The sequence below is a fragment of the Boleophthalmus pectinirostris genome, unplaced genomic scaffold, assembly GCF_026225935.1.
Source record: "Boleophthalmus pectinirostris isolate CB_2022bp ecotype Guang Dong unplaced genomic scaffold, ASM2622593v1 HiC_scaffold_18, whole genome shotgun sequence".
NCBI classification, from domain to species: Eukaryota; Metazoa; Chordata; class Actinopteri; order Gobiiformes; family Gobiidae; genus Boleophthalmus; species Boleophthalmus pectinirostris.
The window spans coordinates 23,175,680-23,247,768 of NW_026571133.1; the positions used below are offsets into that span (position 1 = coordinate 23,175,680).

A 72,089-nucleotide genomic window follows, 5' to 3' on the forward strand; every position below is an offset into this window, starting at 1 on the left:
TGAGGGTATACAATAATGCCTCCAATACAACAGAAAACATTGCTGTTTGCTACACTTCAAAATAGCAATAGCAATAGCAAAAGATCAATTTTCATTACCTCTCCGCTGATTTAACTGTTGGGTAATATTGGCTAATGTGAGCATAATGAAACGAATGCCTAGAGTACATTTTGTATTCTGCATACTTATTAAGAGTGCTTATTTGTTTTGCATGCTTTCACTTGGTCACGTTTTTTTTCAACCCCCACAGACACACTTAAAGCTAAAAATGTCTGGGTGGCTACTTACTGTGTGGGGCAAAATTATTATTTACATTATTTAGCTCATATTATCGCGGCATTTTTAAAGGCACGGACCTAAAACAAGACAACCTTTTAAAATTTACGCTTTTTCATTTTTCGCATCCTCGAGCATTTCTAATGTTCAGGGTCACACAGAAGGCAAGAGGCACGTGATTTTTAGATACCTGGTGAAAAGAAGAACAGAGGAGCAGCAGAGGAGGAGGGGGCTGGAGCGGAGAGACTGCGACGGGACCGGACTCTCTTCACTGTGGACTCGCGTTTCAGCGGCGTGAGAGCGCACGAGACATTTGGAGACGCTGACGAAGCACGTGCTGGTCCTTAACACAGTTTATGTCGCACGGACTTAACGCATTCTGTAATAGTGGGATATACTGTATAAAGACTAAAGACTGTTACAGGACAATTTTAGCGCGTGGTAACGAATGGAGTACGTAATGTAAGTGATGTGCTCCTTGGCACACTTGACTCAAATTCAGCTGAATAGAAGCCTCGACTGGAATCACAAAAGTTGTTGTTGAAGCTGAAGGACGTTTCAAGGATCAAACCTGAGTGCCAAACGTCTCCTAAATCCAAAAGAATGGAATTTCTTCTCTCGGACTACGTTCTTGGATAAAGTAAAACCTGGGAAAATACACATCTCTTTACTGGTGACGAGCGTCCCTCGGCGTAGCTCTAAGTGGGGCCACTGTTTCGCGGTGAGCTTAAGGCTGTGACTTCCCCAGAGGCACATGGTCGCTCCAGCATGCCGCTGACAATTTTACTCTCCTGTGTCTCAGCACCAAACCCAGGAAAAAAGAACTGAAAAACTAGAAAAGGAAAGAAGCCACTTTACTCATTGCCTATGACTGCTGGGACTACGGATATACGCAAAATGACCGCGCTTAATCATATCACTCTGGTGATTCTTTTTGGTAAGTAACCTACAACCACCTGCGGCACAGTCACGGGACTGGCCTCTCTGATATTCAATCATTTAATCATGATGCTTTTAAAGATCATTTTCTGTGTTAAAAACTTTGATACAGTTCTCTAGAAAGCTCAGTGTTCTTCGTAAAGTCGTTAGTATTGTTTTCCACCCTCATGCTGCTGAGCATCATCAGTATTCACTGGGTTATGCGTTAGAGCGCAGAGTTGTGGATGTGGGCAGTGGCGCTGTCCGTGGTGCTGGAGCAGCCGCATCCTGAGTCTCCTGGTTCTGTTAGCGCTGCTCTGGTCTGACGCTTCATTGTCAAACAGATAAACACTCACACAGTTACCTGCCTTGACAAAATAGGCCCTTGTTGTTTATTACGCTCAGTTGTTTAGTTTTATTAGTTTTATTTCCCTCATGGCTTTTGTCTTGCCAAAGATAATCTGTTGAACCACTAAAGGCCACCTGTTAACACTTTAATTGACAGCTGGTCCTGGTATTGTATTTCACTAGCCTGCTTCTACTCATGAATTGCAATAGAGCTGAAATTATTTTATCCAAAAAAAAAGGGCCTTCAATACTTGAAACCTCCTCTAGCTTCAACAATAGAACAGAAGCTTTGTTGCTATGGTAACAAATGAATCATCTCAATCAATCAATCAATTTAGATTACTCCTGCCATTAAATAAGTGTCCTAATTTTGCATTGAAACATGCACTGAAAAGACATCATAAATTGAAAATGATTTAGACATGAGCTATAAAGATATTATTTTGACAGCGACCACCACAGCTGCTTAGTGCTTCCTTATGTAAATCTCTGATGCAGCTCCATATAATTGGTTTTGGCTGTAAGCTGAAAGGAGCCTGGCAATGATGGCTGCTTTTAGAGCCCAAGAAACCTTTACGATACAAAGTGAAAATTTTTACTTTTGACAAGGAAATCCCAGTTGATACTGTAGTGTGAAAAGGCTCTGTATAAATACTAAATAATGACTATAGCTGGAGCATAAGCAGCAGACCCTTCCTAAGAATGTGTTGTCATGTGTGCCTCTGGTCCCTATGCAGAGGTGCTGGTGTGCGACTCAGAGCTGGTCCCTCCGGGTTGGAGAGAACCTTTGGACTGTGTGAGAGCCTCTGAAATGTGCAACCAGAACAGCCAGTGCAGCTCCCGCTACCGGATCATGCGCCAGTGCCTGTCTGGAGGAGACAAGGAGCGTAGTGCCATGCTCGCATCCAAGGAGTGCCAGGGGGCGCTAGAGGTACTGCAGGACTCTCCACTATATGACTGCCGCTGTAAGAGAGGCATGAAGAAGGAGCTGCAGTGCCTCCAGAACTATTGGAGCATCCACATGGGTCTAACTGAAGGTAAGGCCAAGCACTCAGTTGTGTTAAGAGGGGATGTTTTCAGAGCTGTCATACATAGGCCTACAGATAAAAGATTAAATGTTTAGAGAGGTTCATATTTAGAACTAAATAAAACACCCAATTCCGTACATCAGGGCCAAACTGGTCTCAAGTCCTTTATGTTTTATTCTGCATTCTAGCACTTTTGTTAAATTAGTAGAAAGACTCCACAGTGTGAATCCCTGTTTGTGCAGTAAAATCCTGCACACATGGGTACTCTTCCTGATCACTGTGGAGCAGGACAGGCCACAGCACATTAACTGAAACATTCCCTGACTGCACAGGGATCAGAGGGACCCCAGACACCTGGCTAACGGCTATGCTTGGTCCTGGTCCCACTGCCTCTCTGCTCTGCCTTGTGTCTGTGTCAGCAGCTCTGCACACTGCTCTGGCCTTTCTGCTGCTGCTGGCCTAGTTTAGGTCTCATTAGGAGGCTCACACTTTGTTCTCAACTCCACTCAGATGTGGCTTAGCAGTGTTCACAAAGCCCGGCCTTACACAAACAAGGCAGACTCACTTAGAGCAAAGATAGAACTGATGTTGTTCTCAAACTGCATATGAAGCACACTGTTGCCAATACAAAGTTGTCACATGCACCTTTTTCCATAAACCTGGTGTGAACATATGGTGAAGGTGAAATATGGTTCACGTTGTTATTGTTGTTTTTTACCTCTTAAAAATATTAAAATGTGATGATATTCTTTTAAAATTTTCTTATTCAAACGAATATCAATTTAACTTTTGAACTATTTTCTTTTCATAAAACCATTTATTCATCCCTATAATCTTGTGATTGCCACTAGTGTTTTGAAAGCATCTGGAGAGGAAGAGAAGAAAAGTGCTTCATAAATTAAGATACACTCGGCCTTGTGTGATACTAAATAATTCATAGTGATATTATCTGGAAACCCGAGAAATACAGTATATCAGACAAATCGGCGATTATTGACTGAAACTTGAGAAAATCATATAAAGCTTGCTGCAATGCAATGTATTTGTAAGAAGCTCGTAGCATGTTACTTTTCTTCCAGATATAAAGCCAAAACATTTGATCATTAAACAATATAAATAGTGGTCAGAAAAGGCATCTATAAAAAGAAGAGTCTTGAACCAAAAACCATGAGCAGATGGCAAAATTTAGAGCAACATAGACTATACATACAATGTTTTAAGATGCTGAAGTTGTGGTTCATTCCTAAATTCTACAACAAAGTCAAAACCTCCCATGCATGATGTATAACTGGGTATAGGTTGCTGGTGAACGGATCTGAAATGTGAAGTAAAACTAGTTGAGTCTGGTGCTATAATTACATTAATAAAGAAACCACTGCTCCTCTCTGTTTTGTATACAAATTAAGATGTGTTATCTTATAGATGACTGATAGAAAATCCTGTCCGTTTTGGAAGTCACAATTTCTTAAACTATTAAAGTACACTGAAGAGTTCTCCTGCTTTGTGTCTCTTTTTGTGTGCATATTTAATGGGACACAGAGCATTTGCTAGTTATAAAGCTTAAAAGTTCTATTAGAATTTGAGAATAAGTAGCAGGTGGAAATTATTCATCGCTATCTTTTCTTGATTCATGAAACAGCAGTTTGATTTACAAGAGGGATTACAAATTTTGGTGCAAAGAATAAAACAAATGATCTATAAGTAACATCTTTAAGAATGGAGTCTAACGTCAAGCCTTGTTCTAAAGAGGCCTTTATAAATTCAATCATAATCATAAGAATGTTTTTTGCTTGCTATTGTCTCAGCCATAATACTATTAGAAAACAAGGGTTATCTCCTGACTTGTTAAATAAACATGAAATATTTAATTACTCAGGTTTGACAGAGTTGGGGCACTCAGCACTGGGGGAAGTGTGATTAGTGGGTATTCCTCTGACACTTGTAGAATCCAGGGTAGCAGATGAGTAATGACTTTTGGGTGAGGAGGGCACTATAGTTGGATGCAGTGGCCCCAGGATGTACAATTGCAACTAACAGTTCACTAGCTTGATTAATGTAATCACAAACAGGAACAGGAACATCAGGAACAGGAACATCAGGAAGTGGTGACATCATTCTTATTTTTACTTCTGGTACAGCATGGTAATATATAAATTTCTATAATTCCTCTTTTTTCAAATGTGGGCTTCATTGTCTTTCCTACTACTAGTACAGGTCATAGGGTGTTGCACGTTGGTAGGTCAGTGTCTGTATAAATTGGTGAAGGGGGAAAGTTATTGCATTGTGGCCCATATAAACATGGAAGAGGAAAGTGCTTTTCAGTCACCTGGCAGTGCTGTTCTGTTTGGTATTTTGAAGTTTGTTTAAGCTAGAACATAGCCTGTGGAATTGTTAATTGCTATGAACATAAAAAAAAAAAAAAAAAAAACTCATTTGAAACTCATGGCTAGGGACAGACTATTCAAAACAGATGGGGAGAAGGGGCATAAAAACATATTCATTTTGTTTTCACATTACAGACAGATTTAAAGATTTACTTGTAAACTACAACCTCTTCCCTTCAAACATGATTCACTTAAGTTTTCTAGAGATAAGTGACATTGAAGCATAATGTTGGATGTATGGATTTGTAATGTAGCTTCACTTCTCTGTCAAATACAGTATCTAAAGCTATTTCAATCAATCTATTGATTTTCAAATTCAGCTGCTGAAGACTTTCTCTAAACACTGGAGACCTGGGCAAAAGGGGATTGCATTACCATTAGTTCTGCTTCTTTGCAAAAGCATATAACACAGTTGCCATTAATGATAAGTGTTTTGAAGTAGAGCTATTACTTCTCACTAAGAGTCATCGGCAGAGGTGTGAGGTTCATTAATGGAAGCTATTGCTTTATAGTTTCCTCTATAATAAAGAAACATTTAATCAAGTGCTGGTCTCAAATATAGTATCTGTACCTTTCTCCATCATTGAGCCACTAATTGTTTATTGACTGACTTACATGCCATTCCCATATTTAAGATCTGAAACAGTTGTTTCAGTGCTTTCATGATTTAAATATACTTCTTTGGGTAAGTAGTTAATGATTTTCATGTTGAGTCATAAACTTGTGCCCAACAGATTTTGCACCTCTGTACTATACACACATGGAACCATCCAACTTTGATTTAGAATATAGGCAAACAGGGTGAATCCATGACATCTCAGTTAGGAGGCATGGGATATTGCCCTCTGATCTGCTGTTATAGTTAATGCTTCAGCCAATAAAATGGGCTCCAAATTAAACTCTGTTTAAGACTCACCTTATGATAATGCTGTTTATTCAACAGCTAATGTCTTGATACAAAAATCATTTCGTTTACAATTCTGTAAAATTTTCAATCAATAATTCTTTACATGTACATTTTACACTTAACATTTCATTTAAAATGTTTAAATTAGGTTTCACTTGATCTTATATTGACTGATTTTTATTGATATTTATTTCATTCATCCATGTTATTTTTTCTTATTCAAGCAATTTAAATTATAAATGAGATTTTGAGACACAAACTCAATAATCCAAAAACATCAGTGACAGTTTGTTTTATTATAGTAAATATAGATGTTTACACCAAGACACCAGCAAGTTTTTTTTCCAGCTTTCCAAAATTGATCAAGAAGAAAGATGGGTGTCTTTGCCTACTTAGTAGATGACTGTGATTTTAATTAGGTGAGCTGAATGGCTTACACTGACTGTGACATTCTAGTTAGAGCATGAGTAAGCACTGCTCACCTCAAATCTTGTACATGTTCACAACAAGAGTGCTACTTTTCTCTGTCATCAAAGTTCAAGTTAGTTTGTTATAAAACTGTAACCTCCAGCAGAAGCTCCATCTGAAACACTGCTGCTTTTGGTTAAGACTATACTTTCTGTAGACATGTGTTGAAAAAATACTGTCAGACTCCAGCGAAGTTGGTTGATTAAACATCGTTGTTTATGTGAATTAGAGTTGACAAAGGATGTGCAAACAACATAGAAGGATCAGTGGAGATAAAAGAGTGATATCCAGGGAATTAGATCAAAGTGTGATGACAGCGTATGACGGAGAGAGGGGGAGGCAATTTCAGACTAGGAGCACAAAAATGGAAAATGGAGTTCAGAGGGACAGGATCAGAAAGCACAGATCAGACAAGCATCAAACCTGCATTTATCTGAATGTTCCTCCGTATTTCCATCCATTAAAGACACAATGCTCAGGCGCTGTCGTAGACTAAGGTCGAATGGCTGTCTTCACTTTACAAGCCTCTTTCAGATTATTGTCACATATTTTAGAGTCCTGATGGCTCAACACGAAACATATAACAATACATCGGCTTGATGGTTGATTTTAATTACACTGTGGTTCTGTCAAACAAATCAGAATCACTAGATTAACTCTTCAACACAGTGTTATTGATGTATTCATGCAAGGTCAGTGTAATATTTTCAATCTGTTGGCCCCTAAAACCCAAGAGCAGAATTCATTGGACTATCAACATATATGGTATCTGCCTGTACGTCCTTCAAACCAGTGTAGTGAGTTGGTTGTAAATTTTACATCCTATCAAAGGGTTTGGAGGATTTTGGACATCAATGTCATTAAAACAAGAAAATCTCATTTGAATATTTATAGTACTTGAGTTAGAGGGAACTCAGAGTGTGACAGAAAGCTTAGGGCAGACTTGAGCCCCCAAAAAACAAAAAAAAAGTTTGGTTATTATACATATACCAATATTGATACTGATCTAACCTATTAGATCACAGTGCACAACATACTATTTCCTCAACCAACCAAGAAAGCGCATTTGCAGTGCACTTCTTGTTTGCATTCAGTGGCAGACTTCAGCATTCTTTGGTCTTCTTCCATGTTATGATTTTATATTCAGTCATTTTGCTCTGAGGGGAATGTCTGCTCCTTTATCTGATTGGCGCTGCGTCGTCTTTACCACAGGTGCCAATGTTGGATCAGTTTGGGATGAAATCTGAGCATTAATGCCGCAGGGCCAAACGTGACTTCAATGTTGTTTGTTATTGAGTGAAGGTTGTATTGAATCAATGCCAGAACAGTGCTGAGACCATTGGAGCTGGATAGACGTCGCTGCCTGACCTTGACAAATGACCTCTTATTAACCAAATGTAATCAGTGTGCCCATGGGCCCAATTGGAAAGTCATTTAATTAATTTCAAGGTTCACAATTAAACTTTTTTTCCCTAATGAAAATTACTGTGTCGGTGTCTTCAAGCTTTCTTTTACTTCTCCCCAAAGGTGTGAAACATCAAAAATGAACATAATAAAATAGTGGGAGGTAAAAAGAAAAGCCAGTTTTATCCTTGTTCAGAAATCCAGTCTACTAAACTCAGGTGATTACAATTTCTTTACCGATTTTTTGATTGCAGGAATTTAGAAAGGATTTGTCAAAACAGTTAACAAAATAAGTTTAAATACTGCAAGTTATTTGATATTCAAAATCAAGTAAACAGAATCAAGTACACACACAGTACACACACAAACCATTTGGCATTGTGACTGCAGGTGATCTCATTGATATGAATTATTAAAAATCAATTCATATCCTTTCTAATAAAAATGATCAAAGGAGCACACACATCTGAGATCTTTTTAAGCTTAAGAATCGAAGTTAAGGAGGTAAAAGATGTTGACGATATGATACGGGGATGTAGCTTAGGCATCCCCGTATCCCTGTCTGTGCAGATTCCACAGACTTCTTCGCTGTCCCCGAGGAGGACACTCATACAAGAGGGCAGGCCCACGGCTATGGCATTAGTCTCTTTCCTCTCTGCAAGGCCAGCTGAATTGTTAACCTCTGCAGTGAGCTCCTGGTGGGACTAAAGCACAGTGAAAAACCTCTCCCATAAAATGAGTCTGCTACCTGGTGTTCTCACAAAGTCCAGGAACATTGGCCAGGAGAGAGATTTCAATTAAAGGTGGATGCTATGCTTGTATGTATTTATTGTATTTACTATGTAAGTCAACATATAATAGTAGTTATAGCCTCATTAATGACAAAAGATACAGGACTTCATATAATGGCCAATATTCATGGCATTCAGTCAAGAAAAGGCTAATCTGAATGTTTTGAACAGTGATGTATTGTAAGGCCTGCAGAGAATATGGATTCTTTTGCCATAGCAAATGCAGTGGCCATCTTGTGAATGAAGCAAGAGCAAAATTCTGATTGAAAATCATGTAAAAACAGTGCCAGATAATTATTTGATTAAAGTGTTTAAATTGACATTGACAAAGAATAATTTAATACCTAAAATGTGTTCACATTAGTATGAACATGGGCATTAGCTAACACACAAAAACAATTATCATAGTATTAAAGGGGAAATTAAAATAAAAAATCTCTGCTCCCCAGTATAAGTTCTAATGAATTTTACACCCAAAACATGGCTGCCAGAGCTGGACATTCTTTACTAGAAGCTGTCGTAGCGACAATTTCTCTCATTGGTTTTTAACCTTTCCCCTCTCTGTCTCTGCCTGTTGCTACAATTCGATCACTGCCACTGTTACCAGGAGCTAAGTCAATTTGAATGCTGCTGCACACACAAATGATGGTGACGCCAATACCCATGTTAAAGTATACAAAAAGTTAATTTCATCATGCTATCATTTATCTGGTCTTCTTGCCAGTCAGCTGTGAAAGAGGATGTTTAGTGGTCACTAGATGTTTACCAGAAACACACAAGTTTGTAATCTCAGTTTTAAGATATTATTATCTAAAATAAAACACCTCAAGGTCTGCACACTCAACAATGACGAAAGAGAGCCTTCATACCTCAATGTGTCTTATGAGGTGTGCCTCAGAAGAATGGATTATGTGATGATGTATTAAAGGTAATTAAAGGCACACTGCATAGGATTCTATGGCCCACACTCACACCTGCGCAACCAAACTGGGCCACAGCCCGATGACATCATCACACGGCGCTGTTTGTTTACATGTGCTAACGCTTTTAGCGGAGAGAAAAAGTCCAGCAGCAGAAATATCTATTAAATAATGAGGCTGATGTGCGTCCTTTTATGATATGCGCTCCTCCATGAGTTTATGGATATACACAGTTCTTACTGAAGGTGAGAGCGGATTTACAAAGACAATATCATTACCAAAGAAGATATGAAAAGTTGGCCACACCTTGATTAAATACAACTTAATGAGATTGATGCTGACATTGAACTTCTTATTGGGACAGATATTCCCAAAGCACTGGAGCCATGGCATGTTGTTAACGGTGAAAACAATGGGCCATATGCAGTTAAGACTCTCCTGGGCTGGGTTGTGAGTGGACGGCTAAAACAGGGCCAGACCACAGCAGAACACACTGGACCAATCACAGTAACAAGCAACAGGATTTCTGTGATGGAGTTGAAAGATCTCATAAAGCAATACAACCAGGATTTTTGTGAAAATAGGTATGAGGAGAAAAATGAGATGTCTGTGGAGGACAAACAGTTCATGTCAATAGCATCACACAATGTTACTCTTAGAGAAGGACATTACTACTTACCTTTGCCATTCAAAAATGAAAACAAGGTAATGCCCAACAACACTGAAGTAGCCAGAGAACGCTTACAAGGTCTGAAAAGGCGCTTCATCTATGCTGCTGAATATATTGCATTCATGCAGGACATTCTCAAAAAAAGGGTACGCAGAAAAGGTGCCTAATGAACAGCTGAAAGGGAAAAATGGCCATGTATGGTATATATCGCATTATGGTGTCCGCCACAAGAAGAAGCTCAAGTTAAGAGTTGTTGTTTTATGTTGATGATTGCCTCAAATGAGTGCCAACTGAGAACCAGGCCATCAGACTGTGCAGAGATTTGGGAGATGCATGTATACAAGGTGGTTTCACACTAAATAAATGGGTCAGCAATAGTAATGCAGTGATTGAATCAATTCCTGAGTCCAATCGAGCTGCTAGACCTGGACAAAGACAGTCTGAAAGAGCCACATGCAGTGGAGAGAGCACTCGGGATACACTGGAGGCTCAAAAGTGACACATTTACCTTTAAAGTAGCTTTGAAGAGTCACCCTGCAACAAAGAGAGCTATTCTGTCTACAGTCATCTCAGTCTATGACCCACTTGGTTTCCTTGCACTGTTTGTGCTCAAAGCTAAGCAGATCCTACAAGAAGCCTGTAAATCTAAGTGTGGTTAGGATCAAATCATCCCTGATGAGTTTTCAAAGCAAAGACAAAGATGGCAAAGATGGTGTGATGAGTTAAATCAGCTGAATGGATTTAATGTGGAGAGATGTCTAAAACTTCAAAACTTTGACCCTGTACACAAAGCTAAGCTCCATCATTTCTGTGATGCAAGTGAATTAGGCTATGGCACTGTAAGCTACATCAGATATACAAACCACCAGGGTGATGTCCATCTTGGTTTTGTGTTTGGAAAAGCCAGAGTAGCCCCCATCAAACAAATCACCATACCAAGACTGGAACTGACAGCAGCCACACTGGCAGTAAAAATAGACCGAATGCTGAAACGAGAGCTACACATGCCTCTTAAAGAGTCAACCTTCTGGACCAACAGCACATCTGTATTGAAATATATTAACAACCAAACCAAGAGATTTCATACATTTGTGTCCAACCGCACTTATTCATGACCTGTCCCACACAAGACAATGGAGACATGTCAACTCAAGAGAAAACCCTGCAGATGATGGGTCACGTGGCTTAAATGTGGAGTCATTCCTGAGGTCAAAATGCTTAAAAGGCCCTTCTTTTCTGGAGAAAAACATGAGTGAGTGTCCAAAATTCCCACTAGATCCAGGAGAGATATCACCAGATGATCCTGAGGTGAGAAAAAACTTCACAGTTAACACACTGAAAGTGGAAAAAAAACAATTCCTATCTGCTCATTGATAAACCACTATTCTTCATGGAACAAACTGTTGAGAGCTGCAGCATGGATTTTAATGATGAAGAAAACACTGTTAAATAAGAGTCAAAAGAAAAAAAAACTAGTCTTTATAAGGGAAAGAGAGAGACTTAAGAGTGAAAAAAACAAAATACAGTGATGACACACAGACTCTGACAGTGAAAGACATAAAATAAGCAGAAAGAGCTCTGATTCAATTTGAACAAGAGAGACACTTTGACCAAGAGCTGCATCTTCTCAAAGATGGAAAATCTTTGAGCTCAAAACACTGCCTCTACAAACTTGAAGTGGAGCAGAGAAATCCGATCATCTTGCCCAAGCACACACATCTGTCTCACCTTCTATTGCGCCATATTCACCAGGCAGTGGGACACTCGGGGAGAAACCTCATGCTCTCCAGACTATGTGAGCGCTTCTGGATTCCTCAGGCCAATGTTCTGGCCAGAAAGATCATTAAAAACTGTGTATTCTGTAGACGCATGCAGTCAAAGCCCACAGAGCAAAAGATGGCAGATCTGCCTGAAGACCGCTTGTGCTCAGATGTTCCACCTTTCAGTCATGTTGGAATAGACTATTTTGGTCTTTGGTCATTGAAAAGAGGCAGATCACAAGTGAAAAGATAGGGAGTCATATTTACATGCCTGGTCAGCAGGGCTCACTCACTCACTACAGACTCCTGTATAAATGTTATAAGGAGATTTATCTGTCAACAGGGACCAGAACAAACCATCAGAACTGACTGTAGTACCAACTTTGTAGGAACACATAAGGAGCTAAAAGAAGCACTTAAGGAATTGGATCCTGGAAAAGTCCAAAGTGCATTTCTGGCAGAAGATATAAAATGGACATTCAACCCCGCACTTGCTGCCCATCATGGTGGAGTTTGGGAAAGATTGATAAGATTGGTGAAAAAAATTCTCACCTATTCTAGGACAACAATCTATAGATGATGAGATACTGCAGACTGCACTAAGTGAAGTGGCAGCCATCATGAACAATCGGCAACTAACAACTGTCTCAAGTGACCCAAATGATCTCACTCCTAACCATCTGCTTCACCTCAAGCAAACATTCACACTGCCACCTGGAGTGTTTGTGAAGGAGGACATGTACTGCAGGAGGAGATGGAGACAGGCACAATATCTTGCTGATCTGTTTTGGACATGGTGGACCAAAGAGTACCTTCCCTTAATGCAGCAGTGAAGTAAACGGCATCACACCAAAAATAACCTTCAGCTTCAGTCACCTGGTCCTTATTGTAAATGATACGGCACCAAGGAACTCCTGGCTAATGGGACGTGTCCTAAAGACTTTCCCTGACTCTAAAGGTCTGGTCAGAAGTGTGATGGTTAAAACAAAAAGCAACATTTTGCAACGACCAATAAATAAACTATGTCTGCTCATGGAGGACGCAGATTAAAAAAAACAAAACAAAACACACACACACACAAAGAACTTTGAACTATTAGCTGAACTTAAGAAACTTAAGATTTTCTGGTTGGCTTACATTGGTTTAAAATTATATGATTATGATAATACTGGCTATTTTTTAATTTAATTTGAATTTAAGAGTCTATGGCTCCCTCTACAGTTAAAATATGGTATTTGTTTTGCTAAAGCTACAACAATTAGGGGCCGGAATGTTGGAGCCAGTTTATATTTATTTAATTTGATCAAATTTATAATTTCTTAAATAAATATAAACTGGCTCCAACAGCCTGTTTTGGAGCGGATTTTATTCACTGTTTTCCTTGTATGAGTAACATCAGCACACCTGACATGGCTCGTACAGTAAAGTTGTGTATGTGCGTGTATATGAGCAACCGTACCCGTAGGGTGTACTCACACTAGGACTTCATCTTTGTCCAGTGTGAATGCAATCAAACCGTGCATGTTTGCTCTTGTATGCGCACATGCAACTCTTCTATAGGAGCTGTGTCAGACAGAAGTTTTGCACCTCTTGTCTCCAGCGGTTATCATTGCTCCATGCTGTTTTTATATCCATAAACTCACGGAGGAGCACGTATCATAAAAGGAAGCACATCACCCTCACTATTTAATAGATATTTTTGCCGCTGGACTTTTTTTCTCCGCTAAAAGCATTAGGACATGTAAACAAACAGTGCCGTGTGATGACATCTTTGGCCTATGGCCCGGTTTGGATGTGCAAGTGTGAGTGCAGCCATGACCTAACACAACTGTGTTTGAGCACAGCAGTTTTGTGGTGCGACGCGAATTGGGCGGTGCAATTTGTGCATTTTGAGTGGCGTGAATTTGCAAATCTGCCATTGACGTGCGAATTCCCAAAAGGGCTCCCAAAATTTGCCAAAGTTGAAATTTTTGAACTTTCTGCAAATATTCGATAGTGATGTATAATGCTGAGACAGACATGAACTTTCATTCAGTATGGAGGAAATACTCATTGTTCCAGTGGGAAACGAGCTGATATTATACAGTACAGAGACAGAAATAAGCTTCACAGAGAAGGACCTACACCAGACTCTGTCCCCCTCTCCTTTATTCTGGTCCCGGTCTCAGTCCTGGTCCTGGTCTTCATCCTGGTCTGCGATGCCAGACTTTTGCGCGGCATATGGACTGAACCAGGACTAAACCATGACTGAACCAGGACTGAACCAGGACTAAACCAGGACTAAAACACAACTAAACCAGGAGGTAACAGGACTAAAACAGGACTGAACCAGGACTGAACCAGGTTTAAACCAGGACTAAACCAGCACTGAACCAGGACTAAAACAGGATTAAACCAGGACTGAACCAGGACCGAATCAGGTCTGAGCCAGGACGAAACCAGGTCTAAACCAGGTCTAAACCAGGACTGAACCAGGTGTAAAACAGATCTAAACCAGGACTAAACCAGGACTAAACCGGCCTGGTCCCAGTCTCAGTCCTGGTCTGGTCCCAGTCTCAGTCCTGGTCTGGTCCAGGTCTGGTCAGCCTGCTCAGTGTAGTCCAAGCAAATCCGCTGTTTTTCCAAATGAAAACAGACACAGAGGACACCGCACAGCCGCACTTGATCCTTCTGGAGTGAATACTCCAAACTTGAGCGACCTGGACGCGCAAATGAAGTGAATGACTCAAAAAAAATCAAGCAGCAAACTAGGGGCGTTTGACGCGATTTATTTGTGCCATTCATGTTTGGTGTGAGCACAGCTTAAGTGAATTGATTTAAAGTGAAAGAATTTATGGTCCAGCCCTAAAGTCGACTGAAACTTGTAGCATGTGATTTATCTCTGTGTTATTAGGGAACCAGTTGCAAATGCGGTTTGTAATTAGGCATGCTCACAGTGTAATGGAGCCGAACTGCTAAATGTGCCTGTGGGGAGCAGTGTGACCAACTCTGCTCTGTATGTCTCTGTATGTCTGTAGTATTTGTGTTTGTCTGGATCACATCATATCCTTGTGCAGTGCAATTCATCACTGGGAGAAGTTCTGACCTGGTGCTCACAACAACTAAGTTTACATCAAAATGCAATGCTGTAATTAAGACAGTAATGGGTCCATACTAAAATAAACATTTGAATCAATTCCAAGGACACATGAGTTTTTTCCTCTTACTTATTACATTATACCCATATACTCTCTATTGAACCATAACAACAGCCAGCCTATTACTTAAGGGATAACTCTTAAACAATAACAAAATGTGTATTATAGAATATTTTCAGAAGTTTTCTTTCTGGCAATTGTTTGCTAAATTGAAGTCTTCAACAACCCACCAAAATTATTGAGCTACATTTTGCTCACTATGATTTTTCATTAGTGCACACCTCCAGACACTACGAGTTCAGAGTCTTTTGTTTGAACTTGACCCCATTCGGTCTCATCCCAAAACCTTTTTTACCAGACCCACCTTGGTCAAAATTATGTAGTAATTATATTCTGTTAAACGTGGTGCTATAGTCGCATCCATTATCACATAATCATGAAATTTGGAACAAAGAGTACAGAGATGATGAGGAATACAACAATATAACATCACTGGGGTTTACGCATTTCTGTTTCAAATTATTATACCATTTATTAAAAAAAATAAATAATGCATTCTCAAGGACAAATCCTCTCCATAAATTAATTGATAGTGATTCTCGTGGAATTACAGTTTCATATGTAAATGCAAAACCCAAGATAAGGTCTGTATATAACAGAAATAAAGTTCCATATAGCCAAACAATTGATGCTGATATATGAAATATTATCTTAGTGAAATTCAGGTGAAATGTTAAAAGTGGGGCATTGGTCAAAATCAGAAAATAACATTTTACCTTAGCCATAGACTTTGGACCGTTTGTGGCAGTGGATTACATTTTATTCTGAATTTTTATCCTTGTCTATTGTCTTTTTTAGACAATATGCCTTATATTTGTAAGATATGGTTGTGTAACATGAGTTTAAAACATGATTTAATTATGAGCTAAGATCAGTGGCCTAATTTTATTACAGTTCAATTACTCACAATTCATTGAAGCATAATCTTGTATTCCTTAGTGAAATGTATCCTAATTTCTGTGTATTTTAATTTCATATGGTCTTGTCTCAGGTGTAGCACTGTTGTCTGAAGTACAGTAGGTAATAATGTTGTGTACGACTCTTCCTGTCATACGGATGGGTGGTGAAATCTGCTATAAAACCCTTGACAGAAAATGACCAGATAGCATTCTTATTTTTTATGTTCTAATACACTGAACATGTCTGAGGTACTTGGGCCTATTATGTTTTTTTTACTAACAAAAAACAGGATGGCCTTTCAAACTAATCTATTATGGACATGTGTCAGTCTGCGTCTGGATAACAAGACCATTCCACATGCATAATTTATGACAGGATTATGAAATTTTGTACAAATTATAACTGACAGGATGGGTAGGATTATTAAATAGCATTCTTGAGTGCGGAGTTTTTAAGTTTTCAAACATTCAACATTTTATAGCCAAATAAATATAACTGTGGTGGTCTGGCTCCCGGACTATAATATTAAATAGTAGAATGTCTGGTCGTCTATTAAATCCCGGAGGGTTAACACTTTTATTGTCACAGAACTGAATAAAAATAATGCAACTTTGTATTCATAAGATCTGGTGTAAAATGTACTGAAAAATGGACAGTGTCTGGCCAGCTCCACAGTCCCACTCAGTCCCATTCAGTGCACAGTGGCTGCGGTCCATATTACCTCAGGTGAAAGTCATTGAGTCCCATTGAAGAAGCTTGTGTGGATCTCAGCCTGTGCTTGGAGCTGTGGAGCAGGTCCAGCTGTGTGTGAGTTAACACACCTGCCTCACTGTGAAGTCTAGAGCAGTCCAGCACCAGACTGAACAGACCAACCGTCCCCACAGCTCTGAATGGTTTTGTTACATAAATCATTTTTGAATTGATGAACGGACTATTTTAAGGCTCTTTAACATGCACGCTGATATTTCAACTATATTTTGTCTGTTAACTGGTCCGTGCAAGCACCTAATCACAGAGGTGCTTAGAGTTCATCCTGCTAAATTGCACAGTTAACATCGACATTGACATTTAGCATACAGTGAAATAAATGACTAATTTACCAGTCTGACTAATGACCGATGTGTTTAGCATGCAAGCTAATGAGCAAGGTAAGTATTTAGCATGCAAACTAATGAGTGAGTTGCAGACTGATTAGTATTGCTCCACAGAGAGACAGCAGTGTTCACTGTTTACCCATCTCATTCTCAGCTCTCTTCTCACATAGACAGGCACACAGCCGTGGCTGTGGACAGCATGTGTTTTCACACAAGCGAATACATTGTGCCAAACTCTTTGGTTTCATGACTGATGATCTAAGTGTTCGTTTAGGTGACTGCGAAAAAAAAGGATGATGAACCAATGACGAATACTCTATTCTTTTGGTCTGAATGTTTTTATTTAGTGTTGAAAATGACAACAGCATTGATGCTGTAGCTGAGCCTATCTTCCTGAACCACGCCATCTTTTTAGCAGCTTTTTGTACTTGTACTTGGAGAAGATATTGTAATGAATCAGTCTAATACATACACCAGAAGCAGATGGCTTCAGGAGCAAATTGTGTCAACAACAGAAAAATGGCTTATAAATCAGATGCAAATTTTGAGTAAGGTGTTTGTATGGCAGAGTTTGGGATCAACTGTCCTGCTCCACTGCACTGGCACAAGGGTTAGAAGAGTGCGGAAAGCCTCTGATTTGAATTCATTAGCTGAGTTTCAAACTAATACAAGCTCAGTTTACATGAGCTGAACCAAATAGAAAAAAAAAAGCTAAATCAATGTCCATTGCCATAATGACAACATTGTTGGTAACCAGGCTTTTGGCTAATGGGTTTGTTTGGCATAACAGTCCATATCTATTTCAACTAATAAAGATGCAAAATGGACTATTTATGCCAAAAAGAGGCATTATGAGTCATTTGGTCCTGTTTGTGTGTCAACTTCACTCATGTTAAAGCCCTGAGTTACGATTCTTCCCACCTCGTGACCACAGTCATTTTATTGATTAGCCGTGAGCAAAGGCACTTAAGTGGTCAGATTTCGGTCTTTATCGGCTCATTCTGTATCCTGCTGACGGTACACTACCCAGCCTCACACCATTGTGTGTATGTGGCTACAAATAGTCCTGTATACACCACTGCTTTGTTTCAGATAGAAGGTGTGGGGCTGAAGACATTTGGTAATATGTGTTTTCTCTGCCAATTCTGCATGTGTGATCTTATTGAGGTGGAAATTAAACATTTAATCTAGTAATGCTTCTTGCAAGTATTTTGCATTTAGAATTACTCCAGTGTATAGTAATAGTATAGCAATATAACTCAATAGCAGAAGTAAAAACTGCATTTTATTCAAAATTGACATTAGTTTTTAGTTAGTTTTTTTTACATTAATTTATTTTAACTTAAATGCTTCTATAGTGTATAGGTCTATAAACTCTCAAATACATGCGTGTACAAAACTGGTATGAACAAACAATGGTGATAGATAATCCTGGTCCAGCATAGACTAAAGCATCAAAGACTGTGAGTATGTGGGTGTGCTGCAGGCCTGATCCATTGTCATTGATAATTAAATAAAACAGTGAAAGAAGGATGCAAAGAGGCACTTTCTGGGGCCTCACAAGCATCATTACACACATGTATGCACACAAAAGATGGCCCACACAGCACATGCACTGCACACATTTAAACAAGGCTTGTTATAATATGCAGTGCAGTTCTCATGACTAGACTTACATTTACTTAAAGAGCTGCCATGACACTTCTGTGTAGTTTAGTCTATCAGAGTCCACACAGTCTCTTGCTCTCTTGTAATTACACAGATGTGAGCCCCAAAGAAGATTTGAATCAAAATCATGTAATGCAATCAGTACAAGTTAGATGACACTTAACAATTGTGCCACAGTTGTTTTGATTGAAAACATGTGCTGTCTGTGCAGACAGTCATCAGACATGATTATTATTACTGGCATATGTCAGGGATGTGTCATGCAGTGTGCTGTGAAACCAACTCTGTGAAATATTACACCATAATAAAAGTCTATATTGTGAAATGAAGACTAAACACTTACATCTGTGGTTATAACAAAGGATTGTTGTATCGCTGTAAACATAAGGTGTGGAGAAGACAGTAAACAGCAAACAATTTGGATGTAGATCGCAGGAGATAATTGCAATATCAGCTATGGTAGACCTGGGGGCCATTGTAGGGACAAGTACATAATGTATTCAGAGTCACAGACACTGTAATAATATGTTGTGGATCAGCCTCTCCATTCAGATCCAGACACACAAGTACTATCTGATCACAGCTCATTCTTCACACTTATACACAAAGACTCCTTCTAGAAGCTGGCTATCCCATGTACTTACAAAGTGCAACCACTAGCAAAATGAATGGGTTGACAAGGAAGACACAAAAATGAGATTTTTCATATATTTTCACTGAGCAGTGTGAAGCACATGTATAGCTTCAGGTAAATTCCCATGACTACCCTCCTTGCACAGCTTACCTCCATTTACATACTCTGCTGTCACACTCATATGGTTTTATGGAAGCTCATAATCTAAGAACATGAGAGTAATAATTAACCTTGTGGTGATACGGCAAACTGTGAAATGATTTAGTACAGAGCTGCTGCAGTCCTGGGGGCTGCATTTAAAATGGCTTCCAATCACAAATCTATTACCTTTCATCCAATAGAATGGGACCACATCAAGGGAGCATAGGTAACCTTGATTACCAATAAAAGATTATTGGTCATCTTTAACTCCTCATCTATTTATGAATGAGGGATTGATGATAGGACCATGGGCACAGATTTCCACACTTCTGTCCATCAATCATTAACATAATGTTTTGTATTACAATAAATTATCTACGCAACCAATAAAGCCCCTGTATACTGGTGGCTTCATGTCTTGTCTTTGCTCTCTGGATAGAGAGCACACCATGATAAATACTACAGTGTAAGTGGGTTGGTGCTGGCCAGAACGCAGTGCTCTCCACTCGAGTCAGTGAGCAGTGGGAGGTCCCGTCACTGCTGAGTGCACACAAATGCTCCGAAGTGGCCTATGATTACACTAAATTTTCGGCCATTCTCCATCCTCAGTATTGGCATAATGCGTGGTGCAAAGATGAGAGACAAACAGAAGTCGCCGATAGGCCGTACTTGGCTCGGCACGCTCTGTTCCAGTCGATGCCAATAAAAGTGTCACGTCGGTGAATGGAAGCAGGAATAAACCACTTTTTAGCGTGTTTACCTGAGAGATAAAAGAGTTGGCTGTTGTGAGCTATAATCCTGTGTCCATTTGTGCTAAAAGTACAAAGAAAACAACCTCTTTGATCAAGTGCTTTTAGGTGGAAGTTAAGCCAAGGCGTCAGTGTTACAGAGGTATTTCTAGAGTCACTTTGAGACTTACAAATACGTGCAGAAAGTTTAGAGAACCCATTTTAAAGTACTGTCAAAAGTATGTGTGGTTGAGTGGATATTAAAGATATAACAGTCACGTCTTCCCAAGTTAATAAAACAACACCCCAGTACCTCCCCAGCATTTCTGATTATAATATTCAACAGAGCCAACTTCCCTAAGAAGCTGACTGACAAAGCAATTAATGTGTGTATGAGGAAGTGCTTCATTTAGCCTCTCACAGCTGCCCTCTGGTCTTCTCATAGAAACATGGCTCCCAATATGTGCCATTGGTCCTCCATCCACCACTATTCACTATTCACAACCACTTACAGGCATAGTGTCTTGCCCAAACATACAAGAACAGGTTGCTGCTAGGATAACACTGTTGACACTTCATCATAACAATTCACGTTTTTGAGATATTGCACTCAGCTTGGTCATTATGAATATGGAGATAGGTAGGGATGCACTGCTATGATACTAGGATCAAATATCTGTGCCGATATTGAAAATTTTGGCGGGTTGGACCTTGATTCCAAGATATTGGTTCAGTCGATATCCCATTTTGGTTTATAAATTATCATATGTTAACCCAGAATATTTTTGAAAGTTGTTCTGCTGTTACTTTAAATCATAAACAGTTATGAAATTCATTCATCATTTTTTTAACCACACTCATACTTGGTATCAGCAGATACTTAAAGTATCAATAACGGTATCACAACAGAAAAATCTGTATCTGTGCATCCCAAGAGACAAGTCATACTTTATTAAGCAAATGTTTTATTTTACTGACTGTTTTATAAGCCCCTCCATGTTAAATGATTCATTAAAATTAACACATTTCACAATAAAAGCCAAACAATTTTTTGTGCCATTCTCAGACAATGTAACTGGTCATTATCAGCCATTGTTATGTCCATTTTAATCAGACTGCCCTGGTATGCTAGTTGCTCTGAGCATTTATTGCTCCATTACACTGTGAAGAGCACAGTGTTACTTCTCATAAACAAAGTACATTCTTGTGCATCTGAAATATTCCCTGGCTCACGGCTTCAGAGTCGACTTTGAAGGCTCGTTCCCTGTAATAGCAGATGGCTGAGAGTGAATGTTGGCATTGACTTGCACTGTTCTCTTTTGCCACAGGAGAGGAGTTTTACGAGACATCTCCCTATGAGCCCTTCCACTTCTCAGAGGAGTTCCAGCTCGCCTCCATCATCTCAGGTACACATCAGATACTTAAATGTGCAGTGCATGTAATATGCGCTAAGGCAGTTTTGGGAAATGTACAGATACCCCTCTTATTCAGTTTTTTTCTTCTTTTTTTTCTTCTTTATTTCTCAATGTAGCCACCCTTTGCTTTATTGACTGTACTACAAACCCTTGGCCTTCTCAGAATGAGTTCCTTGATGAAGTCTCCTGAAATGGTTTTCACTTCACAGCTCTGCCATGTCAGGGTCAAGGAATGTCAATAGTGCAAACCTAGATCCAATGTAAAGGGTGGCTATTTTGTATTTTTTCTGACCTAAAACTAATTTATTCATGTTTATTACATTCCATGTGTTTATTCATAGTTTTTCTGTCTTCAGTGAGAATCTACAGTGTAAATAAGCTAACCAATGCCATCAGATTCACACAGTAGTTATAATTAGATCAAATTTATTATGATAAAAAATTATGACAAATCTCTGTACGCAGACACTAGGAGTGAGGTGTTTTGCCCAAGGACACAACAACAGCATTTCTCTGTGGGAGTTGGAATCACATCACTTCCTTTAAATTTGAAACTATCACTAGACCCCTGTACAATTATGATACATATTTACAACAGGTACTTTCCCAACAAACAAAGTAGTAATTATTAAAACATGAAAACCTGCCTTATGCACCTGAGCTTGAATGGTTCTTTGTGTAAATACCTACAAGGTATTTTTAAGTGTAAAATCTTCACACAGTCTGGTAAATTAGACATAGGACTTGATGTGAGGTATGAGTGCTAACAAACAGGGGAAGAGAAGGTACATGACTCACCTTATATTGGCTCATGTGCATGACAGAAAGTAAAATGGCATTACAAAGACAGCAATTTCAGACTCAAAATACATCTTACAGTTGTTAAAGCATCTCTACATCAGTTCCTTATGCTGATATTTGTAAATAGAATGTATACATGGTCTGCATTACATGGCTAGCTCCTGGGCTTCCTCGTCTGTTGAAATGCCATATGCTCAGAGCAGTACATTGTGATTTAAACTGAGTGCATCAGTATGAGACGCAGAGGTGTGAAGGAAATAGCCGCGCAAATTGGTTCCTGCTCTTTCAGATTAACACAACACAAGTACAAACGTGGTCAAGGTGGGTAAGCTGTGACCGATGCTACTTCAAACAGACTTCCTCTTCCTGCCTATCTCTGTGTTTCATACAAGCAGCCCACAAAAGCAGCAGACACCCTGATGGAGCAGAAGTCCTTGTTTATTCCATATAGCTAACCTGATACAAGTGGTTTGTGGCATTTGTTGTTGCTTGTGGTGAAGATCAAGTGGATACATTACTGGAATAGTTTTACATAACACACTTTTTACATACAAATGATTCAGGCATGGGCATTTTTATCCATGAGTTTCAAAATTCAGAAAAATTGGTGCTGTTGCCATAGTAATTAATAATTCAAAACATGTATCTTTTTTTTTTTATCTTTTGTTTGGTCAAAAGGCCTCAAAAAGAGCATGTAGGCTTAAGTGATCTTAGCTGATAGCAACAGTAACTGCCAATGCCAAGATGATTTTATGGGTAACAGTTGAGGTTGTAAATGAACAGTGATAGTGATATAGATCTGTATCGCTCTCTCTCTCTCTTTATATATATATGTAAAATAGGTTATGATTAAGGTTATGATTCGTCTCCAGAAAATAAATGCTAGTCAATGTAATATCCCCAGAAAGTATGGAAACCTGTAATGTGCGTGTGTTGTGTGTGTATGTGTGAGTGTGCTTGAAGAAAGCGATAAGGGGATAATATAAACTGCTAAATGGCAGTGGCACAAAAAAGAGCTGTGGAACATTCAAGTATGTTGGAGACAGCAATGGCTCAAATTGATTGGGAGAGAGGCGACGCGTGACCGAGTATTTGAATCCAGTGTGTGTAAAAGAGACTCAGCACACATCGAAAAAACAAGTGTGGGCTGACTTAACAAACGTACCCTGGGAAACTGCTACATGTTAACACCCATTAAAACACCTTCACTATTTACCTCCTTGGCAGCATGATGAGCCTACTTTTTGTTAATGTTAATAATAACTTATGCAAAATATACAGGTGGTGAAAATGATTTCAATACACGGAAGACACTTCTGACAGCATTATAAGAACACTGAATAAAATTTTCTTTATATATTTACAACAAGTTGCATTATCTTTAAAGGTAATTATTTTTCATTAGGGTTTATCACAGCAACTGGTGATGTGGCTGCCCACATTTATCCTGTAAGACTTATCCTTGGTTTTCAGAATGATGAAAAATTAGGACCATTGCCATAGCAGTTCATTTCAGTGGTGAAAAGTCCTCAAAATGTTGCCTATAGAAACCCATGAATGGACATTACCACTGTAGCTTCAGTGTTGGAAATAAATCATGTGGATTGTTTCACCATTCTATAATTTAAGATAAAACTAACCTGCAATTATTCTTAACAAATCACCTGGACCACTAAAAGTCTCTCTTTTACCACAGTATGATTTTTTTAAAAGCATTTGGATATAGGCAACTATTTGGTTTCAAAAGTAAAAGCTTATCCATTCTTTCCATTAGTGTCTCCACATAGACTAAAAAAGAAGTGAAATCATGTTGTTTGTTTTGCCCATGTTGTTGGCTGGCCATCACAGTGTTATTGTGCGCGCTCACTTAGCTCTGACAGATCACTTTAGCTCATGATGAGGCTCATCACTCCAGACAAATGCCTCTCCTCTCCATTCCTCATCTGCTGATGTTTATCTGTGCAAGGCTTCATCACATCTGCATTCATTAGACCACTGTGGGTGTCAGCTGCAGCCATGGCCCTCAATATCCACTGTCCAAGCAGCCACTCAGAGCCTGTCTGTAGCTGTTCCAAGCACCATCCATCTACATACACCGGGCCATTCTGCAATTGTTTTTATTCCTGCGCAGATAAGATAAAATAAGTATTTGTAAGATCACAGTCACTGGAAGACAAGGGCACTGAGGAGGAGAATATTTAAGAGAATTGAAGAAAGACACAGAGAAATATGAGACGCAGCAGGCAGGAAGAGTGTGTATGCAGGTGTGTATGCGTTTGTGTGTGCGTGTGCATCTGTGAGTGTGCGTGTGTGTGTGTGTGTGTGAGTGTGTGACAGCAGATAAGCTAACCACATGAGAACACACACGACTCACAACCTCTTTTTTGTATCTTTGTGATAGTATGGTCACTTCTACTACTTTTACCACAGAGGAACATGATATTAGATACATAATATATTCTGCAGTACAAAGTCTACCAGAAAGTATTTTTCCCATATTTTAATGTACATGGTGCCTGCTCCTTGACGAATGACAGGTGAAGGTGAAATGGAGAGCGTTGATTATTGTGTTACCATAGCACCCCGCTGTGATTGGCATATGGCATTTTTATTTTTATATTTTTTACCACCATGAACTGTTTGTGAAGTTTTGGAGCTACAAACATCATTGAAATATATTACATTTTGTAGCCCAATTTCACAACAGGTTGTCTCAAATGACTTCCCCCTTATCTTCCAGAAGAAAAACTAAAGCAGAAACCTGCAAAAGGGCTTCGCAAAGAAAAACAGACTATCCACAAAATACATCACGAAAAGTATAATTATCTCACAATTTGGAAATAAATTTTACAATTTACTTGAAAGTGACTTGCAGCTCCAATTCAAAATGTAATACAGAAAATGTATTTCATGAGTTCAGTAGATGATACATGAGAATAGCTTATATAGGCTATCACTAAAAACATATCATGGTGTCATCATATAAAACAGTCCATATAGAAACTATGCACATTTAGTTGTGAAAATGTCTTGTGAGAAAGTCTGTGGATGCGAGTTGCATCTCCAGGGAGTCTAGTGTGAGTAAGGGGCAAATATCTCCCACTGCTGCCCCCTGTGGATCAGTTCAGTGATGAGGTGAATAACAGTATTATTAGAAGTTCGACTGCAGGATCTGAGCTCCGGCAGAACTCCTGATGTAGCACGCATGAGTCATTAAACTGGATGTGAGATGTATTCAGCATGTCACCTCAATGTCAAACCCACTGAGCACTGCACCGCCTGTTCTCTGTCACCAAACTCTCTGCATAATTACACTCCATGTGAAAGTACTATGTCAGAGGAAGTACACGAGAACACCATTTTACATTTTGAGTCAAATTAGCTACTGCTCTGCAATACAAAAAGTAAAAATTTTACTTTTTGGGCAGTGAATGTGCAGGTGTTGGTTAAAGCATTACTCCAAATGTGTTATCCAAAACAAACAAACATTCTGAGTCTGTTCCAAGTAGGACTGACTGGGCAATATGGTGATAAAAATCTAGAATCTGCGATCTGATCCCTGTGACAATACAATATTCACAATTTCTCTATTTAATCCAACTCTCTGCTCAAACACACACACTTTCCCACCCAATTCTCCCATTAGTTAATCTCTGTAAAGCTTTATATGAGATTTCCAGTGAAAAAGTGCATTGGATTTATATAGTGTCTTTCAAAACACCCAGAGCACTTACTGTATTCCTGAGGCCTCTCCCCTTCCAGTGAGATGTTAATCTGAGCCTTATTTTAACACAAGCTAACTCAAGCTAACTAGCATTAGCTAATAGTTTGTTTTAGTTTTCCCAGTAGTCATGCGCACCTTTTTGTTGAAAATCAAACAGGGTTCTCAATGCTTGTATCAGTGCCCTAAAATGTGTTGTTTAAATGTTTACAGAGGGGATATTATGGAAAAAAATATTTTGTGCTTTCTACCATGAGCTTTCCGCATTCATCTCCCTCATCTAAAATATGCCAAAGGAGGTTTTAGATGTCATATTTAGATGTCCTCCATGAGTGTCCCGGGCCCTGTTCAAATCCTCACAGATAGCTGTGAGATTCTGTGCAATGCTCAGCCCACATGCCCACTTCACCAATGCTCCCACACGACAATTCTCCATGAATATACAAACGCATGACACAAAGCTGTACACAACAACTTCACAAACCTGATGCGATATGCAGTAGTTTCATTTGTGGTGTGCAAGCTGACTGTGTTGTGATAGTGCTATGAAAGTGGAGTGACTTGGAGCAAAGGGTGGGGAAATTCAAACTTGTAAAACTTCAATGTAGTTTTTCTCAAAATATAGCATTTTCAAAACAATAAAAGGTTAACTTTGTGATCAAAAGTTTTGTCTTAGCATTTAAGATTTCATAGAAGTACAATACTCCCTCTTTAAATCTATTTTGGAGTTTTTTTTATTTATTTTTTTTATATATTTTTTTTTAGTTTTCAGGTGATCTACAAACTCTTTGACATTGGTGTTTGATAATGTGTGCAGTATATCACCATGGTAACTGCTCAACATTCTGTCATAGACATACAGGCAGAACACCCCTGGGATAATGACACTGCAAAGTATCAATAAGCAGTTGATGAGTCACATTTAGTAGTTGGTGATTTAGTCTTTGTTGTGTCACTCACCAGTGTATTTTCTTGCTGGCATGTGAATAGCTTAGTAATTGCCATTTTCATTCCCACATGTTAAATGATTATCTAGTTGAGTTAATCAGTTGTCATCCTCAAAGATTCAAGTCAGCATTTTCTGCATTTGTATGATCCACAAACATCCTGAGATGTTCCTCAAACTATAAACACCCTATAATGAAAGTGGATTTGTCTAGTCCTTAAATCTGTCATACTTGTGAAGTGCTAATTAGCCTAGCGTTTTCATAATTTGGGATGTCTTTTCTTTTACTAACACCCATGCCGCTGCTCATAGGCCCACAGTGTTCTCAGTGTTTGTGAGGCAGATGCAGTGGCCTACTTTCACAGACGAGTCCTGGCACATCTCCCTGGCCCAGACTCTGCTCGGGCCACGTGGAACTCCTCACCTCCTGCTGTTCTGTCTGCACGCTCAGACTTACATGAAAACTATATTACTCCTTTATTCACATTTTCACAGTCTCAGCAGTTTAGCATATGCTTATTTACAGGTTTTCTCTAAGCATGACTACAGATTTAAATAGTGTCCACATCAGTAGGTTGCATGTGTCCCCACAATATTAATTTGAATTGAATCACACACCACACGTTTCACATCACAGTAATGTCATCTTGGCAAAAAAAAAACATCACATGAGCATTTGAACCCCATGGCCCAAAAAACGTTTTCCTTTTTAGTTTTATACAGACTTGAATAATAAACTCCATGCGACTTGGTTTATAGACCCTTAAAACTTAGTTATGTCCAGAACTTTTACTTTCACTAAAACATTGTAGAGCCAATAGTGTGTGTGTCTGTGCGTGTGTGTGTGTTCAGTGCACAGGGCCCAGGGCAGCGCTTTGTGTGTGCTTCCAGTTGAGGATGTGTGTGAGGAAGATAACACGACAACCTGGGGCATCTCTCTAATTGGCCCACACTCCTGCCCTGGATACTTGCTCTTTTTTCCCTGTGTACATATATATTTCTGTTCCTTTTCAAAACGCATACTCCTACTTACATTACCACTGTGCCTGTGTGGGAGAGACAGCGAGGAGGAGGGAAAAGGAGGAGGGGAGGAAGATGAGAGAAGGGGCCTCGGGTTTGAAGGGTTAAACTGCGAGTTGGGCTATTAGGCTGATTTATATGTATTTAAAGGTGCATTTGCAGAGCTTTGAAAATGTACAGGACAGCATTTATAGCAGCATTATAATATTGTTGTCACGGTATGAGTATATATATATATATCTGGGTATACATATATTTTCACAGTATGTCAGGCAGGAAAAACATACTGTGTAATGGTTATGTATTGTTGAGTATTGTTTTTATGAGTCATATTTAATCAGACTTAATAATTAATTTATTATTTAGATAAGTTAAGGAAAGTGAAGTCAGTCATGTCATAGATATTGAGGTAATGAGAGATTTTATGAAATATCTCTCATTATCATTTAATTTGCCATATCCAACTACAACAGCTTGACATACAATCCTGGGTTCTGTTTTATACTTCAGTTAAATTATCACACAACATTGTTAATAAAAAAATATACTTTATTGGCTGTATAGTTTCAGTTTCAGATTCAGTTAGTTTCATAATTTGAATGTTCTATGTATTTCTGTATATTGATTTAGGTTTACTTATGTTCAGAGTTTTATATCAGACACTATTGATTCTAAACATGAAATTGTGATTACCTGCCATTGTTAAAAAACAACTACTTTCTTTTCAAGACTTTCAAGTCCTTACCTCCTGATTAAGTAAAAAACCTGCTTATTTGAGTTCACTGGGAGAGAGACAGTGTAGACGTGTGCATGTGTTTGTTTTTGCTTGATTTAATTTAGGTTGCTTATTTTCTGTTTTGTTATTTTGAATTTAATATTATTTTATGATTACAACTGAATAAATTCATCCTTAAGTCTGCCTCCTACTTCATCCATTTTGTGTCACACTCTCCACAACCATCTTTGTTTTACATTTGAATGAAATCATTATAACATAATGATATCATAACAAATATGAACTAATGGCAGTATGATAAAATTTACAAAGAAAATGTAAAATTTCTACCAGTAAACGCTGAAGTGTGCATCCAGGTTCTATATTTTGTGTGTTTAAAAATAAATGCAAATTCGTTATCAGCCTTTTACTGATCTAAATAATTATTGTATTTGTGCTACTATAATATTATTGTACCATCAGTGCTTGCTCTGAGGTGGCCTGCAGTGCCTTCATTTGACATGAGTTTAGTTCAGACAATGTTTGTATGTGTGTGTAATGATGTATTGTTATTACATGAGGATGTACATTATAGTTACAAAATCATCATGTTGAAGCTAATGAACCATGACCCTGCCTAACTCCACACATTTCAGATATGCATTTAGCCTTTGTCTCACTGTTGGGTTCGCATTCAAGCAAATGGTGTAAAACAGGGTACACGTATTAGCATGTACTGTTATATATACTGAAGTGCTATCTTTGTTGTAGGCTATAGCTGACATAAGTTCATCTAAAGTGCTATATTTATAGACAAAAGTCTGAGCTAAATAAATAAAAAAGGCCCATATTATGCTATTTTCAGATCTATGTTATAATGTTGTTTTCTCATAAATAACATACCTGGAGTTGTGTTTTGTTTCATTCGCATTTGTTGAACTAACAAACCTTGATCAAAACACTCACATGGTAATACAAGAAGTGCTCCACTGTGCTTTTAAACTCCATACACCTTCATTAGAATAATTTGGATAATTTTCAGCACTGGGATTGCCAATGTCTATTAAACAAAAGAAAAAAGGTATCTTTTAACTTCAAAACTACCACTGCATGACATCACATGGCAGAAAAACATTTAGAACTTTAGAGATATAAATAGATTCACAATACTGTGTAAGTGTTACTCAAATATGTTAAATGAAACAAAACACAATTTAGGGTATCTTTTTGATGAGGTAACAACATTGTAACATGCCTAAAAGCTCACAAGAGTCAGTTTTGTATAATATAGGACTGTTTGTTTTTGAAACAAGTTAAAGTCCCAGTTATTTATATTTAGTTGTGTTTAGTTGTTTTAGAGATCTAAAATAAAGGGAAAAAAATCTGAAAAATATCCATGCATGAATCAGAATCAGAATCAAATTTATTTGTCATTCCAGTATAAAAAATATACAGAAACGAAACAATGCACTCAGGTCCAGGTCAACAGCAGCACAGATAACAATAAGAACAAATAGTTATAATAAGAATAAATAGTTATAACAAGAATAAAATAGTTAAAAATATTGTATGTCAACCCGCCCCCATTTTCTAAAGTGCGTTCCAAGTCAGTGCTGTTTTGTAGTGTTTTTTCTGACAGAATTAATCTGTCTCACGGCATCAGGATAAAAACTGTTCCGTAGTCTCGTGGTCCTGGCCTGTAGGTGGCGCAATCTTCTGTCTGATGGGAGAACTGTAAAAAGTTCATGTGCTGGATGGGTGGAGTCTTCCATGATGCTGTGGGCTTTTGTCCTGCACGTGCTGATGTAAATATCTTCAATGCAGGGTAGGCTACAGCCGCAGATGTGCTCCGCAGCTCTAACTATCCTCTGCAGAGCTTTCCTCTCTGCCTTGGTGCTGCTGCTGAACTACACAGTCATGTTGGTGGTGAGGATGCTCTCCACCACACACCTGTAAAAGGCCTTCAGGACAGAGGGGCCCACACCTGCTTTTTTTAGGCACCTAAGAAAGTATAGGCATTGGTGTCCCTTTTTCACAATGCAACTGGTGTTATTAGACCAGCTGAGACTATTCATGATTTGGACTCCCAGGTATTTAAAACAGGAAACAATCTCCACCTCTCTCCATGATACAGAGGAGAGGGGGCATTAGGTTTCCTGCGGAAATCAACAATCATCTCCTTTGTTTTCTTTATACTGATGCACAGATTGTTGGTTTTGCACCAAGCCTCCAGCTGACAGACCTCCCTTCTGTAATTGGACTCATCGTTATTCATGATGAGCCCCACCACTGCTGTGTCATCAGCAAACTTCACTATATGATTGAAGAATAAAAAAAAGAATGAATGAATGAAAAGAATAGTGAGCAACACAGTCGTAAGTGAGCAGTGTATACAGAAGGGGGCTTAAAACACAGCCCTGGGGAGAGCCAGTGCTGATGCAGATGGAGGAAGATGTGAAGACCACATTGTTTTGGTCACACAGCCTGTAGTCAGTGTTTATCCCTCATATGTGCCCCTTTGTATGTGCTCTGCTCTGGACTCCTGAAGTCACCACTGCCCTTCGACTGACAGCAGTCAAATTGGATATTTTAAGAGAATAAATTATTTCATCTCATTAAAAACAAGGGCCCTATCTTGCCACCAGTCTTCACACGAGTGCAAAAGTATTAACAAGGGAGTGTGTCCAGGTTGGGCACTTGGCTGCTAGGGGCTGGAGTGGAACAATACAGGTATATATATGGTGATGATGTCATCTGAACTAATCTGTGACCACTGTGGCATTTAAAATCACTTCCACTGTGGACAATGTCTGCAACCTTTGCCTCATTACCAGGCAGCAAACAGCAAAGAGGGGTGAGGGAAAAAAGTGTGTGTGTGTGTGTGTGTGTGTATATATATATATATATATATATATATATATATATATATATATATATGAGAGATAGATAGATAGATAGATATATGAGATAAGGATTCACCAGTAGAGGCGCCAGGATCATAGAAATTTTCCACCATCACAAAACTGACCATAGTTTTCAATGCGTTCTCCATTCTTTTGATTCCCATTACACAGCAGACTGGTGTCTTTCTTGTGTGCTCCCTATCCCACATTAGACCTGCTGATCTTCTTTCTCCACCTGGTCGCACCCGCTCCCACCTCTCCCGGGCTGACAGTCTGCTCCCCCCTGTCCCATGTCTCTTACTGGTGGTGTCCACTGCATTTGTTCCCACACAGGTCAGTGAATTATGGAATATGTTTGTTGTGATATAAATGTTTCTGATTTTAATGCTTTGTGCATGGACATAGATTAAACTATTAACACTCTGGGAGGGTGACTGCACGACCTGCGCTTGTAGAAGGAGGTGTCGCGCCATGAGCAGTACCCTGTGGACAGGGTAAGGAAATACACTTTAGGATAGTGCTGTAAGTGGCCTTGTGTGAATGAGCAGCTTTGGTAAAGATCCTGATCAAACCGATCTGTAGAGCTGCGCTGTGCTTTGCTGCGGGAGGGCATCTGGGAGGCGCACCAACATCCCAAACAGCACAGAAACATGTGAATGTTATGCATTCATCATATATCGAAAAAATAAAATAAAGCTTTTTGTGCCTTGAATATGTTACACTTTTTTCAGTGAACTAGTTTGATAACCAATTTTTTTTTTTTTTTAATAATTGTATTTTTATAATTCTGGCAATTCACTGAATGCCCCCCACCATGCCCTTAGTCTGCTCCAGTCCATCTGCTAGTCAGGCAAGGCACACCTCTTGTTCAGAGCTCCACGCCCCAAGCCCGCATCTTGCCTCCTGTCTTTATCTGCGCGCAGGTGTGGGTGGGTGATTGGAGCAGACTGAGGGCGTGGTGGGACGTGTTCAGTGAATTGCCAGAATTGTAAAAATAAATATCAAACTAGATCACTAAAAAACATTACATATAACATAATTCAAGGCATAAAAAGCCTTTTGTTATTTTAAGATATCTGATATGGTATGTTCATGTGCAGTGTTGCCATAGATACTTTGAAATAGTAATCTGACTACTGACTACTGATTACTTCTTTAAAAAGTAACTTAGTTAAGTTACTGACTACTTGCTTTTAAAAGTAACTAAGTTAGATTACAAGTTACTTTATTAGTTACTTTTAGCAGCGGCTGATCCCCACCCCCATCCTTAGCTGAAATAAAATCAAAATAATGTTTGTATTTCCAGCCGCAAAAGGCGTACCTCTCCCCCTCCATAGTTTACATCTGACTCGTGGCGGAGTGGAGATGACGTAACATCATAGGACACGTGTCACCAGAGACGATTTATGCGATCTTTGGGGTCACATAACCCACGTCGCCAAAAAATTTAAATTAATAAATACCCTATGTCGCCTTGAAACGCAAAAATAGTAACGCACAGTGTATTAGATAAGTAACTTAAATCTGACTACTGGTTTGGAAATAGCACTGCGTTAGACTACTCATTACTGAAAAAAGTAGTCAGACTACAGTAAGGCGTTACTAAATAGCGTGTTACTGCCATCACTGTTCGTGTGCCATCCAGATGCTCTCCTGCAGTAGAGCACAGCCTCGCGTCCGCTCAGCGCTGCTCTAGTTTGGTTTGATCATGATCTGTACCAAAGCTTACAGCACTATCCTAAAGTGTGTTTTCTTACCCTGTCTGCAGGGTACTGCTCATGGCACAGCACCTCTGTCTGCGAGTGCTGGTCGTGCAGTCACCCTCCCCATTTGTTAACTGTTTTATTCCATGTCTGTAAAATCAGAAACATGTATATGACAAACGTATTCTGTAATTCGTGTATCTGTTTGGGATCAAATGCAGTGGACACCAGTGAGAGGTTAAGGGGTCCCTACAACACATTCATGACAAAGGCAGTACATCGTGGAATTGTACAATCTTTATTTAAACAATAATTTAAAAAAGGATTTCTTTTATGGCACAACATGTGCAAAATAAAAATAATATAAAGTGCTGTAGTTGTTTTTTAGTGTGTAAAGTTCTCAGGTGTATAAGAATAAGGTGCTTTGAGTTTTAGATGTGTAAAGTGCAAGGTGCTAGCAGCCTACGAGCTCTAAAGCAGGGGTGTCAAACTCATTTTGGTCCGGGGGCGATGTCCAACCTACTCTGATCCCAAAGGGGTCAAATCAGAAAACTCATGGCATATATACCCCAAAAATAGCAATAAGTTCAAATATTTGTGCGGAGAATTACAGAATACAAAAGTCTTTTTTAATTGATGAACTCTTTCTTTTACAAAATATTATAATATTATGAACAATCTGAAACCTTTAAGAAAAATGCAATTTCAACACAATGTTTTAACATGAACTTGTATGCAAATAGGAATAAGTAAATTTTTCTTGGAAAATCCTGCACTCAGCGTCCACTTTTCTCATTCACAGTCAAAACGATAGTACTTTAAGAGCGTTTGGAAAGAAGCAAGTCTTCATTTGTGCTGCTCTGGTGGGAGGCGGCCAAGCACAGAGGCACTAGAGACGCTGCTATACTAAGCGGCGCATATAATTACCAATATTTTAATAGAAAATATAATTAAAATATTTTAGTAAAAAATATTTTTTCCATAACTACCACCATCACCACCACCAGCTCTGTACAACACCTATAATACAGTTACCATAAAAACACATGAGAACAGGCTTTAACATAACAACATCACTACATACACACTCCACGTACAGCTACCTGTAGAAAGCCCCGACAACAACACTGAGGCGTGCGCATCTTTTTCTAGTTTCTAATCAGTGACACATGGAGCGCTACGCATGGCATCTAATTCGCGGATGCATTGCGGTAAGAAATTATGACAGTTGTGACCACTTGGTTACATGAGAATTGCAAGCGCTCAGCAGTAGCAGCAGTGGAAACTCGTACCTCAGGTGAGAGACACAAAACAGGAGGAAGTGGACTGTTGGCCTGGGACAGGCGGGAGTGGGTGCGACCGGGGGAGAGAGATCAGTGGCTCTGATGTGTGATGGGGAGCGCACAAGAAAGACACCAGCCGGCTGTGTAATGGGAGGCAAAAGAACGAACGAATGCAGAGAACTCTCGCGCACTGGTGCTCCTGCAAGCCCATGATGTTCTACGCGCTGTGCTTAATGCGCATGTGTGAAGTGACAGCTCTACTCCTTCTAGGGCATTCACTTGAATGGGCTCAGATTTGGTACACATTATTTCAAAGGATGGAACATCAAAAGTTATATATATAAGTATATATATATATATATATATATATATATATATATATATATATATATATTTTTTTTTTTTTTTTTTACATAAGTCAAGTATTGCTTTCCATTTTAAGAAGTCGGACAATTTACACCTGAAGTGTCATCCCTGCGTCCAACGGCAGTCATCATGCTCAAACTAGGTTGGAGTTCTAATTTTTCAGCATCAACGGAGGGTCTCCAAGCAGGAGCAAGACAGGAAGTAAGCACATGGTGTCAAAGTAAACTTCAGATGCCTTTTAAAAATACGTTCTCCAAAACCACTAGTCACGTAAACGCTCGCTCAGGGAATGATTCATGATGGACTACGGAAAGTTTATAGCCATGTAGGATGAATATAAAACACTTGACAAAATTAGACAATAACTTTATAAGAACAACTTCTGAAGGTGAGTATCTTAATTAATCCGAGCACTGCAGATAGATACGGCTTATCATTGCTACAAAATATCATCTCTCTTGTTGTCAAATTCATACAATCAACAATGAATACTAAATCAATGTAAAAAAGTTTTGTATTTAAATTTCAGGTTACGTCTCTGCACAGCAAAGCCGCAAAAATTGCACAAAGTTTATAGCATTTTGCATCTATACAAATGGCTCCCGTTTATGCATATGAGCGATTTCAGTTTAACTTTGCATTTGAGGGGTGCAGCGTTTGTGCACCAGGGCCGATTATTGTTGCCTTATTTTCAAAATACAAGGAGATAGTTGACTGTCACATTGAACACATTTAAGCACTTATTAGCTCTTTGCTCTAGAAATCCCCATTTATTCATTCATGTGTTTTTCGGACTATAGTTGCTCTGGAGTATAAGTCCATCCCTCCATCCATTTCTTCTGCTTATCTGGGTCTGGGTCGTGGGGGCAACAGTCTAAGCAGGAAGGCCCAGCCTTTCCTCTCCACACACTATTCCTCCAGCTCCCCCGGGGGGATCCCGAGGCATTCCTTGGCCAGATGAGAGATAATCCCTCCAGCATGGCCTGGGTCTTCCCCAGGTCCTCCCCGGTGGGATGTGCCCGGAACACCTCTCCAAGGAGGTGACGTGGAGAAGCAGCGGCTCTACTCTGAGCTCCTCCCGTGTAACTGAGCTCCTCACCCTATCTCTAAGGGAGTGCCCATCCACCATCCGAAGTAAACACATTTTGACTGCTTGTATCCGCGATCTTGTCCTTTAGGTCATTAATCAAAGCTCATGACCATAGGTAAGGGTAGGAACATCAACTGACCAGTAAATCCAAGAACTTTGCCTTTTGACTCAGCTCCCACTTCACCCACGATTCGATACAGCGACCACATCACTGCCGACGCAGCACCGATCTCCCTGTCAATCTCACATTCCGTCCTCCCCTGACTCGTGAACAAGACCCTGAGATACTTGAACTCCTCCACATGAGGCAGGGACTTTCCAGCCACCTGGAGAGGACAAGCCACCTTTTTCCAGTCAAGAACCATGGCCTCAAACTTGGAAAAGCTGATCTTCATCCCAGCTGCTTCACACTCAGCTGCAAACTGCCCCAGTGTACATTGCAGCTCCTGGCTTAATGAAGCCACCAGGACAACATTATCCGCCAACAGCCGAGAAGAGATCCTGTAATCCCTAAACCGAACCCCCTCCGGCCCCTGACTGCGCCTAGAAATTCTGTCCATAAATACAATGAACAGAACTGGTGACAAAGGACAGCCGTGGCAGAGTCGAACATGCACTGGGAACACGGCTGACTTACTGCCGGCAATACAAACACAGCTCCTGCTCTGGTCATAGAGAAACTGGACTCCCAGAGCACCCTCATAGGACACCACGAAGGACAGGGTCAAATGCCTTCTCCAAACCCACAAAGCACATGTGAACTGGTTGGGGAAACTCCCATGAACCCTCAAGCACCTAATAGAGAATATAGAGTTGGTCCAGTGTTCCACAGCCAAGATGAAGCCCACACTGCTCCTCTTGGATCCAAGGTCAACTATTGGTAGATTCTCCTCTCCAGTACCTTGGAATAGACATTACATGGGAGGCTGAGAAGTGTGATTCTTCTGTAGTTGGAGCACACCCTCCGGTCCCCCTTCTTAAACAGATGGACCACCACCCTGGTCTGCCAGTTCAGAGGCACTGTCCCGACCGCCATGTGATGTTGAAGAGACGTGTCAGCCAAGACAGCCCTGCAACATCCAGAAACTTAAGATACTCAGAATGGATCTCTTCCACCCCTGAAGCCTTTCCACCAAGGAGCTTGCCAACCACCTCAGTGACTTCAGCCAGGGTAATGGACGAGTCCACCTCTGAGTCTCCCGCCTATGCTTTCTTCTCAGAAGACGTGATGGTGGGACTGAGGAGATCCTCAAAGAATTCCTTCCATCGTCCGACAACATCCCAGACAAGGTCAACAGCTCTCTCCCCGCACTATAAACAGTGTAGGTGAAGCACTGCTTCCCCCTCTTGAGACGCCGGACGGTTTGCCAGTTGCCGCTGTGACAGGCATCAATGACCTTGCAACCACAGCAACGAGCAGCCGCACTGAAAACAGAGGCCGAGAACAAAGCCCACTTGGGCTCCATGTCCCAGCCTCCCCCGGAATCTGTGAGAAGCTTTCCTGGAGATTTGAGTTAAAGTTCCCCCTGACAGAGGGCTCTGCCAGACGTTCACAACAGACATGATGGTATGCTTGGGCTTGCCAGGTCTTTCCAACTCACCACCAGGTGGTGATCGGTTGACAGCACAGCCTCTCTCTTGAGTGTCCAAGACACGCAGCTGGAGGTCAGATGACATGACGACAAAGTGGATCATTGACCTTCGACCTAGGGTGTCCTGGTGCCTTGTGCACTGCTGGACACCCCTGTGCTCGAACACGGTGTTCGTTATGGACAAACTGTGACTAGGACAGAAGTCCAATAACAAAACACCTCTTGAGTTCAGATCAAAGAGGCTGTTCTTCCCAGTCACCTCTTTCCAGGTGTCACTGTCATTGCCCACATGGACGTTGAAGTCCCCCAACGGAATCACCGGTTGGTCCACTGTAGTAATGCGATTGACTGACACGATACAAGACAGGACAGTGGCTCTTTCTGCAGGAGACATACGCAGTAGAGCCAATTGACAGAGGTACAGGAATAACAAGAGTAGCAGATATTTTGATTTTATCAAAGTTAAACCTGCACCCACCTGGACCCATTAACATTCCTCCCGTTACCCGCCCATGCCCATGATAAATCACACACAAACTAAAAGCATTCTAACTGATGCATCCATCAGAATACGAATTACAGTTGCGAAATGAAATGAAACGGTTACGCTTTCTTCAGTACAAATATAAATTCACAGACCCAACTCGACTGTCATCACTTCAAAGGCATTATTTACTGAGCAGAAGAAACACTGATCGAGATGCTCGACTTTTGTGCTGCACACGCCACAGACTAAACCAGGACTAACCCAGGACTAACCCAGGACTAACCTAGAACTAACCTAGGACTAACCCATGACTGATTCCAGGAGGGCTTAACCAGGACTGAACTAGGACTAAACCAGGACTAAACCAGAAATGAACCAGGACTAACTGTCGGGACAGGTTTGGAGGTTTGCCCAAGTAGTCCGTCGAGTAACCGCAGGCGAAAGGACCGGTGCGGAGCTCTCAGTGCACAGAGGTAAGTGCAGCTGTCACCTGATCGCGCTTTGTGGACACCCTAACCCGCGGACTCGGGGTTTTCTCTCTCTCTTAAGTCCAAGATTAGTCCTGGTGTAGTCCTGGTTTAGTCGTGATTTAGTCCTGACCCACCCGTGTGTAATCACTACCTGCCGCATACAAGCCCGTAAAATTCCAGAACATTAAAAATTGCCTCTTTCAGCAACTAGTTGCCTTTATGGGTACAGGACTCTGTACTCTGCCTAGAGCACCCTCTTGGGGCTTTCAGTGTGAAAATTTTAATATATAAGTCGCAGGATGACACAAACTATGAAAAAATGTGGTGAGGAGAAAATTCAGTTTGTCTACTGGACAAAAGTTAGTTTGGTTGAAGACGTTTCACAGCTCATCCAAGCTAGTTCAGAACTGAAGAAGCAGCGTCTTCAACCAAACTAACTTTTGTCCAGTCAACAAACTGAATTTTCTCCTCCCCATGGATTCTACCTGGAAGACTGAGGGATTCTTCACATATGAAAAAAAGTGCAACTTATAGTCTGAAAAATACAGTACATGGTCACAGTGTTCCTGGCGATGATGAGTTTTTCAATAAGAACTGATAATATATTTTTTCAATATTGTATTTTCATATTTTTTTCATATTTAAGTGCAAGTGGTTTAGTCTGTGTGTGTCATGTCTCCCCAGTGGCTCTCTGGCACCGCCCAGGGGAGGCTGGCCTCACCTATTAAAACCGTGGATATAGATGACCTAAACCTAACTAACCCTAACAATGCATTCAACACTGTGACTAAAAGACATTTAACATTGCATTATTCATTCACTCCACCGGGTGGTAAGCTACTATTTTAGTCGCAACTGCCCTGGGGGAGATTCACTGAATCTGAGCCTTTGGCCCCCCAACCACCTCTAGTCAATCACGCACACACCTCATTCATCCTAGACTGGGGGTGTTCAACCTGTAACTCGAGAGCTACCAGTAGCTCTCCACCCCCTTCCAAGTAGCTCGTCAAGGGATTTTGGAATTATGCATATTGTGCTGAATAAGTCAAATTTGATTGATTATATACCCCATCTATGAATTGCCATGGCTCTTATATTTACTCAGTTTCTGGCAACTCCTAAAATTAGTGTGTCTCTGGTATTTTCATTTTACAAAAAGTAGCTCACATGAGGAGAAAGGTTCGTTGTGAACATGCATTCAAAATGCGCAAGTGCTAGTACTGGACAGAGCCGTATCATCTATCCTTATCATAATGTTGCTAAGAAATATAAAACATTATTGCTCCTTTCAAAATGAATAAAATATGTTACCAACAGCTGTTTGCTTTTGCTGCAATATTCACTTTCTATTGGTCAAGGTCATCTGCTAGAAATCATCTCATCTCTCTCCTCTTAATAGGTTTGGTAAACAGATAGTGACATTTTTCACAAACCAGAAATTTGTTTCAATGGTGTGGTGCAGGTCTTGGAGAGGTATGAGGTTGCAGCCTATCACCTCCTCAGCAGAGCACACAATGCGCTGCAGTGTCTTTAAGCTGTTTCCACTGCATCAAGTCATCAGCACGTCCACCTGCCTCCTATAGGCCTCAGTCTGGTGACTGGGTGTGATGCAGTTGTCTACATGGAGAAGAGCAGAGGAGAGGGTACACAGCCCTGTGGAGATCCTGTGCTCATAGTGTCCAGAGAACCATAGAGAACCATTCTTCCCCAGCTGTACACGTTGACTCTGGTCTGGTCTGGAAATCAGTGTTCCCACTGCAGGTGGAGTTGGGCACATTCAGAGTTTGTCCTGGAGCAGAGCAGGGAGGATTGTGTTGAACGTAGTGGTTCCTATTCATTAGTGATATTAAGGCAGATTTGACCATGTTTATGAAATAAATTAAATGTTTTAGCTTGATGTGCTGTAACTTCAAGGTATGCATATTTTATGCATGTTAAATTAGTTTTCTCATTTTGGTCTCTTTTTACCAGACTCATCTTTACAGAAGGCAAGCCCCTGCTCTGAAGCAGGGAAACCCTGTAACCCCTGTTTGGATGCTGCTAAAGCCTGTAATCTCAATGACACCTGTAAACGACTACGGTCCAGCTACACCACAATCTGCTCTAAGGCCACACCCCCTCAGCCATCTCTGGCCAATCAGGAGCCCTGCAGCCGGAAACGCTGCCAAAAGGTATGAACATGTTTATAATGTCTAATCATATGTTTCAGAGCAATGACAAATGGTGACTATTATGATAGCAATCAACAATTCAAATGAAAATGTTATACCTTTGGAATGGGCAAAAGTCTTCAGAACGTATTTCAAAATTCATTCATGCAAAATTAATTCATTCATGTTCATTCATGTTCATTCTGTCCAATACATTATACTTGTTTGACCAGTTTTATTCATTCATTTATGTGTATAGTTATGTAAATCTGTGTTTTAATAATATAATTATTCAGATTATTCAATTTTAAGATACACAGTCATAATCTGTGCATCTAATGTTATAATATTAAAGCTAGCCTTGAAATTATTGTCCTCTACTTGCAGGCCCTACGTCAGTTTTTCGAGCGGGTGTCATGGGAGCTGAGCTATCCCCTGCTGTTCTGCTCCTGCCGGGACCAGGCCTGTGCTGAGAGGCGCAGACGCACCATCATCCCTGACTGCTCGCACCAGGAGAGACACAAACCCAGCTGTCTGGATCTGCAGCAGCTCTGCCGCTCTGACGCTCTGTGCAGGTCAGCACCACTCGCTCTGTCTGTCACACCCACTACACTTAAATTACACACATGCACACACACACACGACTCCTGTTTCACTATTGATCATCTGCTGAGAGAACTAATCAAATGTTTAATGAACAAGGGATAAAATGACACAACACTGTGTTTGATCTCCTTTAAGCACCAGTCTAATACCTCCATGTCCTTTATGATCAACTACAATTTATGTGGGTTTTGTGGCAAAGATATATATGCTGTAATAATATACTGTGATCATTTCACTGTGTTCTGTCCTGTGTAAGGTTGGATGCTACAATGCACCAGTTGTCTGTGCATTCAAATTTGTATCTTGTACCATTGTTTGCTAAAAATCACAGAAAATGTATTATGGTATTTGACTTTTAGTTGGCTTCCATTCCAGAACATTATGATGATGAGCATTTTAAAGGGCCTATAAGTAGTTAAACTATCTGAGAATATATTGTGAAAATGATTTTATACTATGTTGCCCATAAAACATTGTAGTTTTGCAGTTGAACATTGCCTGACTCCTACTGCTCTAGTTAATTATAAATGAATTTGTATTATTTGAAGTGTGGCCATGCAAATACAAATTAGTGAGGATGCAATGCTTAAAAGGTCTCTGCTACTTAAGCTGTGTATTTATGAACCCTACCACAGTGGTGTTTGAGTGTTTTATTGTTTTTTGTTTGAAAAATAGTTTTCATTTCCAAAGATAGTCCAGAAATAAGGCTGCATCCATTGAAATCTATAAAAAAAAAATAATAATAATAATAATAAAAAATATATATATATATATGTGTGTGTGTGTGTGTGTGTGTGTGTGTGTGTGTATATATATATATATATATATATATATATATATATATATATATATATATATATATATATATATTATATAACAGGTGACGATGATTAAACAGTGTGTTGATGGAAGATGGAACAGATGTAGTAGCTGTCCTGCTTTATGACAAATCTATTTAAATGTCAGCCGTGGATTAAGCTGTGAAATACAGCGATAGTCATGCCTTTTGTCTCAAACCTGCAGTTTATCTGGAACTGTCTTCTGTTGTCTATGGTGCATTTTCACTTTGGGTAAGGCCCTTTTTTAAATTTGGTGCTGTTTGTGTTTGAGTACTTTTAGCTTTTGGATTTTCAGTCCATCTGTGTTTGTACTGACTCACTGTATGTGTTCATATACTAAACAGGCTATAGGTTTGTGAGTAGATTTTGAGGAAGTTATTAAAGGTGCATTATGTACATTTTTGGTTGGGAGTCTGTCACCTGCTTGTTTCTATGGATATATTCAAGTACAGGTGGTTTTAGAGGTGGCAAAAATACCTAGAAAAACAGGCATTCTAACTGTGAGTGGGGTTGCCTCTCCACAGATCTGACCTGTAACTTGGTCTGGTCTCCATGGAGATAGAAAGGAATCAGCTGTGCGCTGATATTTGATATAATATTTACCATTAATCACAGGCATCCATGTGGGGCATCTTGTAGCATCTCATCTCACTTCATTTCTTCCCTTCTTTTTCTATATATATTTTTTTCAGTCAGTGTAGGATCACCACTGTACATGTACACTGCATCTTGACAAACCTCGTGCGATGTGCAGTAGTCTCATTAGTAGGATCCACACTTGTTTAGTCACTGCCCCTCCAATTTACTAAGGGAAGGGAGACTCAAAGTGTCAAAAACAAAAGTGAAACTTAGAAAACATGTTGATATACGTTGTTTTCTGCAAATATAGCATTTTCAAAACAATTAAAGGTAACATGGTGATCTAAATATGTTATGTGTTAGCAGTTAATATCCCAAAAGTAAAATGCCCCCTCTTTAAGACAACTATTTTCTTTCATTATTTGTCTCCAAAACCAAAATGAAAATACGGATAATGATTTGTCTTTTCAGTTTTCGATTTTGTGTTTAAATGAATAATGGAAAAAACGGATAACAGCAGTTTCCCACTCCCTGACTTAAATTGTGATGCCAGACTTTTGCGCTGCATACGGATTGAACCAGAATTAAAACAGGACTGATCTCAGGACTGAACCAGGAGGACTAAACCAGGACTAAACCAGGACCAGGCTCAGTCCTGGTGTAGTCCTGGTTTAGTCCGGGTTTAGACCTGGTTCACTCCTGGTTCACTCCTGGTTCAGTTCTGGGTCTTACTAGTTCTGGCTTATCCATTTTTCCCCCTCATTATTCATTTAAACACAAAATGGAAAACTGAAAAAACAAATCTTATCTGTTTTTTTTATTTTGGTTTTGGAGATAAATATTGAAGAGAACAGTTGTTTTTTTGTTTTCTTATTTATGGTTTTATTTTGAAAAACAAATGAACACATGATTTGACAACCATATGTATCATATGTATACATATGGTTCTCAAACTGAGCTTCAGAGCTGGAATTAGGAACAAGTCTGCCTGGTCTCTCCTGTGGATACACTGTGTTATGTGCTAATGTTGCACTATATACAACTGTTTGAACAAAGAAAATTACATGTGTAAGCGGATAGCCGAATGCTACTGAGTGAATATATGTACCTACAAGACACAGAGAAGCAAAAGGAATAAATCAATACACATTGCCAAGAAAGGAACAGCAAATTCTATTACTGTAAAAAAACAAAAAAAAAACAAAAAACACATTAACTCAAGCTGGACAACAACAACCTGTCCACTGTATGGGACTCACGTTTTATTGGGTATAAAGAGAATTCAAAGGATGTTCACAAGGGTTTAGCCTCCATTAACCTCCAGTGGAGACTCCTGCAGGTCTGGAGGGTGTGTGAAGCCTCAAAGGGCACCTCATCCCTGGCTGTGCAGAAGCAGGACCTGCGCTCAGGGGCCATAATGACTGACACACACTATAATTAAATGTTCTCTTTGCCACAAGTAATGTATAATAACCCACTGAGAAGTCTGAAAGGTTTGTGACCAAAGCTCTTTTATGTGAAGCTGAAGTCATAATGAGTGCAGCCTCACCTAGTGCCCCTGAGTTTCACATGTGGAGGGAAGCAGGTGCTACACAATCTTTAAGGGTCAAAAGCACTATAAGTGGACAGCACTTAAACACCGATTGTGTGACCAGATGATCATATTATTTATAGTCTGACCTCTGCCACACATGTTGTACTGTGCATTTCTGATTGTTTGTTAGTCATGTGACCTTGTATTCATGGGTTAAACCAAAAGACCAAAGATTTAATCTCACATTTATCCCTTAAATTACAAATTATTTTAGATTATAGCGTACTCTTACAATCACAATGACTCACCAGCCAATACTTTCAGTTTTGATACAAATACAAAGCTCCATTTGGTAAACTTCAGTATCTTTGTGCATGTGTTAAGATGTACCTTTAGCCTTATAATATGCCCAGAAACTTTATGCAACTGTCATTTAAGTGCAGTTACAAGGTTTAATGCTTTTCTTTTATGACTGATACTAAAAAGAATTAAATAAGCTTGAAAGATTACTCATTTTGAAAATATCAGTCTTGTGTGTGCACCAAAGGGAGAAGCAGGTTGAAAGGGAGTAGTGAAATTCCCAGAGCTACATAGCTGCTCTGCTCTGTTCCTTTCAGATTGTCTCACATATCTAATGGCGTGAATAGTTTTGTCAGGCTGTCTCTCCTTGAAACCGTGTCAGTGAGGAGCCGTGCACGATCATGAAAGTGCTTGTCGGAGGTTTGAGAGACTAGACTTCCTCAGTGAAAAAGCACAAATCCTGTCCAGTCTCCCAGCTGTCAAGAGCAACTATCTGTTCTGACAAAGACTTGAGTTTCAAACTGACTTAGGCTCTCTAGCATCATACAGACTGGAAATAGTGCATCTCTTTTCATCAGTGCAGGAATGATCTGTTTTGTTTAATTTCTCAAGAAGGAATACACTGCTATTTTTAGGAAAACAGAGTGTGCAAACAGGAAGTGTTTGTTGGAACACATCTGCAGTTCTTTCTATATATTTGAAAAATACAAGAGAACTTTTCACACAATCATATGTTAAATGATATTTGTAACCAGTGTTTTTCAACATGGCAATTTTAGCTCTTTATCTCTAACATCAATCTACATTTTGATGAAATGAGCTTCTAACTGAATGTTGAGCAGAATATTTAGCTTTTACTCAAATTAATTTGTTTTAGTTCATACCAAAGTTTATCATTTTAAATATTATTATCTATTTTTACAACTACAATGTATTTATATTTAGATATTATATTTCAGAACATTTATTTTTGAAAGGGAGGGCCTGCACAAATCAATTCCTACCCATTTTCTCTATGCTCTAGATCAAGAAGCTAAAAATCTATCTGTGAGACAACAACAACAACAGGTAGTACATAAATGAAAGGTGCTACAATGATGAAAAAGTGCTGCGTAAGTGTGTGCAAGTCCTTTAGAAAAGGCAGAGCTTAAACGCTAAAGGATCTTGTAGCTATTTGGGTGCAGTCATTTGGTACAGCCTATTAAAGCCATTAAGTTGACTCGTCTGACCCTGGTGTCATCAGCTGTTTCTGGCGACTGTGGAATGCACTGAAATGAATGATTTAATTAGCCTGCATTTATTAAACTCTAAGCACAAACAAACATTCAAAAACTCCTCCTTTTCACTGGTATCTTCTGAACGGGCCTCTTTTCCGTAAACATTGGGACAATAATTACATCTGATTTGAATTCATGGAAGATTGATTTTAGGGGTTGCTTAATAGGAGGCTGAAAAGATGAAAGAAGAAAATGCAGTGAAAATAGTTGACATTAAAAACGACAGATGCACTGCTATAATTCTTATGACCTCATCTCCTGGCATAAACCCTTCTCTCCAGCATTTACCAACTCTTTGAAGGACACACTTCCAACTATAAATGCAAGGAGTCGGAAGGAAGTCATTTTTATTAATATATTGAAATGTGGTGTGCTGTCTCCTTCACTTGATGTTCCCAGGCATAATTTGGCTCTTCATTTCACGTAAATAGATGTGTGTGTTTTTTTTCCCTCTTTTTTCTAGTTGTGGCTCAGTCTAATGTAACTTGAGCAAATTTTTTTTTTTATGGAGAGTTGAGTGTCTGGTAAAAGCAGAAATGACTGTGGAAATAAAAGTTGTCAGTGTTATGTCATAGTGTTGTGTCATAATATGTGTAATATAAAAGTTGGCTTTTCTAGTTCATATTTTATAATCTGAGTGATCTAATCTTTGGGCTAAATGTCCTGAAATTGTGAATGATGTCTATAGTGAGTTTGAGATTGGGGGCAGTAGGAAAAATCAAACAAAGGTAACTACAATTTTATGATTTTTACATTTCTGATGATTGGCTATATCTGGTCTGTGTATTGTCCTTTCTATTTCCTGAAAACTACTGAGAGTCACTGTTTATAGAAAGACAATTTCACACTAACAAATGGGAGCTCCATTATTCTAGTGGATAATGATAAATTCAATATGCTTGAATTGCAGAATGGAATTAGACTATAGCAGAAAATTGTATTTATGCCTATAATACAATAAACTTAAACAAACTAAAAACTATACAACTATTTATGTAAATTATCAATATTCTTTTTCATCCTAATCAGTGGTAATGTATTTGATCCACAGTGGATGACCTTGCATACTTAAGCCACCCTATTTAATCAAGTTTGGAGCTGGATATCAGTGTATATTTTCAATTTAAATCAAATTTGAAAATCTATTTATGATCCGACTGTTTGAAATCAATATGTTGGGGTTTCAGGGTCAGACAGTCCTGTGGCAGTAAAAGCATGTTGTTTGAAGCAGGAATGAAAAGTTTTCATAAACTGAGATTAAATTTCAAAAAGTTCACAAACCTCTTTAAATTAAAAATATAGCAACTATTAATTGTACTACAATTGTGGATGATGGATTAGGCTGCCAGCAAGATGAATTCTCATGATTTTTGTGAGTTTACCAGTGTTTCACAAACTCTTGAGTATCCGTCTTGTTCCGCTCCATCTGAAACGTTTGCATGTGAGAGGTCCAATCACACAGCAGCACTGTGGTTTGGGCAGAAGCCAAAACATGCATAGTGACACCGACTGACACCTATGTACTTCAGACTTTTTAGTGGAAATACAGACTATTTTGTTTGTGAAAAACATGCACACATTTGTAGATGGGTAAAATATGTGTGTCTTTCGCTCAACTGGATTTAACTACACTTAGATTTTTCATCTTGTTCCGCTGCTATGATACTTTGACCAATCAACATGAAGTATTTGTTTGAACGTTCCATTCTAGTAAATGAATGCCTGAATCTGAATCAAATTTTTTTTATCTGCAGGATACTTTAGAAGACAGTATTAAAATCCTTATCAGCTTCACAGAGAGAAAACGGTATAAGCTATGTGAAAAGAAGCCATGAGAGAATGTATATGAGTTTTTCTTATTACTTCCATCATCATGCGAGCTAGCGTGCTAATGACAGTGTATGCATGCACACACATAAACCTGTGCAGTGGTGTGTACTAAGCTAAACTGGGGAGCGGCAGCATCTGAGTGGTGTTTTAAAGCAAAGGAAGCCAATCTAGCCACGGCATCGCTCCATTACACGGTCAGTGAGGTGAGCGGGAGCCATGATGGAAATAGCGTGCCTCTATTTTGTAGGTCACAGAGGACAGAGCAATGCAACAGGCCCCTTCACGTCTGCTTTTTGTTTGGGTGTTTATGTGGAGCATGCCACCATCCAGCTCAATTCCTTTGCCAAGTAAGCAGGAAGTGAGCAATCAAGAGCCCACAACAGCAAGTCAACCAAAAGTTATGAACATAGAGATTTAAACCAAGGGCGGTCTGCACAATGATGGTAATTGGAAGTGGCACCATAAGCTATGTAAATATGTAAACATGCAGATGAAGCATCCCACTCAGGGAATGTTAATTAAAGAGAACAGCAAGACAAAAGCAGCTAATCACCAATATACTGCAGACTTAACACAGGCACAGCACTGGGCAGCATGAACATGGGAATCCAAACACACATATTAGGGTTGAACATGTCAAAAGAAATAAAAACACAATTAAACTGTTACACAGCTCACCAAGCAAACAAATGATATTTGTGTGACACACCAACTTTCTGTATACGGTATTTGCACAACATAATTACACCTAAACAAAAAAAGAGCGCTGTTTGCTTTTCCTCTCTACTCTTCACTTTGCTCTTCTACTGATTATTGAGTGACTGTTTTGTGCAGTAAACTAGATCAAAGAATTCCAGTAATTTATTGATTCTATAATGGCTAAATCCCTTGAGCCTTAATAACGGAGAAAAATATTGTAAAATGTATGTTTTTCAAGCCTTTAACATTCATCATTATCATACCTGGAATTATATTGTTGCGTCATTCAAGATTTCAGTAACCTAGTTTATTAGGTCCTCTCCTTCTCGCTACTTAGAAATACTTTCCAGCATAGTTGTTAAGTGTATAAACCATCACTGCTCTTCTTATGAACATTTTTTGTGCACTCAAATTCCCAATGAAAGCATGGATATTGGAGCCTGAAAGCCCTGATTCTAAATGGCTTGAAATACTGGAAGTGTGTTTAACAAATATAGACATAATATTGCAAATGTTCCTTTCCCAGTGCTGTTGTGGCTAGAGTCAGAGTGTCTCAGCCTGTGGGAAGATTTGGAAAAGACATTGAATCCTCAACTGTAATGATACATTTAAACATGTTTGGATTTGATGTGTTTGTTTGCGTTTGTTTTGTTTTGAATCCTACTTGTGTGTTCTCACTCTGGTAGACCTGTGATATGAGAGAGAGTGTGTTTTCATTACGCAGAGCTGATAAATGAAAAGCTCCCGAGGCCTGCTCACAATTTGTTAAAGTGTGAGTGACACCTCAGGGTCAGACACAGTGAAGCATCTCTGACAGCAGCCTCTCCATCAGTACACAAGAGCCATTACCTAGCATGCATTGAGCCCTATATATGGTTTCAGTGTTTACACCATAGATAATTGCATTTAGTGTTCACTGTATGGCCATGTCTGCCGTCATCACAGTGGAGTGTATGGAGGCCGCCAGTCCGTAATAAGACCATTTGTGCTCACTCAGCCTCTGTACAGTTTGATTGTATATTTTCTTCACCTTCTCTTGTACATTCAGATATAATTGAGTGCCTTGCATGCTGCTAAGAGACTTTACGACGCCACTCGGGACAGATCTCTTAACAACTATGAAATAGGTTTAATACAGGAACACAATAACAACACACTGAAAGAAATATATATTATAGGTCTATAGCCCAGCAGCTGGTTGCAGCGGTAGTATTTGAAATATTTTGTAGGTTTAGGTCATCGGTGGTAGTAATTATTAAGTAATTATTTATTTTTAAGTAATTTATATGAATACTACAGTTTTTCTTTCAACAGCTATTGCGTTGTTTACATATACAGTCCAGGTTAATGAATGTTTTATAAGTGTGTGCACTGAATTCTAATAAAGTAAGAGTAAGGTGAACAGAATAAAACAAACAAGGTGCAAATGTGCTATCTAATGTACAGTTCTGCCCTTATTCCTGCACAAGTTTCATTGAAGATTAATCTAAACATATCATCAGTTCGACAAAGAGAATCCACTGACCTTAAGACATTTATCACCAAGACTGTACTCTGGAGCTAGAGGGGCCTGATGCTCATGTCCAGTCCTGAACTGGAACATAGAAATATAGTTTCAGATGTAAGGGTGAACAAGGATCTAAGGCCCTGGAGAGCTGAATTCATCAAAGACAGTGTCTTCTAAATTATCTATCCATCAACCAGATAAATGTTTAATTAAAAGATGTTAAGGAATTAAAAGATACACTGTCACAATAAACAAATGAGTTACACTGGCACAATTTGGAACGACAAATTCAGTCTCATTCTCATGAATTCAAAGCATATCACATATCACAGATTATGCCATTTATCTGCATGCCAAAATATGAACTCTTAAAAAGTTAAATTTGAACTTTCTAATGAAATGTATCAAATTAAAATAAGGATGATGTAAATCTGAAGTTCTTGATTTAAGTGTGGTTAAAGCCAAATGTCCAAGTAGGTCTGACCTATTGGGCAAATAAAACTATAAGAACTGCTGTCATTCAAAATGCACAAGTTTGAATAATTTCAGTTCAGTGTTTCAGAATGTGTAATTGGCCATCCTTATAACTCCTCATGTTACCTTTTTGCCCTTGTCTGGTGGATGTGAGGCCCAAGCACCAGTGGCATTGTCCTCTGTTCTGAAAAGCCTGTTTCTTTAAATAAGCGGCTGCCAAACACTAAGTGGACTCCACAGAGGCGTGTGAGTCAGAGTGTCCCGGAGTTAGAGGGCCACACAGACCTCATGAGCACGATGTGTCTGTGTGTGTGTGTGTGTGTGTGTGTGTGTGTGTGCGCGCGTGTGACCTCAAATGACAGAGATGGGACAAGGGCTGACTGTGGGACAGGACAGTTGTTGCTGTTGTCTCAACATTGTAGAATTACTGAAAGAACAAAAACCACTAGTCGGGCAGGGATATTTTAACACAGTCACTTCTCTGACCAGACTTGGTCCTGAGCCCAAATGTGGTCTTGAACCAACAACCTTTAGATTCAGAGATGTGTGGTGTATCTACTATGTATCTATTACAGCTTACACATAAACTGTTGGAGCTGTTGATTTCAAATTGTCTTGTCTGCTCACACGATCAAATGAACTTTGGTCAGCTGTGAAGAAAGCACCATACTGATATTAACACCTGTGACAGTCAAGCGTATCTTCTGAGCAGGATTTAAACCAAGATTTACCTTTGACATAAGTAAAGAAGTTAGTGATAATTAGTAAGAATGGAAAACTAAAATGTCAGCTGTTTTGGCAGAGGGCAAAAATAAAAAGAGCAAAACTTTGTCAATAAAGAGATTTTGCATAGATATGCAGTTGCCAGGAGTGAAGAAACTTTGAGAGATTGGGCTTAGTGAAGAACCTATTTCGTTATTGAGTGATAGTGATAGTGAGTATTAAGTGATTTTTACTCAAGTGCAGTTTTAGAGTTCTTTTTGTCCCTCTGACATTCACAGACCTACACCAGGTGGCTGTGTCTCAGGGTTCTCTCCATGGGATAGGTTTCACACTATTGCTCCCTGACTGATCTGGCCATATGACAGCCTTTAGCTGGCTTCCATACCATTACTGCCATTCTCAAACCTGCTTCTACTGTGTTAATCTGTGAAAAATAATGATACAGAGCAAGAAGACAGCAAACAGAAAAGACAAAACTAGGCCAGACGCTAGATTAAGCTAAGCAGTCTCACATGTATTGCCTCAGACAGTGTGAATATGCATGTCCTGCATATTGCAGGACATGTATTGTGAAAATGGGAAAGATTATCTCAAACTTCTGCCTGCTGCACTAATCAGACATGTTTCTGTTGTATTATAGGTCTCGACTTGCGGACTACCACACTAACTGCCAGATGACGCCTCACACTATCACCAGCTGTCCGCATGACAACTACTATGGCTGCCTCATGTCCTATGTTGGCCTCATAGGTAGGTGTTAAAAGTAGTGTATAAAGGAATAACATAAATATCCTATTGACCTGGTTACTCAGATATAAATAGATAAAATGTTTAATATCATCATTCAGTTTTATTTGTTCCAGCCACTAAACTGCACTCCATATGAAAATATAATCAGCTCATACATACATAATTTATCTTGTAAGATGAAATATGTCAGAGGTGTCCGTGGAGATTGAATTGGTCTAAACTCATCAAGGCTGCATTTAATGTAGTGCTTTTAATAAAATAAGTGCTGTTGCAGTGTTATTGCATGAAGAAGTAAGATTTAAATGCATGCTATACCTATACCGACCCATTACAATAGTTATTTGTGGAAATAGCAAATGTGATATGATTATTTGCTTGGTTCTGAATCTTTTAGTTTGACAAAAAATTATAGGCTAGTATTATTCAAAGGTATTCAGCAATACTATACAGGCCAAAATGCTGCTAAAGTCATGCAGTTTATGGTACAGTTCATATTCTGAAAATGGGAGATTCATATTCATATTCCCCCTCACTATTATAAAATCTTATTTAAGTATTTACAGTGGATTGTATTTTTCAGAAGTCACATACTTAGTGGAAACTAAGCATGCGACTTCTGAAAAATACTTTGTAGGTACTTTGCTTCTTCACTGGAAATTATCCACTGATTCAATTTTATGAATTTCTAAAATCCTCTTTACCTTTCTTCTTCACTAATCTTTGTCCTAATTCCTTTTCTTTGCTCCTCCTCCTCTCTTTCCTGTCTTCTTCTCTCTTCGTCTTTCTTTTTCGGGCTCAGGCTCAGATGTGACGCCTAACTACAGCGACAGCAGTCCCTCCAACATCACTATCAGCCTGTGGTGCACCTGCAGGGGCACTGGCAATCAGGAGCGAGTGTGCGAGGCTTTCCACCGCGACTTCACGCACAACACCTGCCTGAGTGAGCACAGAGGGGAGGGTCAGACGCTACATGTAGGCACATACAAGGACCTCTTTCAGCAACAGTAGCTTTTCAAGAGGACCAATAGCTTCAATATCAGATCACACCTGTCACATATCTAAAATTACAGACGGAAGAAAAATGGCCCGTATGAGGATGGTTAGGCACTGATCATGTTTATTACATACATACAAGTAAATTTCACCTCACTTATTTTTTTTTTTTTACTTCAGTAGCAGCTGATAAATACCTCAAAATGTACTGACTTTGTTTTAAAAAATATAATAACATCTAGTTCATCAAAATGCCCCACGATAATGTTCAGGACCACATCCAGACCTGATAACACACACGCAACGTTTGGCAATTAAACTGAAGAAAGAGAAATGCTTAGACCCATTGGCCACAGTTTGAGTATGTTATTGGCTGCTGTCTGTTTGTACTATCCACACTTTTGGACAGTCTGTATGATATTCAGTGTTGTAGCTCTAAGCAGAGGTATTAAAAAGGATTATTAAGTTAACCTCATAGCCTCGATCCCCTACTGGCTGTTTTGCATTTCTTCCATGTTGATCCTCACCCCATCCTTTTATCTCGTGTTGCAGAAAATGCCATCCAAGCATTTGGTTACGGCTCTGAGGGGGCACCACATCACTCCACCGAACTATCCTCAACATTCTTACCCCCTGCCCAGCCGCCAATCATCGCTAAGCCCGCCCCCTCTTTCCACGGCAATGCCATTAAACCCCTAGACAGCGCCTGTATGTTCTCCACATGTGCCAACCTGCAGGTAAGGATAAAAAAATGGAGGTTTATTGACTCACTTTGTTCTTCCTGCCACTTTTGTGCCATCAGCTATAGCGGTAATATACAGTGCTCAACATATGGCCAAAAGTGTGGAAGGCTCTGAGCAGAGAAAGGTTTATGTGCTTTGTGCGTTTTCACCTTCACACATTAGTACCATTCTGCCACTATCCACACAGTGCATACACATCCATTATGCAGAGGGAGGAAGTGGAAGACTCAAGGTGAAAGGCCAATGAAAATTGCCATCCATTATGTAAAGGATTTGATGCATGAATTATAGAAAGAAAGGGCATATAATAAAACTACACTAGACACTGTGTATATTTAAAAAAAAAAACATGACATAATATATTTATAAAAGTTAAGAAGATAATGTGATGAGATGTAGACAGTCCAATTTTAAAGCTGCATTCTAATAGTTAAGTAAAACACACAATATGTAACAAATTTAGTATAGCCAGCCGAACTCTTTTTTTTTACCTGTAGGAGAGCTGTACTGAAATGAATTTTGATTTTAAATGTGATTCTGAGACTGAATTAGTATCACAAGTTCATCAGAACGAGGACTGAAAGTTGACAGGTGACAAAGAAAAGCACTAAACTGTGTTAAACAAGTTTGAAAGTTCACTCTTAATTTGAAATTCAGATGAACAGCTGTGATAGTCTGGTGAGAAGTTAATTTTTGATTTTACTTTAACGAGGTAAAGAACTCTGAGTTCACTGAAAATAACAGCTTGAAAATTTTACATTATGGTCATAGTGTGCTTTGTGTGGTGTATCTGTTTGAATTGCAATAATATAAATCATTGATACAACAAACTATTACTAAGGCTTACTATTGTGTGTGTTTCTGACCAGTTCCATTTCGAGCTATCCACCAGTCCTTCAGGTTATTCATACACCATAATGACAATGCTACAAACTGCCGTCCCTCAGCACTTTCAATGGCACCGCATACTGGGCTTTTCCAGTAAATGTGCACACGCACTGAGATTAAGTTACATTTGAAAAACGACAAGAGTGTATGAGTCAGACAAACAGACAGAGAAAACTGAAGAAACAGCAATCTGATATTTTAGCAAGAATGATATGAAAAAAGACATATTTTTGCTCCGTGTTGAGTCCCTTTGGATGCAGCGAGACACATGCTGCGTTGAATTAGTTGTTTCTGAATAGTAGCATTTTCCAAAGCATATAAATATGGCTATCATTTTTCCATAAACACACTGGGCATTCATTTTATAGGAAATTGACCTGCAGAGGCGTACAGTGTCAGAGAGGATTACCACACAAATAGTCAATATTACAATGGTGCATCTATGCAGTTTAATGATTATGGCAGAAAACCAGTGTACACACACATATATATGAATATTTATAGATTTGTACATTTCAGGGAATAAGATAAGGATCTGGCGTGAAGCATTTCCAGGCTTCTCCTCTGCTCTCTATTATTCCCTCTCTGTGAAAAGACTTCTCTCTTTTCTAGTTGAGCGATAAGATCTGATTGGCTCTCCCACCCAAGCACGGGAGGAGATATGCTAATGAAGCGCTGACAAAAGATGCAGATGGAAGAAGATGATAAATTTAAATTTCATGTTTGTTTACGCTTGAATTTCTGATAGCAATGTGAGCAACTTTCTGGATAAACTTATACCTCATTTATATAGCCAATTACAGTGTTTAGGAGTTAAAACCACTTGGGGTTCAATGTCGTCCAATTATCTCAATACTGTGGCAAAAATACCCTATTAATTAAGCAGCAGTAATCAAAGTTCATTATCTGAGAGTGAGAGGGCAAACCATGGGAGAAATATAGCAACAGTTAAATACAGAGCAATAATAAACACAATGTAAAACTTGATAAAACTTAATGTATTTGTTTTACAGGATGGAGGTCAGAAGTGCATCCCATCAGAAGAATTCAAGTGTGAGGAGGTGGGAGCTTCTTCTTGCAATTATTAGACTGAATAGTTGGGAGGGTAAATTGTTGTATGTGGTAGAGGTAATGAATTATACATGATGGAAACCCCAGTAATGACCTTTAAAATATTAAACTAAATATTTTCACATTCTTAATATAGAAGTGACAAATAAAGAAGAAGCCATATTTGTGTGAATGTGGCAGTAAACTGTATGTCTCCATCTGTGTTTGTGAAAGGCATACAATCACTTACACTTTTTGGATCAACAAAACATATGTGCTGGGGGTGGATGTTGGGAATACAAACATTATTTTTTATTTATATAAATTGAAGCTTAAAGGTCAGCTGAGTAATCAAACCTAAAAAACTAAAACAAAAATTTCAACAGCTGATGATATGCAGATGTTACAGTAAGATGGATATTAGTAGTAATATATATGTATGTATGTATGTATGAATGAATGTATGTGTATATATATATATATATATATATATATATATATATATATATATATATATATATATATATATATATATATATATATATATATATATATATATATATATATATATATATATATATATATATATATATATATAAAATGTGTGTGTGTGTGTGTGTGTATATTTATATATATGGATTGACAGCTTAGTTGGACTACAAATACAGTTTAAGTACCTCTGGATGTGATGACCCCCCCTTAAAGTATAAATTTAGAAATTAAAAGGTAAAACAATAAAGAATAATTTGACTTGGTCTTCATTTAATGCCACAGTGTATTGCTTAAAAGGAGTAAATAATGTCAGCAGAACTTGGAATGGATAATCAAAATGGAAATACGCCATTGTTTTTGGCAGCAGTGCAAAACACCCATACAGGATATATACATAAGCAAAAACAATGTAAAAAAAAAAAGAAAAGAAAAAAATAAACAAACAAAAGAGTTATGGAACAGCCCAAATACATCTGCAATTATGTTTATCACTCTATAGTCAAAATACATTTGAATTAATGCTGAATTAATATTTACCATTTGAAATTCTCCATTGTTTTAACTTTAACAAAAAATTCTATGAGGTATAAGAATGGCACAGCCCCAGCTCTATTCTTGGTTGTAGAAATGTAATGGTAGCGTAAATACTTTGTGTGATGAAATGACAACATTGCTCTGTCTCTTCTCCCCCTCTGCAAATCCAGGCCCTGTTGACCCATGGGTCGTTAGACTCTCAGGACACAGCTGAAGACCGTAGCAGCGGTTGGAAATCAGCATCCCTCCATCATATGTGTGTGACGATGTGCGTGTCCATTCTCACAATATTTCTTCTCTCATAAACGTGAACCTGTCCACCTCCAAATCAGCAATCATACTTTGTCCTTATACGTACACAACAAATTCTCATCTCCCTTGTAAATGGCACGACCCAGAAAGCCACAGTGAAATGCCAAGCCAAACAGCCACAGGAGAAATCGGCGAGGGCCTTTTGAAATGGGAGACAGTTTTGGAGGAGTTTCAAATGGTGTGCACAACGGAAATGGAGAAAGCAGAAGGACAGCTTCTGTATGCAGGACAACGGGTGGAAGGCAGTGAATGAGAGACTCTTGGGATTTTGGATCATGCTGACCTGACTTTGGAGAGTTGGTGCACTCGTACTTGGCCCCCTCTTCAGTTCTGTTTTTGGATCGTAGACAGACTTGGCGAAAAGCACAGGGACTTTGGCTGGAGCTCAAAGCAGCACTCTTAAACCCAAACATACACATTGTCAAATTATCAGAGAGAGACTGCAGCACTGCTCTGGGCAAACTGGACTTTGGTCAGCTCTATTTATCACTGTTGAATCTCTCTGGTGGAAAGAACTCTACACACAAGGCATACAGACACAACATGGCGGACAAACAGGGTTCTCACAAGCGCTCCATGCAGTACACCAGTGTGCTTTTGTAGGTCTTTATCTTAATTTTGTTGTCAATAAACTGTAAAAAAAAAAAAAAATCATTTAATGTGTAATATAAAATGACCACCCAATGGAATCTCTATGAAGAGTGTTTATTTCATTATAGTGTAAAATGGTCAGTGTGTGGATGTGTGCCATTATTGAGGTGTCCTCAGACCAGCATAATCTCTCACATTTGGTCAAATGAACACAAGCACATGCACACAAAGCTGCTTAAAAGACAGTGTAACAAGTAATGCTAAGCAGCCACAAAATGAAATCAGATATAGCCTAATATGCATCAGGGTTGGTTATATAAAAGGCTGTGAAAATAGGTTATGTCCATGTCTGCAATACTAGTGAATCATATCGAGTGATATATGACCAAGTGTTGAAATCTTATGCCTTGAAGATCCGTGTGTGTCGTATGGATGCTCTTTGTCTGTGTGAGAGTGAAACAGGTCATATGGGAGTCTTTATATGTTTCATAGACACTGCCCTCCATTAGAGAAGTGGGATAGTGGAGCAGTTTGACTCTAATGTGGCCTTACTTTACAGCAGCAAAGGTAGAGATCAGCAGAGAGAACAGGTCCTGAGTGTGTCAGAGCTTCTGTAATTCACACTACACACATCACGTCCTGGGGTTTGCCTCTGAATAAATCCTTTATGCTCATATTTTTAAATGCAGCTTGAGTGAGACATTGATGGCTCAGTGAGGCCAGCTCAAAATGTTAATAGCATGATTACCCATGTCCACTATTAGTCCAAAATGTCAAATGCTATTTGGGAATTTCCAAATGTCAGAGTAAATTGCAAAGAAATGCACTAAGCATCACTCTTCCCAGACATAAATTAACCTTATTTTTTCAGGGCTTCTGTGGTTTCACCATGCAATGCACAGCAAAATATGTTTTACATGGAACTAATTGAATTCCTGACTAATATTATTATTATTATTATTATTTTATGAATTTAATGGATATCACCCAGAGGACATGAAACAGTAATAAAATGTACTAACACCAATTCTGAGGTAAACACTAATTTTGTTTAACATAGCTGCACTCAGCAATTTAATATTCAAATGTCACTGTTCTCATTAATACATCTTATTGTTAAACACACATTCCTGCAGCCGTGTCAGTCTGGGTGTAATAAACAGTTAAAACCTCTAAGTATAGGTACTGCATTAAATATGCATTTTAAGTACAGAAGCTTTTGTGCACTGCATAAAGATATCACTTAGACTATGCTGTGTCACTCAGGAACCATTTGACCAAGTTTGCCACAGGTTTGACCACCACAGCTGGACAGTAGTTGTGACTGAGACGAAAGCCAAATATACTGAAAGAAAAAAGTAAATGTTTTACATTTTCTGGTTTATTATTTGTAAAACAGTGCTGCAGCAATGTAAATGAAATTTGTCTGGAGAGCATAATAAATTGAAAGTTACAGCTATATTGTGTTCCCATTCATTATGGAGTGTGACTTTAAACCCTGCCCATCTTTGGTGCATATTATGTGTCTGGTGATGGATACAGCTCTAAAGGTGGAGAAGGGCTGATGTTGATGAAATAGTGAGGCTGAGTCTGATGTCTGATTCCCACAGGACAGATGTCATTCTGACACTGATGTCTTCCAAACATCACCATACCATTGAAAAGTCAGCTCTTGGTGCATGCATGGCACGTGATCCAAAGCACAGCACTGAAGGATCTCACACTGTCAGTCATGCCATTTTATCTCTTACTCTTAACATTCTCACATCAGTTTTCACAGATTGGTTAAGATGCAGAAGGTGAATACTTCCAGGTCATTCTCCTCCTCAGGCTCCTCAGTCAATATCAGTCAGAGCCTGAGACATGGACAGCTATCTGAGCTCATCACTGAAGGTCAGACATTCAAATATGCTATATTTCAGTACAAAAGAGAGAATCAAATGAGATTTGGATTATTCTTGTCTATTTTTTACTATTGTATTCTATTGTATTCAGTCAAGGATGTCCCTCTTTGTGATATTTGTTTATTGGTATGAGTGTCACTCTGAATTGAGTTCTGCATATTAACAATCTGGGATGATGCTCACTAAAAAGGATTAAAAAACACAGAACGTCATGAAACTGATTGGTTAAAGTGCCACAACAGTTGAACAAGCCAAAAAATCGAACTTTTGTTACATCCAGTTGAGAGAAAAGCACAGTTATCTTCCATTAACACAAATGCACAAAGTGCTTACCTTCTGCATGTTTTTAACAAACAAAATATTCTGTACTGACGCTACAATAGACTAAGCATGTCTGTCGGTGTTGCCATGTTTGTTTTGGTGCATTTGGGCGCTTCGCTTTCACTTCCACACAAACCTCAATCCTGCTCTGTAATTGGTCCACCTGTCCAATTAACCAGGAGTACTTCAATTCTCTGAGTTGTGATCTCACAAATATCACTAGAATCCATCTTGTTGCACAAGGAAAGATATTTGCATTGATTCCAATGATCAGTTGAACAGTCTGGACCACTCTACCCAACCCCTCTAAATTCGACATTCAGATTAAAACCGCAGAAGATGGGCTGAAAGGCCACACAGGGACTGTTGAAGCAGCCATAATCAGGGAGTATTATGGTGGGCTGCACAGCAGGGAGGTTGCAGATATGTGCTGATGGCGGCAGCCTGACTTATGTGACAAATGCTTCAATAATGAAGCCTGAACCTGTGAGAGCTATCAGCACAGGGAATCTGTAACTATACAGCCCTGAGGCGAGACACTGGCCAAAACATTCAGTCAATCATCGTGTGTGTGTGTGTGTGTGTGTGTGTGTGTGTGTGTGTGTGTGTGTGTGTGTGTGTGTGTGTGTGTGTGTGTGTGTGTGTGCTGTGTGTGTGTGTGTGTGTGTGTGTGTGTGTGTGTGTGTGTGTGTGTGTGTGTGTGTGTGTGTGTGTGTGTGTGTGTGTGTGTGTGTGTGTGTGTGTGTGTGTGCGTGTGTGTGTGTGTGCGTGTGTGTGTGTGTGCGTGCGTGTCTTCTTGTATGAATGTGTTTGTGTGTCTGAGTGTGTGCATTTGAACTTCAGCCTGTGTTGTTTGTTGTTAATTATACTACATCACAATGAAGTAACCTGTCTTGTCTGGCTTGGTTTATAGGAACAAATGCCATGTCCAAAAAATAATTTGTTAAATATTAAAATCTGCAATAGTTTTTCATTCATAGTCTAGTACACAACATGTGAGACCATTCTGAAGGAGAAGAATAAACTTATTGTGACATAAACCACCAGAAAAAGCACTTTAGATTTAGGCATATCTTTTTGCAGTGTATGTAGACTTGAAGGTACCACAATAATCTAGACACCTCCAACTGAAGCAAATGTGTGTCAATGAATATAAAGTCCAGCACTGCTTGTGCCCTGGTTGGTCACACAGCAGACGTCATAGAGGACACATTCTCACAAAATGATATTTGGTATAGCTCTCACTGATTATGTTTTAATTTGTGTTGTTGTGTGTAATGTGTGGTTAGCTGTGGTACTTCAGCTGTGGGTTGAGCTGTCACAAACATATCAGTCACATAATAAAAATATGTATTTGAGAATATATTTATAAATTTGCAGAAACATTAATCATTCTGAATACATATGCAAATGCTGGTGATGGAGTTGGAACTGACCATAAATTTTTCAAAGCCACATGTTGTCTCAGAATACAGACAGAAATGCGTGTAAAATGTGTGACAAAAGGAACACTGTCATCACCATAGCAACAAGTAGGCTGCAATTATAAAACAAGAGAAATGAGGTACTCCAAGGTGGATTAAACATGACATGCCATTCAACAATAATACTCACGGAACACAATACGGACTTGTTTTTAGCGCAGCGGTATGGTTGATTAAGTCCCATCCTTAAAACCCATCACAAAATGCAGCCCTAAATTTAAGTAAATGGTAAAAGTAAAAATCACAAAATCTCACTGCTTGTATTTGCTGCTTTAGAAATGTGGATGTAGCACAAGCTGTCAATGCAACTTCTCTGCCTCTATGACGTTTCTGTGCAAATATGGCACAAATACAGAGGCAAACAAGAGTGTGAGGCAGCAGGAGGGCTGACGCTGCTCCATGTTCAGTTTACATCTGTTTACAAGTCCTCGGTTCCTGACAGTGTTTTCTAGCTTTGTGATAGATACTGGCAACTTTTTCATGTTACAGGTGAAGCCCACTCTCCATCCACAAAACAACATGAGATTGTACAGTGGCATTATTGCTTCACTGCAGTGAGGGTTCAATTCCTAGTTATGAATGAAATTCTCAAGGTGCAGTTTTGTCCACCTATTTAAACATGCACCCTGCTAGGTCCTGAAAGATTGTTACAAAAGGATGGGTCAAATACTGCTGGCAAATATGAGGACCATGAAGTATAGCTTACCAGAGGAAATAATGTATGTTGTGGCAAAGTTAAGTAATATTTCTATAGACATTACATGGCAGGTTAAATGTGAAACCTAACACATACATAAAGACCACTCAGAGTGAAAGTGACCTGGACAAGTATAAGGAAATGAGATGAACAGGCTGTCAAAAAGGCTACAAATGGACGATCAGCAGACTGGGAGATCGCCACGGCTACATGCACAGCTGAAGTGAGAGAGCTATGAAAGCACTCTGAAGATGTCAGCAGTAATCATAACAGCTCCAGTGACAGACACTCTCCTCAATCACACACATACACACACACAAACACACATCTCCATGCTTTGTGGGGACATTACATTTACATCAATTTCCTAAAGACTGATCCTAACCATAATCACTACTAACCTAACATTTACCTGAACTCTGGGTCCTTTCAGATAGGCCACAAAAAGTATCTTAACTTTACACCATCTAATATTGAAGCATCATGGAAACCTCCTTTTGATTCTCACAAAACAAAAGGTCCCCATGAAACGATTGTACATAGGCTTCAGTCCCCACGAAGTGATGAATATCCACCCCCACATACACATAACTTGTAGCCTTTATATAAGAGGACGTGTCACTCAGCACCAGTGAGCAGACACGGCTGAAGAAGGTCATCCTTTTTATTTAAATGTGAAAAGGCACAAGTGGAACGCTGCATGCTTTGTTTCTCCTGGTGTGAAATGTAGTGTAGGAGTGGTGTCTAAAAATAAGCGTAATAAATGGAACCTTTGAAACATAAAATATGATAAGTGAGCAAACTGGGAAGCGGTAAGAGCAACTTCATGCCAGGCCTTCAGGGCAGAGCTGTAGTCACTCTGAGGACTGGGCACAGGTCAGTGGAATTAGCACTCTTCTAATGAGACAGACAGGGCTTCAGCAGGCAGAGTGGGCTTCAGAGAATCAGGTTTGTCTAACACTGGAGGAAGCCCCAGCAAAAACACTCAAACTCAAGATACACTTAAACAGGCTCCTACAGCTCCGCTCAAACAGTGAGAGATACAAGACTACATTCATACCATACTCCATACAGATATACAACAACTCACCTTTATGTAACAGATAATATTCCCTACAACTGTACAATAAATCACCATTATGTAATAGATAACCCAATGTCCTGTCAATCATCAATATCATCTTTGCACTGCTCTCCTTATGACCACTTGTATCTTGCTGAAATATTTAAATTTCTTATTTCTATTGTATTTTATTTTTTATTTGTACATATACATATGCCTTATTTGACACCAGTCTGTTGATATTTTTACTACTTATTTGGAATTTATACCATTCCATTTTCTTCTCTTTATCCTGGGCCAGGTCGGGGAGGCAGCAGTCTGAGCAGGGACTCCCAGACTTCCCTTTCCACACACACTTCCTTCAGCTCTTCCGGGGGACCCCGAGGTGTTCCCAGGCCAGCCGAGAGACATAGTCCCTCCAGCGTGTCCTGGGTCTTCGACGGGGCCTCCTCCCGGTGGGACAGGAGGCATCCGGTACAGATGCCCAAGCCACCTCAGCTGGTTCCTCTCGACATGAAGGAGCAGCGGCTCTACTCCGAGCTCCTCCCGTGTGACTGAACTCTTCACCCTATCCCAAAGGGAGCGCCCAGCCACCCTGCGGAGGAAACTCATTTTGGCTACTTGTATCTGCAATCTTGTCCTTTCGGTCAATACCCAGAGCTCATGACCATAGGTGAGGGTAGGACTGTAGATTGACCGGTAAATTGAGAGCTTCACCTTTCGACTCAGCTCCCTCTTCACCACAACGGATCGATAGAGTGACCACATCACTGCCGACGCTGCACCTGTCAATCTCACGCTCCATCCTCCCCTCACTCGTGAACAAGACCCCGAGATACTTGAACTCCTCCACTTGAGGCAAGGACTCTCCACCCACCCGGAGAGGGCAAGCCACCTTTTTCCAGTCGAGGACCATGGCCTCGGATTTGGAGGAGCTGATCTTCATCCCAGCCGCTTCACACTTGGCTGCAAACTGCCCCAGTGCATGTTGTAGGTCCTGGCTTGATGAAGCCAACAGGACAACATAATCTGCAAACAGCAGAGATGAGATCCTGTCCACAAATCGGACCCCTCCGGCTCCTGACTACACCTAGAAATGAACAGAACCGGTGACAGCCCTGGCTGAGTTCAACATGCACCAGGAACAGGTCTGATTTACTGCCGGCAATGTGAACACACTGGATTGCATTGGAATTTATTATTATAATTTATATTTTTATCTTCATTATTATAATATATTGTGATGTGTGAGCATGTCTAAATAATTTCCCTTGTGAATCAATAAAGTTTGTCTAAGTCTAAACTGAGAAATAAAACTACACTAAACTAGGATTACAACAGGACCAAACCAAGTCTACATTAACTAGGATCAAACCAGAAGAAGGTTTGAATTGCTGTGACTTACAAATGCGTGCCCTATGAAGACAATGACAATGCATATTTCACTCCATACATTTTAATTGTGGTGAATGAACAATCTTTAGACTTCTTAATAGATGCATTTGAAGTAAATATAACAAATCCAATACTTTCCTATTTTAATCAGTACAAATGGCAGTGCGCTGACCTCAATCATGATTTAGTTTATCTGTGTATTTCCTAACAGTGCACTTATTGCGTCTGAAGTGAATAAATGAGCCATTCTCTTTCATCTCAATCCTTTTGTTCATTAGAAGCAGGAGCCATATGTTTCCTACACTTGTAGCAGATTTGAAGGCTCCAGTGCTCTGGGACAGATGAACATTTTAGGTACGTAAGACTTCTCTGCTACATCTCCACAGACAGGGAATCAAGTGGCAGGTACCTTTTCTATTCCACTGATATTTTTTGTTTCAGCAGGTGTAATCTGTCTTTGCCTCTTTGTACATGCAGGACAGCGGTTGTAGTTTTCAGAGTGGTTATCAGCATGATAAAATGCAGTGTTTAAAGGTGACAGTATCTTAGGATCTGTGGTACAGGAAAAGAGGAGAGAGAAGACTCAGTCATGCGATACATATCGGCTGGATAAGCTGGACCAGAGCCAGACATAAACCACATGAGAAACCGAAATGAAAAACAACACGCAGGAATAACTGCATATGAAAACACATAGATATAATTTAACAAGGACAAAGGTGATGCTGACTGGAGGCATCTTTTAAATTAAAAACCACTGCTGCTTTTTCTCTGGTGCAAACTCTGCTTTCTGGCTGCATCACATAAATATGCATAAGTTATCTAAAAGCAGCCACAACAACAGGAAGTTTAAAGAATGTACTAAAAGTCTTTGTACCAAAGAAAACAATCAGAGACTTTGTCATCTATGTTTACAGGACTAAAGAAATGCAACATAAAACACACAAAAAGACAAAAAAAAAAAGAAAAAAAAGAAAAGGTAAATTGTCTCTCTTGTTGCTGTATGGAATTATGGAATTTTCTGCCCAGCATAAAAATTATGTTCAAAGCTGACCCATGGTGCAATACATTTAAACTACAAAATATTACGATGCTGGGTGAGCAGTGAAGGTGAATACGGATTTTGTGGTTTTCATTTACAAAATTATTTACAAAAAACTGCACCAACTGTATTAGACTTAGAGAATGTGTCTCCCTCCTTCCTCTGTACAGGATATAATTTTGTGTGCATCGTTGTGCATCTCCGCCACTGTGGAATGCAATGATTTCATAATACTTAACATCATAATCTCTGGGTCCAAGGTTCTCTTTCACTGTAATAATATTGTGGTACACTTTTTAAAAATGTATTATGATGTTACTTTACAAAAGGCAGTAGAGACAATATCAAGATTGGGTGCTTTTAAAGGAATGTCTTTGCATTTTTGGTAACTATGTATTTGAGAGTAGTACATCGCACTGCAACCACAATCCAGACTATTGTCAGTGTTGGTGTTGTTGTCAGTGTTACAAGATGTTGGATTAAAGTACAACCATCCTCTCGCTGTTCCTGAAGGTGAACATAGGCACAGGGAGGCAGAGAGAGAGAGAGAGAGCGAGTCAGACAAGCCCGGAGACACAGTGAGCCTGTAGACTCTATGAACAACATTAGACTGCTCCAGTTTCAGGAAATGAACACAAGGAACAATTCCTCTAAGTCGCTGTATCTGATTCACCCTCCACACACATGCCTCACACAAAATAGATTTTCACCACTTTTTTATGAGTCCATGGCTCCTGCTTTAAATAGGCATGTCCAGTCTAAACAAAAAAGACTAAATACATATTTGTCCTGTTGACATTAAGGTCATATTCATCACAGAAAACACATATTTTTTAAAATTATGAATTACTTTACCAAACAGTGTTAACTCTCCTCAACGGGTCTACCAAACAAGCCATCAGACAAATGCAGTGAAAAAGGCTCTCCCTGTTACATGGTCAGAGCATTTATCCAGCTGCTTTGCTGCACTTGTTGCACTGTTTATCATGAGCTAAAGCAGCCTTACACCAGTAAACGTCTCAACTGATAACCAGCTTTCTGTAATGTTTTTCATTTCATTTTATAATAAGTATAAGACTAAGTTTATAATGTATATAACTATATTTCAAGAATTTCACAGGCATTTTTGTTGGATCATGAATGGTTCTGATAGTAATTTTATGAAATTTCTTTATGTAAAGGCATTCAGCATGTTTGACCTTCAAAATCTGGAGTAGTTTCATTATTACCAAAGTACAAATGTGTAAGCAGAATGTACCATATTTGGAAAAATAACCTTTTTTAAGATTATACATGATCAGAAACATTTCTTGTCAGCAACACAAAGCTTCAAAGTGGGTTAAGATGAAGCTAACAAGGCTTTTATAGTGTGTTAGTGTTATGTATTTTCACTGCTCCTGACTCCTGTGTCCTCAGGCTGCTTTGTATCTGGCCTATTTCAGGAACCCCAGCATCATATTACTAAGCTTTTATTTCCCAACAGCAGCCTTCAATACGACACATGTTTTATTTGAGACCCACACAGTATTTAATAGGACAGCAGGCTGGTAATCTGGCCCTGCAGTGCTACCATCCACTTAGATCTCTGTGATATGAACACCAGTCTCCTCCAAAGGGAGTCAAAAGGCCAAGTGCTTATAAGCTCTGCACTGACGCCACATCAATAGTCTTTAATACTCTTCTTCAGAGTTTAATTTCACACTAATTATTTTTATGCAAGGTTTACGACAACACATTTTAAAAACACAATACTAGAAAGTAAGTCACGCACCTATTGTTTGTACGTGGAGTCGCGTAGGACATTTGCTTAAGTGGAGACCAAACTGGCAATTTCAATTTTCTATACCACAAGATAAAATATTTAAACAAATGTAGAGACACACACTTTCTTCTGATATTACACGTTGATTTTTCAGTGATTTAATTAAATCTGACCAGTCTCACAAGCTGCAACATCAATTAATGCTGTTTAGCTAAACCAGAATACAGCAGGTATAAATAAAAACAAACATTTGTTGTTTTAATGTGTTTGTTAATTTTGTATGTTTTAAGATTCTTAAAGTGCTTTACATTATTCTTTCACTCCATACTGACTGCCGGTAAGCCCCCCCCCCCACAGACACACACACACACACACACACACACACACACACACACACACACACACACATAAACACACACCCACGCATGCATGCACACATGCACACACCCACACACACACACCCACGCACACACACGCATGCACAACCACACCCATGCACATGCGCACACACACACGTGCACACACACATGCACACCCCAGACAGGATTCTATAACATGCATTTTTACAGAGTTTTGTAATAAATTTGACTCCCAAGACAAGCACAAAGCTGCCTATTACAATAAAATAACTGTCTGAAAATAGTTGGCATATCATGTGTGCTGTGGGGGTGTACGCCCTATTGTTTATATAATCCAAACACATATGAATCTGGAACGCACTGATATGGATTTTATATTGAGCATAAATCAAAATGGGAGTGGATTAGGATACAAAAGAAGCCCACATCAGCCTTCAAGGTGCAGTCATTCTTTTTACATAAAATTGATTTTTCAACCTAATAACAGTTATTTTTGCTGGTATGTAACTGAACTATCTCCCGCTGGTACATTTCACAGGACAGTAATTAAAAGCCGACTATTGTTGGACAAGTGTAAATGAAGTGAAGGCACCTGAGTGGTGTCTTCATTTGGTGTGCCTCAGGAGGTCCATGTTAATGAAACGTCCATAGGAGCTCAAACACAGCAGGGGCTCCACAGCTGGGTTAGTGGCAGTCTACAGAGTCTTCAGGAAACAAAGGTAAGGAAGTGCAGTATGTGAGTGAACTGTTCTAAAATCTAATATTAACATTCAACAGTATCTTATTAAGTCTAGAGAGAATGTACTAACTTAACTTGACTAATAACTTTTACCCTACAAAGTACAGTAAATAACACACAAAACAACATCATAGGCTAGAATAATTGAATACATAAATCCAAAAGACCTATACTTTTATTTAAAATCTGCTTCTGAAACTTTATAAAATGCAAAGTTATTTTACAAAAAATGTATGGGAAAAATTAATGAAAAATTGACTTCTAAAACCTAACAAAGTGGTCACCATTGAGCTCCACACATGTAAGGCAGAGGAGTACCAGAGTTCATCCAAAATCGGTCATAAAAATCAAACATATTTGAATGAGTGCGACTGCAACTACTTAAAGGAATAGACAAGACAAATTGTATTGATCCAGAAGGGAAATTAAAAATTAAAAGTGTCTTTCCACAGTGCACACTTTGCAACTGGAAAATGACTTGAGTTGTAACTGCTCCACACTACGACAATGAAGCAGCTGAAACTACCTTCAAATAGTGATGTGACTAAAATGTATCTATGGTGTGCCCAGTTTAAGAACACAATGACACTTTACACTAAAGCTATTACTTTGACTGCTGACCTCCATTTCCAGTGGTCTTCTATCCAAACTGAGACTGGCATTCTCAGAGGTATGGTGTATAATACAGAAGTCACAACTTGTGTATTCTTGTTGATTACATGGATTAAAGGACTGCACCTGTAAAGGCACTCAGCATATTGCAAATCTAGAACAGAACAGTTAAAAATAATGCTTTCTGTAAATAACTGGATATCAACACTGTCACTGACTTCCATCCTCAAAGCAAAAAAGGTGTTTTAGCAGTGTACATTTCAGTAGTACCCCAAACGGCTGGGTGAGGTTGCATGTGTAATAAATATAAATGGCTAAAGCAGACACAAGGCACATGTAAGTTTTAGCAGACTGTAATGTGTACAACATAAATGATGGCTGTTAAATACTGTGACAGACTGACTGTAAGTAGACTGTGGTAAAACTAATGGAAAACACTCCTGCTGCGATGTGTCTGAAAGGAGTCTGAAGACAAGCGAGAAATAGTTAAGTGCTTGACTTTATGCGCAGACATCAGTATTAAGAAAAAGTCAGTTAGACAAGTTTGATTCAGTTTTACCACAAGAAAAGCAATTTAAAATGAGAAAAAATGATTTGGGTCACCACGTTTTTTTTTTTTTTTTTCTCTCATTCAGGTGGAATGTGTGCTATCAAGAAAACACAATTATCATCTCAGTGGCATATTTGAGCTAATGCACTCCATCTGGCACATTTACACCTGCTGTAGCTGGATCTGTGGACCCCTGTATGCCTGTTTAAGTCGTAGAGGTGTCTGCTGAACTGGCACTCTTCTTCATGTATTCACTGGGGAGGATCATGTGATGCTTTCAGAGAGGATGCTGCTGGTTAAGCATAGATCGGCTTGGTGCACAGGCACGAATGAATAGTATAAACATATTTTTACAACAGCTTGGTGCAAACTGTTCAACAACACTCTTTTCATTATCATTTTCTTCACTATGGTTATATGGTCATGGAGTATATTTAGTGATTTGCTCCAATACTCTAGTGGGAGTGTTCTTTCTGAGAAGAGTGTGATATAAAAGAATGTTTCTAAAAATAGAGCACACAGTGTTTTTGGAAATAAGTAATAGTGTCAATGTCAATGACAGATTTGTTAGTCCCATCATTTGGGACTGACAAATAAAACTTGACTATTGGTCATTCTTGAGAGTCAGGACAAAAGTTGCTTTTTTCAAACTGTATCTTTCATACTGTATCTTTGTAGGCTGTATATATATATATATATATATATATATATATATATATATATATATATATATATAGTATAGTGTTTTCTCACCTTCCACGGTGGTAGGTCTCTCTCACCCTCATTGAGCTCGGGTCCTCTACCAGAGGCCTGGGAGCTTGAGAGTTCTGCGCAGTATCTTTGCTGTTCCCAGTACTGCACTTTTCTGGACTGAGATGTCCATTGTTTTTCCCGGTAACTGTTGTAGCCACTCTTCCAGTTTGGGGGTTACAGCCCCGAGTGTCCGATCACCACAGGCACCACTGATGCCTTTACTTTCCAGGCTCTCTCCAGCTCTTCCTTGAGCCCCTGGTATTTCTCTAGCTTCTCGTGTTCCTTTTTCCTGATATTACCATCGCTTGGTATTGCGATGTCAACCACCACGGCTCTGCTCTGTTTCTTATCCACCACCACTATGTCTGGTTGGTTCGCCATCACCATTCTGTCAGTCTGTATCTGGAAGTCCCACAGGATCTTGGCTCGGTCATTCTCCACAACCTTTGGAGGTGTTTCCCACCTTGATCCTGGGGTTTCCAGCCCGTACTCTGCACAGATGTTTCTGTACACTATGCCCGCCAACTTGGTTATGTCGCTCCATGTATGCTTTCCCTGCCAGCATCTTACACCCTGCAGTTATGTGCTGGACTGTCTCAGGAGCCTCTTTGCACAGTCTACACCGTGGGTCTTGTCTGGTGTGGTAGATCTGGGCCTCTATTGCTCGAGTGCCCAGGGCCTGCTCCTGAGCAGCCAGGATCAGTGCCTCTGTGCTGTCCTTCAGACCAGCCCTCTCAAGCCATTGGTAGGATTTCTTGATATCAGCCACTTCAGTTATGTTCCGGTGGTACGCCCCATGTAGGGGTTTGTCCTGCCATGATGGTCCCTCCAGCACCTCTTCCTCTGGACCCCACTGTCTGAGACATTCTCTGAGCACCTCATCTGCCGGGGCCTTGTCCTTGATGTACTCAAGGAGCTTGGATGTTTCATCCTGGACAGTGGTTCCCACACTCACTAGTCCTCGGCCCCCTTCCTTCCGGCCTGCGTACAGTCTCAGGGTGCTGGATTTGGGATGGAACCCTCCATGCATGGTCAGGAGCTTTCGTGTCTTAACATCTGTGGTCTGTATCTCCTCCTTTGGCCAGCTTACAATCCCTGCAGGGTATCTGATCACTGGCAGGGCGTAGCTGTTGATTGCCTGCACCTTGTTCTTGCCATTGAGCTGGCTTCTAAGGACTTGCCTCACTCTTTGCAGGTATTTGGCCGTAGCCGCTTTCCTTGTTGCCTCTTCGAGGTTGCCATTTGCTTGTGGGATACCAAGGTACTTGTAACTGTCCTCAACGTCTGCTATTGTTCCCTCTGGGAGTGACACCCCCTCTGTGTGGACTACCTTCCCTCTCTTTGTCACCATCCTGCTACATTTCTCAAGCCCGAATGACATCCCAATGTCTGTACTGTAGATCCTTGTGGTGTGGATCAGTGAGTCGATGTCTCGCTCACTCTTAGCGTACAGCTTGATGTCATCCATGTAGAGGAGGTGACTGATGGTGGCCCCGTTTCTGAGTCGGTATCCATAGCCAGTGCGGTCGATTATTTGGCTGAGGGGGTTCAGGCCTATGCAGAACAGTAGTGGGGACAGTGAGTCTCCTTGGTATATGCCACATTTGATGGACACATGTGCAAGTGGCTTCCCCTTGGCTTCAAGGGTGGTTTTCCACAACCGCATCGAGTTCGCAATGAACGCCCTTAGAGTCCTGTTGATATTGTACAGCTTCAAGCACTCAGTGATCCATGTGTGTGGCATTGAGTCATAGGCTTTCTTGTAATCAATCCAGGCAGTGCACAGGTT

General features: G+C 39.5%; 1 protein-coding gene across 1 annotated transcript; it reads left to right on the forward strand.

Moving 5' to 3' along the window:
- Positions 1-1,382: 1,382 nt before the first annotated feature.
- On the forward strand, positions 1,383-57,136 carry gfra2b (GDNF family receptor alpha 2b). Its single transcript, XM_055153818.1, has 10 exons — positions 1,383-1,419; positions 2,280-2,579; positions 21,565-21,642; positions 40,720-40,919; positions 41,286-41,473; positions 51,907-52,016; positions 52,816-52,956; positions 53,562-53,746; positions 55,654-55,701; positions 56,887-57,136. Exons 1-10 carry the CDS (start codon positions 1,383-1,385, stop codon positions 57,019-57,021), a joined length of 1,422 nt encoding a protein of 473 aa, XP_055009793.1. The 3' UTR covers positions 57,022-57,136.
- The last annotated feature ends 14,953 nt before the right edge of the window (positions 57,137-72,089 follow it).

Excerpts from the sequence above, each read along its gene's own strand:
- gfra2b (XM_055153818.1), top strand. The coding sequence starts at position 1,383 with ATGCTGCTGAGCATCATCAGTATTCACTGGGTTATGC. Across the intron at positions 1,420-2,279 it reads CAGTATTCACTGGGTTATGC|AGGTGCTGGTGTGCGACTCA; the intron begins GTTAGAGCGCAG and ends GTCCCTATGCAG. Across the intron at positions 21,643-40,719 it reads GCTCGCCTCCATCATCTCAG|ACTCATCTTTACAGAAGGCA; the intron begins GTACACATCAGA and ends TCTTTTTACCAG.